Here is a 67271-nt window from a genome sequence, read left to right on the forward strand (position 1 = left end):
CAGCGCAGACGCCCTGCACGCGTGCGAGATGCAGGGAATGGTTTGTTGGCCGGGGAAACGCCACCGGCTGCCAGGGAGCCCGTGTTTGCTGTCACTTTGGGGTGTCCTCATGCCATGCATGCACCCATGCCGGGGCCAGCCTGCGAGCTGCCCGTTCCCTGATGATGGGGACCTGCCAGCCCAGCCCCCCGGCTCCTTCACTCCATCAGCAGGAGCTTGGCAGGAGCAGGGTGGGACAGCTCTGTGCTGCTGTCGCCAGCAGAGATTACACAGAAAGTTATCGTGTCTCAGGGGAAGGGGGGTGCAGAAGCTGTCTGAGCTCGGCGATAGCTGAAGCAGTGCAGAATTGGCAAATGCCGGAGGGTTTCACTGCCAAACGGCAATCTGCCTGAAAGCACCGGCTCCTCCAGCCAGCCTCGGAGGCTGGGACCCAAGCGGAGCCCATATATCCCCCGTTCTGCCTTGCTACCAAGTTGGAGAAGGAAAATGCAGAAACACTCGTGTTAACCCTCTCCTGAGTGCCTGGGGTGGGGGGAGCAGAGAGAAGCCGAGCAGCCCGGCAAGCCCCTCACCCTCATGCGCTGCCACAGACCTGGGCAAAGAGGGCAGTTTGCCCCCACAGAAACACCGAGACCCCGAGGGACACAAGGGACAAAGTCAGGATGCGCAGAACAGCTGGACTGGTGGCCCCTGGGGTTGTACACACATCTATACTCACAGGCACGTATATCCAGGGACCACCACTCAGTTTAATGCAACCCCTTCAGTCCTACGCAAAGGCAGAGAAACCAGGTGGAAGCTCAGTGGCAGGAGAGCTGGACGGACACACAGACCCCGGCTCACACCACAGGTATTTTCCCTTGCCCAAGTGCATCCTGGAGCTCAGCACCTCCATGTGCTCCAGCCGAAGGGGGCTCTGCCTCCCGGGCACTGCCGGGTCTCAGGGCTGAGCCGGTGGTGGGAAGGAGCAGGTCGGTTGGGTTGTGTGGGGAGCAGATGATTTTTCCAGCATCGGAGAGGTTAGGAAAACAAGAGGGAGAAATAACCGCTTTGGAGGGGTTGATGGTGGGCTTGGTGTGTGGTCCAGCTGCCTGGGGAAGGCACAGCGGCTCCGGGCACACCTGGGATGGGGCATGGAAGGGCCGGATCCTGGCCCAGCAGCACTGTGCACCCAGGCACCACCATCACCAGGGCTAATTACAGCCACTGGGCTCCTGTTTATGAGCCCCATGCTGGGTGCTTGGGTCCTCCGTGTGAGCAGAGCAGGGCCTTCAACTAGAAAACATCCCAAATAAAATTGAGTGACTTTATTTTTGTTTTAATAACATTTCTTCTGCCTTCGACAGCTTAACGTACACCTTATTTTATCTATGGAGCTGATACAAACCCCATCAGCTCAAGCACATCCTTTTTTCCTGCTAGCAAAAGCTGCTGCCATTGCATGAGTGGCTTTCAAGTGTCACCTTGTCCCTCTTGGCCATGCAATGCCGAGGGCTGGTACATGGTGCCGAGGGCTGGTGCATGGTGCCATGGGCTGGTGCATGGTGCCAAGGGCTGGTACATGGTGCTAAGAGCTGGTGTGCAATGCTGAGGCACCGAGTCACCCCGCCAGCACCAGGATACCTGCCTTGCGAGCAAGCAGAGACTTTTCCGCGCAGCTCGTCAGGAAGAGGTGCCTCATAAACCCAAATAGTGATTTCCTGCTGCAGTCGGTGGGAGTTGTTTTCTTTAAAAATGCAGCTGAAACTGGAGAGGAGATGGAGTTAGCTTAAATATCTGGGAGCTGGGGAGTTTGCTGTGTGTGAGACAGCGCCAGCAGCCAACACACACACACATGCGCATGCACCCGCCAGGGATGCCAACATTTGAAAGCCATTAACAGGAATATTTTGGGAGGAAAATTCAGCCCTACCTTTAACCCCACACAGAAACACACTGAACAGCCCCCATGAGTTATAGAGTGAAAAAAGTGGCACCATTTTTCTTTTAAGACCAAAGCGCTCGTCCGCGCGAAGAAGGGAAAGTTGGCACACGTTGCACACACGTGCATGGCAGGGCGAACAGACACTCACCTCCCATGCATTAATTCACTCCTATTTACATGCTGCGCCTCATACGGGCTTCTGCTCACACCCACCCTGCTTCCCCCACGTGCACAGAGGCGGCGGTGGCATGTGGAGGTGACCCCAGCGCTGCTATTTCCTCTGTGTATATATATGTGTGTGTGACAGACCCTACAGTGTGCCATATAGTCTGTCACGCCGTATATAGCTATATATACACACGTGCATCTACATAGACACGCATGCCTACATATATATATACACGTATACATGGTTTTCTGCATTCGTTTGCTTGTATATATTTTTCTATACTCGCCCCAGGTAGTACAAACTGCGTTAGGTTGTTGCAGGCTGCATCCCAAGAGCCGGCTCTGGGTTTCCTTTGCCTGTGGGTGGGTTGCCCCTCAGTGACGGGACGCCCTGTGCTAGGGCTGGGTTTCCCGTGGAAAGCTGAACCTCCTACCCGATTGCCAGAGCTCAGTAGCCCCCTCAGTAATCCGGGAGCCATCCCCTGTGCTGCCATTTGGTGTTAATTACTTGCTGGCACTGCTGATGCTGGAGGGATGCTGGTGGCTCCCAGTAGGTCCAAACTCCATTTCTACCCAAGCCCCATTGATTTCCAAGCTTGTTCCTGCCTGATTCTGTTCCTGGTGATGGGCAATGATTTTTTTTTTTTTTTCATTTAAGGTTCTTTAAAGGGCACTGAGTCCTCATCTTTGCTGGGTGTCTGTGCTGTAGTGTCTCTGCCTGCTCCGGTACCCATGCTGCAGAGGGGAGAGATGCATCTAATGCGTCTGGCTTCGTTATTTTGCTCAGGATTTTGGCAGCACGGAGGGAACTCTCACAACATACACCATGCTGAGCACACAGCCCCTCGGCTGGGCCAGGACCTATATATATATATATATATACACACACACAGAGGAGGCTCAGCCATGCTGGTGATGATTAACCGTGTGTGCTGCCTTCCAGCCACCTTTTATCTCCTCACCATAAAGCAGATCCTGGGGGCTTCCTGCCTTCCTGGCTGTGCTCAGCCTCCTCCAGGCCTCTCGCCTTGCTCTCCCCTTGCCCCACGTCAGCCGGGCAGCGAAGCCGCTCAGAAATGGCTTCCAGATGTTGCAAGCAACCAGCTCTTGCAGCCCGGAGCAGCTGGGGCACACAAGCCCCAGCCAGGCACGTTTCCCTGGGTCCCTGCCGAGCCCAAAATCAGAGGCTGCCCCTTGCACCCATCCCAGTCACCCTCGGCGGCGGTGGTTTGGCTTTTTCGGGCAGCCCGGCAGGTGCCGGAGCACAGCCCTGCCCTGTACCCACCGGTGCAATGCCAGGTTGCCCAAGGTGTGAAGTTCTTTGGATGCTCCCACCTGGCTAGTCCAAAACTGCAGATTTTTAAGGCAATTTTATTGGCATGATGCTGCCCTCTAGTGAAGGGATGACCAGTCATCCCAGTCTCCCAGCCAGTGGCGAGGCCCTGGTTTGCTCCTCGAGTGGAAAATCGGGACACGAGTAGACTATTTTTACTACAGACGTGCTCAGTACCTGCACCTCTTAGTGACATCCAAAGACACCCATTGCATTAGCAAAAATTCGACACAACTTCATCGGGAGCAGTTTCTAGGCAAAAAGCACCAAGAAAAAAAAAAAAAAAAAGGAAGAAATCGGTGTAAGAAGAATTAAAAGGGATGTCAGAGGCTGCACTGGCAGCAAAAGTGCCGGTCGGCTCTGACCACCCCATGGAGATCTGCCCTGTCTCAGCTGTGGCTGTGACACCCTACCAGACTGGGGGGTCCTCTGGGTTGCTTTGCTATGAGGTGGGTTTTGCTGGGGGCCAGGGACCAGCCAGGTGGTGGGTATCGGCAGTGGGTGATGGAGATGAAAGACGAAATCTCCCAGTAGGGAATCACCCGGCATCACCCCATCACTGGGTGGTGATGGGGAACCAGCTGCAGAGGGGCTGGGGTATAAAAGGTTGTGGGCAGGGCAGGGCTTTTCTTGTGGGGGTTGGTGGGGTGGGCTCTGTGGGGAGCAGCCAAGGTAAGCATGTGCTCTCCCTTTTTCCCTGGTAAAAAAGCAGGAGAAGGCAGTTGGGGTAACCCCAGGCTGGCAATGGGAAGGTGGGGAAGCTGATTTTCTCTGCCCATCAGACCACCCTCCCCTTGTGTGGGGTTGCTGGGCTGTGCTGAAGGTGCAGTTGCTTCTGTTATTTTGGGGTTGAATCTTCCTGTTTCTGCCTGTAGCTCTCTGCCCTAAAGTCTTGATGCTGTCTTTCCCTTCCCAGCTAGGTTTTGTTCTCCAAGTCCTAGGGCTCCTCTGTAGCATCTGAGATAAAATAAATTGCTTTCCGGAGGTTGCACTGGGGCTTGGTGGCAGCTGGGTTCCTACAGTGGTTGCTGTCTCTGCTCTTCCCTGAAAACTTGTAGCTTTTGGAAAAGCCAGAGTGTCCCCAAGCGCTTCTCCCATCCCTGCCCATGGGCTGTTTTGCCCAACTAGCTTGATCCCAGGGTTGCTTCCAATGCAATAGGTATTTGAGATGGTGTGAAGGATCACACCAGGTCCCCACAAACATCCAGCTCAGCATTCCAAGCAGTCCCCCAGTGACCGTGCTGCTGCCACCTGTAGCAGTGGCTGCACTTCAGAAGATTCACTTGTACGTGACATTTTACAATCCCCCGGCGAGGATAGCCCAGTGCATGCTACAGCCATCACTATTCTTATTTTCCGGGGTGCAGAGCAAGGCTGGCCTTGTGGGTAGAGCTCTGAACAGTAGAGAGGAGGCTTCGCTCTTGTGTCACACTGCTCAGGTGTCAGGTGGGAATGAAAATTCTCCTGCCTTTTTCACTCCAGCCTGTTTGGATTGCAAATTCCAGTGCTGGCATCCTGGCCCTGCAGAGTACCTGGCACAGCACCTCTCTGTTACCCCAGTGCCCAGGCGGCTGCGAGGAGATACTCCCCACCCCCACCCCCCGCATCCCCATCCCACAGCCGCTTTGCAGGACCAGCCTGTGCCTCCTTGTCAGGAGCAAGCATTCACCCACAGGGGACGGAAAGCAAGTGAGGGAGGTGAGCATCTACATGGCGGTATTTCTTGACTGTAAATGGGAGCTGTTGCGGTCACAAGCGCTTCAGTAGCCCCTTGACTATTTCTCTGCTTCAAATTTTTTGAGCAGTCTTGCTGCTGGCTGAGTCCCCCAGCAATGCATCTGGGGTCCATGCACCTCTGCACCAGCCATAAGCCCCTCTGGACACCCCCCCCCCCCCCTGAGGTGAGTATTGATACCCATCCCTAACAGAGAGGACCACAACCAACCCTGGGTGCCCGTGACTGCACCAACAATACAACTCCTCTGCTCCCAGTTGATGCCTCACAAATAGCTGTGGCCTCGTAGGGAGTTGCTAGGCATGAAGCAGAGCACGGTGCAAGCTGTGATCATCCCTGCCTGGTGCCCCTTTGGGTCACTCTGTTTGGTGTTCGCTGAGTGTGTGGAACACATCCACACAGTAATGTCCCATAAAGTTTGCGCTGTTCCAGGTTGTGGTTTATGTCCCCTGGGTTTTATGTTTACATTGAGTTATTTTCAATAAAGGTCTTTTATTGTCTGAACTGTTTCATGTTCAATAAAGGTTGTTATTGATGATGGTTCAATATAGCATCATAAAAATTGCACATGGCAAAACATAATGAAATGCCCTTTCACGATAGTGTTGCGCAAAGTACAAAAAAACCCTATGATAAATTCTTACTTAATAAAACCCCTTGCACAGATGAAGGAAAGTTGCACATAATATTTCACCACTTTTTCTCCTAGGAGCAGGGTATTCTGCGCCTGTGGCAGCTAGCTGGGTGCTGGCACAGCTTTGGGGGTCTCCCCCCAGCGGGACACGGGTGACAGAAGCCGCGTGGAGGGGGTCCTACTTTTTGCTCCATGGAGATGGGTTTGCTGAGGCACAGACCAGGTTTTCTGACTTGCCTCCTGCATGGCTTTTAGACAGGGTGAAGCAGCCGCCTCTGATGGCCACCACTAAGCCATGCAAAATGGAAAAAGGTGACTGCACGGTGTGAGAAGCTGCTCCGCAGAGGTGCCAAAGCCCCTCACTGAGCCTTTGCTCTCCCCTTTCTCAGGGGCTATGGCAGAGCATGCACCAGTACCTGCACACAATGCCAAGGGATGCCCATAGCAGCAGTTTCACCCCCCTGTGTTTGACTCGCAGCAGCTGAGAAGGAGGCTTCAGGAAGAAAAGGGCATCCACAGCCTCCCTGGCTGGCGAGGAATCCTCGTGGATGTGGTCCTGTCTGGAGGTAAGGGTAGGCTCCCTGGGGTCAGCACTTGCTGCTGGGCAGAGCAGGCTGAGATCCCTCCAGTAGCTTGGTGGGAGTAGAGGGTTGGCCCCTGAAACTGGAAATCAAACAGAAACCTGTCATACACTGCTGCACAGTGTGGTTGTCCAGCTCTGTGGCACCAGCCGTCACAGAGGGCCAGGGCTCGGCAGTGGCAACGAGCATCTCGAGGGAGGGTGGGAGCTGCCAGCCCCCATTAGCATCTCCTGCATCCTCATCTGCTCTTAAATGCTCCAGAGGGAGATACCACAGCAAAGGCACCTGGGCTGACCGGCTTCCCTGCCCACATTGCTGCCAGCCCAACCTGGGCAAACCTAAAGCATGGTTATCCATTTCCCAGACCTCTCCCTTTTCCCTGCCAGAGCTGGGGATATCCCCATTTGCACCACCACAACACCAAACTAAAGATGCTGATGGGACATAAGCCTGTGTGTACTCCCCCTGCAATGCAGCTATTCTGCATTATATAGAAATCTATTCTGCATTATATAGAAATATAGATAATAATATAGAAATAAATATAATATTCTGCATTATATAGAAATATATATAGAAATAACACCCAGAGATATTATTTCAAGGTTTTCCGGACATATAGTGCCAGCCTTGCTAGGGGACAGGGTGGAGGATGGGGGGAGCTGACCTTGTGGTGGCATGTAGGTGAGTGTCCCAAGGAACAGACAAACTCTTCAGCAACCCCAGAAACCGTATCATTTCTAAGCCACGAAGGGGAAACAGGGAATCATTGTGCTTGCTCTGCTCTTTGGCGAATCCTTCCTGCTTTTATCCCAGATGAGCCAAGAGATGCTCGGGCTAACGTGGGCCGGGGGCGGCAGGTTCACAGAGCTGAGCTGGCACCTTCTGCCTGCACATGTATTCCAGAAATCCCAAGGCTCTAAGGAAAGGGGAGGGATAAATAAAAGTTGGCTGTTAGTTGGTACCAGCCTCGAAGACTTCTCCCTGCGGGAGAGTATGGAATAATGAATAAAAGTACTAAGAAAGACGAGGGAAAAGAGAAAAAAAATATCTATCAGGTTCTTCTTTTGCCAGTTTCCCCAAGTATAAAAGATAAAACCCTGTCCCTTTGTCCCCTCACTTGCCCTCTACAGATGCACATGCAAAATCTAATTAAAATTTAGCAGAAGAGGAAAAAAAAAAATGACACAGGGTTTTTAGCTTTAAAAAAAGAGAGAGAGAAAGAAAGAAGATCCTTAACAAAGGCCATAATATTAACAGGGCTGATTCGTCAGCCGCTACCTGATAATATAGAGTTGAGCGAGCTTTATTAACGTTGGAAGCCTTGGCTCTTTGTTAATTACGGGCTTTGCTAATGATTTGGAATATTGGCCGGTTCTGGGGGATGTTGATGAATAGAGACCTCGCCAAGATTTATTCCTAATTATCTCATTTGTCTCCCTCCATTACTTTTTATGGCTGAAATTTATGGAGCTATTACCAGGGACCTCGCCACGGCTCTGAGATGATTTGGGAGAAGAGAGATGTTTAATAATAATAACAATAATAATAATAATAAAAAGCTAGATTAATAGGAAACCGATTACATGGCGGCAGGCGGTGGGGGCTGATCCGGGGTGACCCCCGGTCCCGGAGGTGCCTGGCCCCGATGCCTCTGCGTCCCTCGGAGGGAATGGTGTCCTTGCCCAGCAGCAGAGGGACATCTGGAGATGCTGAAAGAGCTGCTGGGAAATTCCTCCTGGCACCTGTAAGAGTTGGGAAACTCCTTTCGGAGGGAATGGCAGGAATCCAGCAGGTTTTTTGTGTGTGGCTTCTCCCCGCAGCCGCCCCTGTGCAGGTCTCCTCCGTCCCCTCCAGCTGATGCTCCTGAGCTGCTGTGGCTGCATCGTGATGCTCTGGATCCTGATGCAACCTGAGAGCTGAAGTTAGAGACAACACCGAAACCACAAAAACACCCCAGGGCCTTCCATCTAACCCCTGGTGTTCCCATCTCTCCACTCATCCCACCAAAATAATTCAGTGCTTAAATATCTGGTACCTCGGGCCATTCATAAGGGGGTTTTGCCGTGTCCCCGTGAGAGGGGGGGTGGCCATGGCAATAACAAGTCCTGTCTGTCCACCATGGGCTGGACCAGTGAAGCCAAGAGGCTTCCCAGCAAACTAATGCTCTTCCATCCCATCCTGGGGCCAGAGCCGACGCCAAGCCCACCATCCTTTAATTATCATGCAAAGCAATTATTTTTCTCAGCTGCGCTGGGGACTAATTCTCTCCCAGAGTCTCCCAGTAAACATTTTCCCAGTACTATCAAATTTGCCACACAAAGGAGAGCCAGGGCTGCAGCTTATCTCCGTGGAGTATTATTCCCCTATCTTCCAGCGTGTAAACCTACTCTCGTCCCGATAAGAGCCCTCACACAAAAGATCAAAGGCAGCAAGACTCTTACAGAGAGGAGGGTTTTCTTCTTTTTTTTTTTTTTTTTTAGTGTTATTATAAATTTGCAGATCCAGAAGAAGCTGCATTCCCGCCCAGTAATGCAGATTAAAATAATTACCCACAGCTGGTTTCATTAGCCAAGAGGAAAAAAATATTAGCATTAGTGATCCAGGGAACCCCAAATTACAGCATCCCTCGTGGGGACGTTGCTGCACAGATGGGGCTGCAGCGGGAATGGGGACAGGAGCATCCCAGCATCCCACTGCAGGCACGGGGCAAGGGCAAGCACAGCCAGATTTTGGGAGAAGGAGCATTTCCCCTGGACAAATTGTGTCCAAGCAGGATTTGCAGGGGTGTCAGTGGTTTGCTCAGAGCACCTGCACCCACGCAGCTGCCCCCCACCCCCCGTGCCCCCATGGCCACTAACCCCCTGCAGAGTGAGGGGTGCTCCTGCTGCAGCTCTAGCCACTTGTCAACCTCATCACATCCAACGGCTTCTGCAAAAAACAACACAGAAAAAAAGGGAAAAATATTGCATTTATTGAAACAAAATACATCAGTGCCTTTTTTTTTTCTTTTTTTTTTTGTTTTGTTTTTGTTAAGTAATGGGGTTTTCCTCCATGCATCGAAAGGGGAATGGGCTGTAAAGCTCACCCTGCTTTATGACAGCCAATGCAATCAGCACAAAATGCTTCAGCTGGGGGTAAACAAAGCATTTGGGTGGCCCCACAGCACTCTTCCCCAAAGGCCAGGTTTTGTTTTCTCCCTCCCTCCTAATTTTGCCTGCTGACCCAAAACCCAAGGTGCCAGCACATGGTTACCTCTGTCCCATGGCTCGTCCCTGCCAGCCCCATCCCCAGCGCATCCCCCACAACTCACGGATGCTCTGAGCCCCTTTACGCTTTCTGGGTGCTGCAAAAGGGACTGTACACCCGTTTCTTTTTTTCCCCCTTTCTTTTGCACCCGGGTGAAGGTTGGTGCGAATGAAAACCAGGGCTGATGGGAAGCTAAGGGAGCTCTTTCCTCCTCCCAGTCAGAAGGAAGACAAGGAGCAATTGCCATGGGAGATGGGAACGGTGCCGATAGATGGGCCAGGGATGGACTTCAGGGCATCCAGCCCTCCTGTCCCAGCTCAGCCCCTGGGATCTCCACTTAAACCCACCCTCCCAGCACCCCAGGGACCCTAGCAAGCCCCCAGGGACCAAGGCGATGCTCAGCATCCCCTGTACCCATTTTATCCTCCGGAGCCAGGCTGTGCCCACAGCGATGCTGGCTGGCACCAGCTGGGGATCGGGCTCCAAGCGCGGGAGTGAGAGCACCCCTTTCCCACCCGAGCTGGAGCCTGTCAACACAGATGGCAAAATCCAAATGTTATGATAAGGTATTTCTCCCAAATTTCCATCTTAATAGAATTACGAGCCTGTAATTACCCTACAAGCCTGAAAACCTGCCGGAATCCCAATTAGGAATCTGAGGACATAATTGGCCCCTAATTAGAAAGATTTGTCAAATGCGAACAATTTTCTCACCTCTTCATTTTTTTTTTTCCTTCTCTTTTCCTCCTCTTTTCCCCCTTGTGAAAATACAGATATTTTCTTTTCCCCTCCACCTCTTCCCCCATAAACAGCGGGCTGCAGTCTCCCAGCTGCACCGCGCTCTGCATCCTGCTCCTTCAGGCTCTTGGGAAAGACAAACTCCACAGCGGCTGTTAGGCCATTTTTTATATTTCCTGGAAAACTGCACTGTAAAAAAAAAAAAAAAATATTAAAAAAAAAATAGAGGTGGAGAGAGACCTGCAAATCAGCGGCCTTGGAGTTTTGACTTGGCTCCCGCTGCCAGGACGGGCACTGGTGGGCTGGCTGGGTGGTGATGCTGTTGCTGGAGCAGCTGGAGGGGAGGGGGGGGGGATGCAGAGAAGGTGGTGGATGCTGGGCACAGTGTGCCGTGGGGGGGGGCATCACCCCGTGGCTGCCATCCCCAGCGGGATGGAAGGGTTTTGGGGAGCAGCTGCTGGAGCTGGGCTGTTGCAGGGGCTGGGATGTAGCAGCTCTGGTCCCACATAGCAGTGGCACGACCAGACCCAGAGCAATTCCCCTACCAAACCCGGGTCTTGAGCTTAAACACGGTGCCAAGGTGACATTGTCACAGACCCACGCTGCCCCCCAAGCCCGGGGCCTGGTGATGCCCATTGCCCACACAGGCAGTCAAGGTGAGAAAACCCACCCTGGGAGCAAAGCCACGGTGGTTCCCGGGAGCACCCAGCCAGGTAAGTGCGTGCAGCCCCCCGGCGATCCCGTTTTGGGGAGGATGGACCCTCACTCCTGCAAAGCAAGCAGCCAAGTGAAACCCCAGAGTGGGTTTGGGCTGAGGAAGACCCATTTAAGGGAAAGCTTTGCTGCCCCAGCATGAGATGCTCCCACTGCCTGCTGTCTGCAGGGGAGATGGAGCAAAGCAAGAAAACCAGAAAAACCAAAGGAATAAAGGGAGCAAGTGGACAGACTCACTAAAAGGGGGAAAAAACCTCCATTTTGGGGAATGTTAAGCACGTGGCCGTGGGCAGGGAGTCACGCAACCCAGCACAGAGCAGAGGGCCTGCATCACCCATCCTGTGGGACCCCACGGAGGGGCAGCAGCACACCAGGGGCTGGAGGGGGCGATTGAGTGAGCTGATGGAGAGGGTGAAAGCGACCTGTTGGCACAGGGTGTCAGCACCCTCGGCAGCTGCCCGGTGCCACAGCAGCTTGTCCCAGCTGGAGCTGCAGGAAAGGGGCTGCTGTGGGGCTTCATGGGGACATCTCAAGGAGGAGGAGGGTTGTGCTGCATCACCAGCACATTACCATTAACACCCCCAACAAGTGCTCCCCACTCACACCCGCTGCACCACTCACCCCCAAAGTTGCGCCTGCACCCCATCCCTGTCCCCCCACCCACACCGTCCCAGTGCCGTGTGCTGGGAGCACAACCACCCCCCCAGACCAGGTTTCACAGCCTCTCTCACCTCTTCTTCCTCCTCCTCCTCCTCCCACCAGAGGCTCTTTAGTTAAAAGTGACAACAGGAGGGGAGGGATGGTGGGGGAGATAGGGGGAAGCCTGGTTTTCCTAATTAACAATTAGCACAGAGTGTGCTGCTAATTATGTGGTTCCATGTAATTAAGAAGCTAATTAGTGCAGTGTCAATTAAGATTTAATTAGTACCCTTGTCAAAAATACTTGAAAGCGCAGTTTATATGCAAGTACTTCAATATTTCAATGGTCATGATCTCCCCGATGCGGGGAGCGCCTGCTTGCCAGCCCTCGTCGGAGCCTGCTAACATCTCTCCCGAGTTTATTGATATTGTCCTTTAAAACGCTGTCGCGTGTGTCTCTAACAGACACTTGTATTGATTCTGCAGGCACTGGTGACGTGGCAAAGCTTTGCATCCCACCGGGATGGGGCTGCCGGTGGCCACCGGCATCCCCAGGGCTGCAATGCGCATGGAGCCCCCCTTGCCCAGGTCATGCTGCACGGAGGCAGCAGTACCAGCACCTGGAGGACCCTGGTACTGTGACCACAGGGCTGTCAGGGCTTGCTCCAGCATCGGCCACCACTGAGCAGCTCTGGACAACCCCGCATTGCCCAAGCCTGTGCCCAGGCAGCTTCCTTGCCTTCAAGTTGCTCCCAAGCTCTTTTAAAAGAGCAAAAAATTAAAAAAAAAAAAAAAAATGCAACACCCACAGCAGTAATATTTTGTGCACTCAAATGCTTTTATTCCCATAATCATTCCTGCTGTCTCCAAAGATGCCGATGACTTGCCTATGGGCACGTCGCTGCGTGGAGCTAAACCTGTGTCCTTCCAGTCTGGAAAACAGTCGAGCAGCAGGACCACACTGCGCATCCTCAGAGGGACACCTCGGACCCGTGCTGCTCGGTGGGGCTGTGCCACTTTGCCAAGCTCCACATCCCCCTACCACGAAGGTGGGACAGCAAAGGGTCCAGCAAAGCCCCGGGGACCAAAGGCAGAGCAAGGAGGAGACGTGGAGGAAGGATGGGGAGAGCCTGGGTGATAACACAACAGCCACACCAGCAGCACCTCTACAGCTCGGAGAAAAGCCTCTTTTGGCCCCTGCTTGGCCCGGGTGAGGGGTCCCACGGCCACCAGCAGTGCTCCCGGCTCCTGCCCACAGCACTCGGGACTGCCCAGGAATTTGTAATATCAGGAAGGGTGTGGGCTGAGGCAGGAGGAGGAAAGGAAGAAATATGTCGAGGGCTCTCAAGGCTTCAAGAGACGCATAAACAAAATCCCACCTACACAAACAAACCAAGGAAACGCTCCACAGTTTGTAAATCATCCTCTGCAAGCAGCTCAAAAGTTCCCAAGCCCAGAGACGCAAGGCAAAGAGCCAGCCACTCACTATTTTTCAACTTGAAGGTGTGGGGCTGCTTGCAGAGTGCAAACTCAGCTGTGGCGTGACTGTGGCTGGGAGGGGAAAGAGCTTCCCAAACCCCCAGCCGCTTCCGTGTGCTCCTGGGAGCTGTTCCACGCTGGCCACCTTGGCCGGGAGCAGGAGCTGCTGTTAGCCATGTTCTGCTCCAGCAAAGCCCTGCCCTCCCCCCCGGGCACTTTCCATGTGTAGATCTACCCCCCAGCACACACGCACCTTGGGGCTTGCCAAGTCCTCCAAAGCCAGTGCCGGCAAATTAAAGGCTGGCTAGCTCGGGAAGCTGGTTGCCACACATTTTGGGTCTCACTTATTCCTTTTGGGTCTCACTTATTCCTTTTGGGCACGGTGGCAACACATAACTTGGCTCAGATGGGGACCAGGTTGTTACACCAGGCACTGACCAGTCCCAGAGAGCATCCGAGCAGAAGCCCCCTCCTGCAGCCCACCCAATGGCCCCGTCAGCCACACCAACAGCTGGCGCTTTGGCATTTTCACCAACCATCCTACCCTTTGCTGAGCGAGTATTGCCAAGAAATGAACAACCCAAGCATGGATTGGGAGGTTTATGGTCTCAAGGAGGCCTGGGATCGAGGTGGTCCACAGGATAAGCTCCGTGAGCGGATAAAAACCCCTCAGGAAACCAGTTTGCACTTTTTGAAGTGCTGCAGTTGAGCAAAACCTCGCTCAGGCCGTAGCACTGAGTGCCAAACATATGTGCACAGAGCTCGACTGCAAAAGGCCTCCTCAAAAAAGCAGTTGCTGAGCAAGCAGCTCCTGTCAGGATGGGAAAGCCTCGTCCCCCTCAGCTTCATCCCCCGGTGCAGTTTGGTGGAGGCAGCATCCCTGTGCCAGCCCAAGGGACCAGGCTGCAGCCCAGCGGAGCATCACTGGGAGACAGAGCATCACTGGGAGATGGACCATTTCCCCTGCCCAGGTGACAGCAGTTGGTTTTACACCCAGGGGAGGAACAAGGGTATATTTCTTGCCTCTGCACTAATTGTGTCTCTGTGAGAAGCTTTCAGGACCACACAGAACAGCAGAAAAACTCCCAAGGGACTGAAATAGGGTCAGGGCGACCCCCCCAGAGTAACCCCATAGAAGAAACGAGCTGGGAAAGAAGCAGAGACCAGCACAGCATCAGTGTCAAATAGCTGGGGGGGGCTTGGTGCTAGCCATGGGGAGGGAGGGGGGCTTGGTGTTAGCCATGGGGAGGGAGGGGGGCTTGGTGCTGGCCATGGGGAGGCAGGGACCCCCCCATCTGCTCTACAGACGGAGCCAGGGTCACGCATTTTTGTGACTGGCGAGGCCAGCAGGGCTGTCCCACATGCTCGGATCCAACAGGTCATTGCCATCCGCCCTGGGCACACTGCTGCAGCCCCAGCCCTGCCATGGCAGAGGGGGACGTGTGGGTTTATCACCTTGTTTTAAAAGGGACAAAAGGAGATGGGAGACACGAGGAGCTCAGCCTCAAAGCAGCCAACGCACCTCCCAGCTGGAGCCCAGCAAAGCCACCGCTCCGGAGTCGCACGGATGGAGGGACGAGGAGTCCAGGGAGCACGGAGGAAGCACAGGAGGTGCTGGGATTTTTCCCCCCTCCTTTCCTTCTCTCTCCCCCCTGGCTTGTACGCGGCTGAGCCGCCTGCTCTCCCACAACGGCTGCCAAAATACAGCGAGACAGGGTATAATTACAGACACTTACTGCGGCCATTACACCACCAGCACGGTCTGCGCAAAGTGACACACGACCCGTCAACTCCTTATTCACGCCATTAAGGGGACTCATTAGCATCTTCGCTCAGAAGCAAAATTACCCTCACTGCTCATTTCAAGATGTCATAAATTTTAATTTAGGACCCAAAGATAGCACAATGGGAGAGAGCTGGCTCTCTCCAGCAGTTGCTGGCTGGCTGAGGGAGGTGGAGGTGGTGGGAGGGAGGTGGTGGGAGGGAGGTGGTGGTGTGGGAGGGGGGAGGAAAGAGAAATGAAAGGGCTGGTTTGATAAAAGATGGTGGGGTTTTAAGGAAAGATGGGGAAGGAGGGAAGGAAAGATGTGCCCGAAGGCCGGGCAAGTGCTCTGTCCCATTGGAGGCAATGGAGGAGGAGGGAGCCTGCCGAGGGACGAGCGCTTCCCCAGGAGGAGTGGGAGAAGAGGGGCAGTGCCGGATCCTGCCAGGGCACAGCGTACAGCAGACCTGAGTTTTGAGCCACCAGCACAGCCCAGCGTCCCAGTTTGGTCCTTCCAAATCCCCTTCCCCGGGAGACATCCCTGACACGGCAGCATCACTCAGGGCTCAGCCCTGGCCAGGTTCTGCTGGGAGATGTCCCCCAGCCACCCAGGGGGAGGGTGGGCAGAGGGCTCCAGCCCCAGCTCCCTGGCTGGAAAGCAGAGACCGGAGGGACAGAAGCTCAGGGATGTGATGCTGCAGCAAGAGCAAATCCCTGCACGAGGATGCTCTTCATGCCATCAACGCACACTTTGCTTTAGAAGCACATTAATGGTAGATACAAACTGTCTCAAGCAATCCCATTACTGCCACTCCATACGTTACACTCGGCCGAGCGGCGAGAAGAGCTGTGGGAGCACTCGATCCCGGGGGGCTCAGCTCAGCCCCCAGAGCCCGAGTCACTCCCCCCGCTGCCCAGCTCCATACCCACGCCACTTGGACCTGCTGGGCTGGGATGTTTGCAGCCCATGGGTCAGCTGAAGAGTGGGAACGGGCTATTGCCTCCCACAACAAAAAGTTGCTTTTGTTCTGAGTAAAAGTAGCTGTCGGAACTTTATCTGCACAGGGCACGAGGGGGGTTATAGAGCAACTTTTGCAGACCTTTCAGCCCACCTCCCCTGCAGTCAAGCCCTGATAATCTCCCTGCCAGGTTTTTGGTACCCTACCCATGCCAGGAGATGCTCTGGTGAGGGCTGCCATGGTCACCCCTTCCCTCCCACCCCAGCCCATGGGTGCTTACTTAAACCTTTGTGAGACACCTCCTCTCTCCCCTTCCCTGCAAACTCTGCCAGGACCAAACACAATTACAAACCTCTTAAATTTTACCAGTTACCAGGCTCCATGATTAATGAGTTCAAGTGTCCACATCTTTAAAAAATAAGGGGGCGGGCGGGGGGGGGGAAGAATCAGAAGAAAAGCAGCTCCAATTATAGGCAGCTGAGGGACTCTGGCCCACTCCTGCGCTATAAGAACATATATCCAGAAAGGTTATGTTAATTTTTAATGTACAAGACTGTAATTAATTTCTGGGGCTGGCTGGATTAGCAGAGAGTGTAAATTCCAGCCTCAGCTCAGGCTGCAGATAAACCAACACCGCGGAGGGCTGGGGCCGCAGGGCTCCCTGGGGCTGGGAGCAGCATCATGCCAAGGCCACGGCTCCTGGTGGCTCCCGGGGACCCTGTGCCCCCACGCACAGATCTGGCCAGAACCCCCTTGCCAGCCCTGGTGGATGGCGCTGGTGGCACCAGGGATGGGATTGCTTCAGAGGGTCCAGCCACCCCTGCACCGTGTCCAGCGTTCGAGATGCTAAAGCATCCAAAGCCACTTTGGAAAGGTAAAAAGACAAAATAATCCCTCCAACGGCCTTTGGAGAGACTGCAAGGAAAGGGTCTGGACCCAGCAGGCAGGGATCATGTGGCCTCGAAATACAGTAAGTTTTTAAAGGAAAGAAAAGGCTCCATTATTCTCCCATTAAACTCTCCCCAGCTCCCCCCCCCCCCCCGCCCCCCCCGCCTCTCCCTTCCCTCTGTCAGTCTTTCGTTCGCTCGCTGACTTCCCCCAGCCTCTCCGAAGACAGATCGTTCCCTTAATCACTCTGGAAAAGAACCCCAAGCCGATATAATATTATAATTAATTAATTCACTAAAAAGGTATTAAATTTCTTTTCCCCCCTGTGGATATTATCTGAATTCATTGACCTTTAGAAAAATCACCCTCTAATTGTAACCAGGTTCAAGTGCATTTCCAGCCTGTCCCTTTTACATTAATAATATCTTCCAGGACTCCACTATGCTGCTTAAATATTGTATAAATTTCACTGCCCCCTCAAAAAAGGAGAGGGAGAAAGACATGAAATGAAAACTATGAGCTGATTAAACCAGCTCTGGAGTGTGGGGGGGAAGAGGCAAAAGGACTCCACGGTGGCCTGAGAGATGGGCAGACCCACAGCGGGACCCCGAAGGGGCTCGGGATGAGGAGTGATGGTCATCAAGGTGGTCACCAGCTTCCAGCTGGGAGGAAAATCCCAGGGCCAGGATGCAGGGTGGCTCCCAGGTGGAGCATCCTTGGGAAAGCAGATTGCCAAGCACCCTGAGGTGCAGCATGGTGGGAGAAGGGGTCCCAGCGTGTCCGCAGCAACCTCTTTGGGGTGTCTGTGTGGCACAGCAAGTGCCAAAAGACTGGATTTCCAACAGGATTTCTAAACTCTGAGACAAATGGGGCACTGCTCGTCTCAGCCAGGCCCACTCAGGGTCCCAGCACCTCCATGGGCCCCAGGACCACTGCTCCCAGGGTTTCTGTTGCTGCAGCCACTGCTCTTTCCATTCCAGGTGCCCGTTGTCCCCTTTTCTGGTTGCAGGGACAGGGCTCTGCTGCTCTGATCTCAGCGAGACGATGCTCGAACGACAAGCCGGCCAGCAAGTGTTCCAGCATCCGGCACTGTAAATTCAGTGTCAGGCATGGAAAATCCAGCTGGGCTGCTGCTGTCAAGTCTCTCGGGTATTCTGGGCCAAAGCTCCCCCTGGCAGAAATCCCAGCCCCATCAGGGCCGGTGGAGTGGGGCCATTTGGCTCCAGCAGGGATTTGGGGGTGCAAACTCCTGATGCTCTACCCATCGCCCAGCAGCAGAACTCAGCCTCTCCCAGCACCCCAGCTTGTCCCAGCCAGATCCGACATGCGGGGCCATGCACATCCAGCCAGGACCTGGGGTTTTGCTCCACAAGTTTGCATCCCGTGGGGAAGGGGCTGCTCCGCCACCACTGCTCCGTGCCAGCTGCCACCTGCACCACAGGGGCTCAGCAGCAAGGGCCGGGTCACCTCCCCTGTGTCAGTCTTTGCATCCTCACCTGGCTGGTAAGGAAACTAAGGCATGAACCGTCTCCATGTCCTTCTCCATGAGGGCTTGCTACCTGCACCTCATTTTCCTCTTCCTAGGGCTTTTTTCCAGCACATTTGTACCCCTCTCCACACCCAGCAAGCCACTATCCTTCAGCCCCAGCTCTCCTGGCCCTCTGCTTTACAGCACACGGCCGCTCCTGCCGAGGCACCAGGAATCCTGACAGCAGTTAAACTGCCTGCAAGGGCTCCACGCACGGTCCAAAGGGCTCCCCAACCCCGCAGCCTGAAAAAGCTGCTGACGGAAAAACAACAGACCAAACACATCCAGGGAGCAATCCTTCCGAGCCAGGGACTCGCCCAGGGACCAGCCTAGCCCCTTCTCTTTGGAAGCAATTTCTGGACAGGCATCAGAGGTTTTCCAGTCTCTCCCTCTTTATTACATGCAAAGATTTACTTGCAAAGAGCTGCTTTGGTTTCTCAAAGCCAAGGCAGCCTTGCTGCCTATTCCCCCACCTGAAAAAGCCATCCCTTCCTCCTGACCTCATCCCAACCGTTGCCACAACAACCCCCGATGACGTCAAGGTGGAGGATTAGGGCTTCAGGTGGGGAAGGAGCAGTAGGAGTAGCTCAAGTGCTCAAGCCACAGAAGGAGCTCGGCAAGAGCCAGAAAGGAAATGAAAGGAGATGGAGGGGGAAGGAAAACACAGCAAGAGCCCGAGACAGAGGATTGCTTCCAGATTGCAGGTCCAGTTGGTCCCATGCCAGGGATGCCACGGAGCCAGGCAGGGATGCTTCGGGCCCACAGAGCCCAAGGTTTGGAGTGGAGCAGGGGAAGTCCCTCGAGCCATCTCCCACTCCTCTTGCTGCCTCTCCACTGCGCTTCTGCTCCAGTATCCAGGGATTTGAATGAGCTTCTCACTCTAGAGTTGCTGAGGGCTGGGCTGGCTTTTGCTCATTCCTTCTTGCTTCAGGATCAAGCCCATCTTCTGTCTTATTGAAGTTTTTTTCCCTCCCCAAGAAAACCTTTTGCAGAAAATTCTCTGGGGCTCGAGAAACAACTTGCCAGCAGCATTTCTGGGGGGACTGGAGAAATGTCTAGGCAGCAGTACCTAAAGGATGGTGCTGGGGAAGTCACAGCTCTCTTCACGCAGCATTCTGCTTTCAGACAGGTCCAGTCTAACAACAAAACAACACACCCAAGCCCAGCCCTAAGACCTGCTGCATGGAGCAGCCCAAGGGGATGTGGTTGCATCCTCCTGGAGAGCCTGGTACCCGTGGCTCAGCCTCCTAGTGCTGTGCATCAGAGGGTTTCAATCCTGTCCCAGTTGGATGTGGGTGTTTGCCCTGTGCTCACACAGCCCCTGCCTGCAGCCCCTCTGCTCTTCTCCAGTCCAGTTCACCCCCAGCCTCTTCCAGGGGTTCATCCTTCCCCCCAGCTTTTACCGGCACTTTCTGCACAGGGAGGTTAAAGACTCAGCAGGCTGGTTTGTTGGGGGTGCTGAGCACAGGGCCTGCAGAGGAGCAGCGGCTGCTCAGCACCTTTCTCTGTCAGCTGGTTTGGTTTTAACCCTCCTGGGTGTACCAGAGCCAGCTCACCAAGGGGGACGGTGCAGCGGCCCTGGTGAGAGGCTGAGAGCACAGGAGGAGATGCTCTTGCTGGAGGAAGGCATCAGCTCGGAGCTCTCGGGGACCAGCACATTCCAGCATCTACCGGGTGGGGGGCGGGGAGCTGGACGGGGTGATCCCTACATCCCCAAGCTGGAGCCCACAGCAGCCGCGGTGCTACGAGCAGCTCCCAGCCAGCGGGGGGCGGCCCGGGGGGCAGCCGGGGATGCGCATCCCCGGCCGGGGGAGGCTGGGCTGGCTCCCCGGCTTCTCCGGCAACGGTCTGGCTCTCTCTTGTGGCTGCTCAGCCCCGGTGCAGCCTCGCTGCTCCCGCCGGGATCCAGCCCAAATCCTCCGGGATCCAGCCCAAATCCTCCGGGAGCCCGCGGGCGCCCCGTCCACGCAGGGACAACCGCTCCGCACCTTCCGCCGGGAGAAAACCCGCAGCGTGGGTGGGACAGCAGGGAAAAGTGCCACAAGCAGCGTGACAGCAGCCGAGCAACCCGAGGGCACGGGTTGGGGGGTTCAGATGCGAGCCCCCCCAGTGCAGCACCCAAACCCCCCGGGGCATGGCAAAGGGCTGCGGGAGCAGGCAGGGTGACTTGCTGCCCGGTCCCCATCCCTCCGCTCTGTCCATCCATCCCGGCCATCCCCGCAGGCACAGCCCGGCCGCAGCCCCAGCCAGCACTCCCTCCCTTTTATATCCCACTTGGAGCCTTGACACCGATATTTTTTTTTTAATTTTTCTTTTTTTTTTTTTTTTCCGTGGGTGGCTCACAGACTGTAATTAAGAGCCCTTCTTCCCCGCCTGCCCCAGCTCCCGTCTCCAGCAGCCGCTGTTTAAGCCAAGGAAACCCCCTTTCGTCCTCTCTCTCCTTTATAATTTTTTTTTTTCTCCCCCCTCCCTTCTGAACATAAAGGGATGACAGTGCTCCAAGCCAGGGTCTTTTGCATTTCTGAGTTGGTTCTGTTAATTGGAAGGAGGGTTAAGAATCTGCAAGGTCGTTTCAATCTACATCTGACCTTCAGAGTAATCCTCTATGCCAACACCAGAGCATGTCATTAAAATGAGGCCCTCTACCATATCCCGGCATCCCTTTATTCTCTCCTTGTGCACATTAATTGCTCATAAGTTGATTTGATCTCCCTATTCTGCAAGAAGTAAATTGCCCTCTTATTTCGCCATTTTCATCCTGTTTTCTTAATTAGGCCCTTAAAAATCTCTAGGGCCTCAGCCAGGCCGCAGGCCTCATCCTGGGAATAAATTTTGATCTCAGCCTGATAAAGAGTGAGCAAACCCAGAGATTGAACAATGTCATTCTCCCCCCTCCCTCCCTCCGCGCTATTCTCTTGACATGAAAAGGCTATCAGTTTTTCCTCTGTGTTAATATAGGAAATAATTCACACTTCAGGCGTTGTTCTCTATTTAGTGTTCACACTCCCCAGATAAATCAAATCAGGGAATTATTTTTTTTTAAAGTGTCTGAAACTACTTATTCTTTCTCTCCCCCCAGCCTCGTCGCACTCTTTTTTTTCCCCCCTCCTTCTTTTAATAAAGTTTCCAAGATTAGCCCCTGTGATTTTCCATCCTAGGAAGTCTATTTTAAGGTGGATTTTCTATTTTTTTTTTTTTTAAAACTTGTGTGTGCGTTTAGCACCATCACAGAGGGGAGCGAGGGGCAGCAGGATCCTGGCACGTGGCTCCGCAGGCAGGGTCTGCTGGTGTGGCACGGGATGAGTTGTGCCAGGTACGGGCTCAGCCCCCTGCTCAGCCCAGAAGGAACTTAAAAGCACATCTTCCCCCTTGCCCTGGGCAGGAGGGTCCCCATCCTGCTGCAGGTTTGCAAACAGGAGGTGGGAAATACCCTGCACCAAAGCCTGCCTGTACCAGGGACCCCCAGCATGGCTTTGGAGCACCCAGGGGTGATGCTAAGGCAGCTCCAGCAGTGAGGAGGGGGCAGGAAGCCCCTCCACCAGCTCCAGAGACCACCCAACGTTTAGGATAAACACCCCTAAGACGGCTCCACCACCACACTCACCCACAACCAGGACGGCCACCAAAAACCTGCCCTGCTCCTGGCACCATGCTCAGCTCCAGGGACACAGCTCCTCCCAGCTCTGCTCTCTGGGGCCTTGTGACTATTATTAATTAAGGGACCAAGCCTGGTTCCAATTAAGCAATCAGCAGATGGGTCAGCACCTCACAAGTCCCAGCTGTGCTCAGCACCAGGAGCTGTGGACCTCCCTGAAGCACCCAGCTGCAGGGCTGGCACCCTTCCGGAGGGACCCTGAAAACCCCAAACCACGCCAGGACCAGCTGAATGAAAGGAACAGCGGTGCTTCCCCCCCCCAACCAAGCCAAGCTTTCCTGCAAAAAGAAAAAAAACCCAAACACAGCCCCCCAAATCCAGGGCAGCTCCCCTGCAAGACAGGGATGCTGCTGCAGCCCTACCTCTGGGCACGGCCGTGGCATCGCTGGGAGAAAGCATCTCTGGTGCTTTGAGCATCACGACCCTCCCTCCTCCAAGATGAGAAGAAACAGCCCACGCTGCAACACTCTGGGATGTTGTAAATAAATATATTTTAATGATTCTTCTTCCATTCCAGTTCATTCTTTTATACATTTATTTATAAAACAGTAGTAAAATTTTTTAATCAGAGCACAGTGCATTAAAAAAAGAAAAGAAAAATAAAACAAACAAAAACCCCAAAAGATTAAAAAAAACCACAATAATAATCCACAACTGTTTACTCACAGCTGGGGGAGACACCACATCTCATGCTGAGCAGCGGATGGTCCTCTGCCTGCTGGTGCCTGGAGCAGGGTGCAGAGCCGGTGTGCCCCCCAGCCAGCCCCACAAGTGATGTGTACCACCAGTGAGGGCCCGGCAGGACCACCCCATAGCCACAAGAATCCCAAGCGACGAGGGATTCTGTATGCCCACCCTGAAGCACCTGCACAGACCCTCTGGAGTCATCCATAGATCACCTATAGGCACTCAGCACAGCGTATGGGGTGCTGCCCCCCTGCCAGGGGGGATTATTCTCTTTGCAGGCACCAAGGGCAGTGCACGAAGGATGCCAAGGCCTCCCGTGAATACGCAGGGTGAAGCAGCCCGAAACCCACAGCCCAGTGCCCCTCACCCAGCACGCCAATGCCCCCTCCGCTCCCTTCCCTGCACCCCTGCAGGGCAGCAGCCAGACCCTGCCCTGTCCCAGCGCTCCAGGACACCTCCGACACATCCTCCCTCTTCCCTTCCCCCTTCTCCTCCCCACCTTCTGCACTTCCCCACACCCTCACGTCTGACAGGCACTTCTCCAGGGGGGCACCGGGGCTGTCCCCCACCTTGCAATCTCAAATCCAGCCATGACAGAGCAAGCTTGTCCCTCCTTGGCTGACCTTTCCCCTCACGGTCCCAACCCCGTGACATCCCCCATCCTTGGTCCAGGATGGAGTGCACCCAGTGACCCCCATCCCTGCACGGGCACCCATCGATCCACCCATCCACAGCTCGGGGGGTGATGCTGTGCTGTAGTGCAGGACCAAAAAGGGGTCTCCTCTCCCCAGCCTTTCCTCCTCTCCCTGAAGAAATTCGTGCAGTATTTTCCCTGTGAACAGCGTCCCCCTCCCCTGCCCAGCCCCCTCCCCGCCACCAGCCAGGCTGAGAAGGCAGAAGATGATGCAGAGCCCAAAGCAGCCCCCCATCACCAAGCCATCCTGGCTGGGGAACAAGCTGGTGACACTGAGAAGTGAAATAAACCCGCCGAGCCAAAGGCAGAGAGCAGCAGCTCAGGTTTGGCAATCGGTACAAACCATTCCCTGGTCCCCAGGCAGAGCCTGGACCTCCGTGCCCAGATGTGGGGCAGGACATCTACTTTCAACAAGTATCCCCCCCAAAAAACTGTTAAACCCCTAATTGTTCCACCTGAAGAACCAGGGCTTGGTGTTAGGGAGCAGAGGCACCTCTGTGGGGATGTCTCGAGGGAGGCTGAAGGCTGCCCAGCACCACACAGCCCCTTGTCCAGAGGCTGGAGAGGTTTTGGGGTGGTGGGTGCTGCCAAACCCCAAGGTGGGGCCCCCCACAAGGTGGGGGTCACAGCAAGGAGTTGACTGAGCATCAAACACCCCATCCCAGCTGTTCTGGAAGCCTTCAACGTCAACCTGAATTCATAGCCAGCTCACTCGGACAACACCCCCCGGCCCTGTGCCCCGTGAATTAAACGTGCTCCAATTAACACCTCCCTCCAGCCCTGCAACCCAGCGAGGCAGCAGGTGCTCCGAGGAAGGAGGAACCACGAAGGATGTGGCACCGTGAAGCATCTGCAGGGCTCAGAGGCCACCGCTGGGGAACACTCCTTGGGGACGTGGGCTCCCGGAGCGAGATGGAAAGGAGGCAAAAAGCCAGACAAAAAGCTCTGAGCATCGTCCCTCTCCTCTCCTCCCAGGGCCTCGAAGGCTCCTGCCCGCTCTGGGGAAGGGGTTTGGTCCAGGAGGGTTTTGCTGAAAGGCAAAGCAGCCGAGCTCACACTCCCAGGCTGGGGAATCTGCAAGTCAGGCCAACGCCACAGCAAGCCAAGAAGGTCCGCTCCAGCTCCTGGCAAAAAAAAAGCTTGCGAAAGACACGGCGGTACCCGGCGAGCCTTGATCCGAGACCCCCGTTGCATAGAGAAAAGGTACTCCTACGTAGATTCAAGTGCGTGGCAGGACGGGCTCCTCCTGCGAGTAAGTGCCCTGTAACTTCACTAACCAAACTCGAAGGTCCAGTCCTCGCTCCCAGCACCAGAGCAGCTCCTCGTCACAGCATGTCTGCATCCTCCATGCTGAAGCTGCTCCGGCGACTGCTCGCCTTGGAAGCCTCCGGGGACATGGCCGAGAACAAGGGGTCGGAGGCCAGGGGCAGCATGGTGTCCTGCATCAGCATCAAGTCCAGCTCCTTCTTGGATAGGGATGGGAAGGAAGCACTGTGACCAGGCTCCAGGCTGTCCGGGAAGCCCCGGGAGCCGTCGTCGAAGCTCAGGCTGTGGGTAAAGTCCAGTTGGTGGTAGGGAGACTGGGGTGGTGGAGGCAGCGCTGGCTGCGGCTGCGATTCGGGGTCCAGGGGTGGCAAGCAGTGGCTCCAGCGTCCCCTCGTCCCCGCTGGCTTCTTGCTTGACCACCTGCTGAGCCAGCTCGGCCACGTTGACACCCGAGGGCGAGGATGTGGGCAGCCCGTGGACACGCGCCTGCATCTCCAGCTCCTGCCAAGACAGCACAGGAGGTCTTTGGTGGGGACATCGCGCACGGGGACACGGCACAGGGGCCTTCATGGAGGTGGCAGGGACAGAGGGACCAGGAAGCTCACAGGGAAGGAGCCCACGGCAGAGGTGAAGGATGCAAAATGATGAGCCATGCAAAGCTCACCAACACTCACTGCAGTGACCTGAGCCTCAGACGTCTGGTTTGTCTGAAGACTTTGTTCCCGGTGACTAGACAGCCGTAGGAGGGAGGAGAGTCCCTGCCTGTCCCCTCGGCAGGCAGGAGAGAGCTGCTCGTGGGGCTGGAGCAGAGCGGAGGGAGAGGAGAGCACAGGGAAGCTCACCTGGATGCGGAGCAGCAGCTGCTTATTCGTCATCTCCAGACGGCGCGAGTGATTCTCCAGGTCTCGCGACCTCTGCAAGTCCTTCTGCATCCTCTTGATGTAGTCCACAGACGCCTTCAGGATTGTCCCTTTGTTCCAGCGCACGTCCCTGCCGTGCAGGATGGAAAAAGATTTGCCACCTGCATGCCAGCAACGTGTCCCCTCACCCCAACTCCACCAAAAAGCCCCTCTGCAAGTATGGCCTGCCACGAGACGCACAGCTACCCCAGCCCCCCAGAAACCACCGATACGTACAGGTCATTGGCCTTGGGGATCAGCATCCCCAACTCTTTGATGCGGTCGTTGATGTTAAACCTTCGCCGTCTCTCAACTGCGGGGTGAGAAGAAAGGGTTGGTGGTGAGGAGGCTCCGTGTCCCACAGCTCCCACTGGCCACACTGCTGTTCCCAGCTCACGGGGCTGGGAGCCACTGCCAGGCCCCAGCCGGACCCTCCGGCATCAGGGGGCTCGGGATAAGAAACCTCCTGGACCAACTCTTTGGCACCCTGCTCCCATCCATCACCCCAGCAGGACCGACCTTCCCCCAGCACTAACGAGGAGGACAACAGGGTGCCTCCTGCACCGCAGGCATTTTGCAGAGCCGGGAAAGAGGGAGCCAGGGCAGGGGGCTGAGGGGGTATTTCCTGAGGGTGAGGTGGGATGGGAAGGGGGACACAGCTCAGAGGGAGGGAGAATGAGGATGAACAGCGATAGTGAAAGGGCTGCAGGGGTCGGGGAGGGAAAGCCAGGTCACCCGTGGGCAGCCGGCGCCGAACTCACTCAGGTTGTGATTGTCTTTCTTCTGGCGCTCTTTCGCCAGGGCTCGGCTCTCAGCATCTGCAACGGAGACCCACAACGTCACCCAGAGGGGACGCGGCTGCATCTCGCCCCACGAGCATCCCGGGCTGGTGTCGGTGCGCCCCAGCACCCTCAGAGCCACCCTCCCCACCCACGGGGACAGGACAACCCTGGCCAGTTTTGGCACTTGCTGTCACTGCCAGCTCCCCGCCAGCTCTGGGGCTGGGGACGTACCTGTCAGCTCTCTCTTCTGGGTGAGGTCGGCAGGGCAGGAGCTGCTGGTGACACCTACGAGGGAGGCTGTCACTTGGGGGTCCCCGCTATAGACATTCATGTGACTGCTGGACATCGGCAGCTGAAAACCAGAGGGACAGGCAGGTTAGCTCCATCCGGGGCCGCGGGATCGGGGTTCCAGTCCAGATGCCTGGCCTCCAGGATGTGGGGTGCGCAGCCCAAGCGGGTGTAATTGCCTTCCCGGGCCCTTAAACCAGCTATAATCAGAGTCGCAAAGAAAACAGGACTTCAAAGGGCACAGCTGATCCCCTCCCACGGCCAACATCTAAAATAGGGCAGATGAATCACATCTGAGAAGGGCTCGGCAGGATGAATCCCACTGGGAAGCACAAGCTGTCATACGGATCCAACCTGGGAAATGGTGTCGCTCCAAGGAAGCTTCTGGCTGGGAAACCTCCCCTGGCACTAGCATCCCCCCACGCTGCAGCAGACGCCTGGTCCCTCCCAGCACCCCTCTCCCGTCTCTCTGGCTTTTTATAAAAGGGCTCCCAACTGCCGTTAAAGATGAGAAGAAGCTGAACTGGCTCTCGCAGTTGCAAAAGGGAGATCTCGCTGCCTCCCAGGGACGAGGCTGGTTGGGCTGGCACCCGGACATCGCTGCAGGGATGTGGCAGGACAGGTCCCCTCTGTGCCACCTCCATCCCTGCAACCATGGAGCTGTGGGACCCCCAGGCCACCCTCCCTCCCGGGGTCTGATCTCTTTCTAACACGCATCAGAAGACTCACTGTGTTGGGCATGTGGACTTCAGGGTTCATATAGCCTAAAACATCATCCAGGCGCATGATGTCATCGATGACCTCATCGAACTGAAAGGGAAAGCACAAGGTGCCAGTGGGCTTCGTTGCCCTTTCCAGCACGGTTGCCTCCGCCAGCAGCACGGTGGCATCCCCTCACCTCCCGCTCGGGGTTGGAGCTGATGTTGAGCATGGCCATGGGGCTGTTGGGCGCGCTGTTGCCCGCCGAGGAGGACATGACGTGGCTGGGTCGGACGCCGGGGGACGCGGCGGGGGGTGGCTTGGGCGAGTGGCTGACGGGGCTGACGTGGGCAGCAAACTTGTTCCCATAGGTTTCAGAGAGATAAGCCTGAACCTTCTTATCCCGCGACTTCTGCAGGTGGTACGTGGTGGGGTTTTCCAGGTAGGACTGGACCTGCAAGGAGACAAACCCTCAGGGACCCCCGCAGGGTCTCCCCTCAGCTCTGGGGTCGGGGGGACACCCCCAGCGCTGTACCTTGAGGACCTCTCCAGGCACGGGCGGTGGGGACTGGTAGTGGACGGGGGTGTTGATGGCCGGGGTGGAGGCTACCGGCATCCGCTGCTGCTGCATGTAGTTCATCATCATCTGCTGCTGCACACGCTCCCTCTCGGCCTCCTGCTGCGCTTGCTGCTTCATCAGCTCCATCCGCAGACCGATGCGGGACGCCATGGTGCAGCGAGGGGGTGGGACACGGGTGCCCACCGGGCACAGAGGTGACCCTGAGAGGAAGACACGGCACATCAGCCTATTCTGTAGCAGGGAAACTGAGGCACGAGGAGGGAGCAAACCTCCCGGAGCACCTGTAGCAGCCGGTAACTAATCCAGGACGATCATCCCAACACCAGACAGACGGGTCTGCCCCCCTGCCGCTGCTTCCCACCATGCCACCGCTCTCCCTGGGGACAACCGGGGCACCCCGGGAGAGACGGCTGTGTGTGGACTCACGTACCGCCGGGTTCAGCTGGAGCCACCGATGGGCTTTGAGCCACCGATTTCCGAAACACCAGAGCAAAGCAAGAAGGGATGGGGGGAAAAAACAGAGCCTGGGAGCAGGGCGAAAGGGAAAGAGAAAGCAAGGGAAGAGCAGGAAGAAAAGGCTGGTGGGTGCCAGGAGCTGGAGGCAGGGTCTAACCCTCAGCACGGCCGCCCCAAAACCTCAGCTCCGGCGCGGGACGAACAACGCAGCTTCTGTGCGGGGCCGGCACGCGAGCGCGGGGGGAGGCGTGCGAGGCCCCCGCACGCACAGACCAGCCCTTGTTCCCCCGTACAAAGGGGACGGCGGCCCGTGGAGGGGGGGGAGAGGATGGCAGGGTGGGGGGAGCTGCCCAACTCGGGCTCCCCAGGGCACCACGATGGCTTTCCACCAGGCTGGTTTCCCAGGCGGGGATGGGGATGCAGGAGATGATGGGGTCTGGACCACAGCATCCACAGGGCGGGAGGGAAAGCGGAGCACAGGACCCAGCGCAAACGCTGCCAGGGGAACAGGCAGGAGCCAAACACCCAGGGTTTGCTTTGCAGCAGCGTAACCAGACAAATCTGGAGGGTTTTGCTATTTAAACACAATGTGTAATTGCAGACAAAGGGGCCGCGGTGGATACGACACACACCGGGGTTTCGGTGAGGCATCTGAAACACGGTGCCACGCGATATCCTAAGGGGGAAATTAAATCAAGCCAGCATGGACAGCAATACGATTACATGGATCAAGAGCCCGCTATTGAACGGCAAGAGGAAGGTAATTAATTAGACATGGTGGCCCGTCTGAAGGGGGATGGGAGACGAGGAGCCTGGGACAGTTATCAATCGGAGCTTCGTTAAGACGGCTGTCACAAATGGCCTTAGAGGAGCGCACAGGGGGATGTTTGAGACGAACAAGAGCAGAGCCCTGGAAAAGGACACAGCGACGCTGGGGACAGCCCGCAGCGGATGAAACAAGACTGAAGGGGGTAAAACCACAGCTGATGCAGACGGCGAACGTAATAACCCCAAATATTAAGGGCAGGCTGAGAGGAAAAGCCTCCAAGAGCCGTGAGATGGGATGAGCCAGCACAGCGTGGAAGGACTGGCCACGCTTTGCAAACCCAGCTCACGCCGCACGGCCAGGGCAGGGAGGGGGAGAGGCGGGGGGCCATGCAAGGCTGGCATTTTCGGGGGGCTTCCAGCCCTGGCGGAGAGCAGAAAAGAGATTTCAGGCCGTGCACAAGAAACTTTGCAGCCAGACCCTATGCTCACAAGCAAGCAGCTACCCATGGCCCTGCAAAGCACGGTGAGCTGAGCACAGCCCGTGGGTGGCGGCACGGGCACCCCGGCTGGATGGGTGCAAAGGAGGCGGGGGACGATGGAGAGGCTGGCACCTCTGGTGCTGGGGAAACCTGGTGTCAGGGGTGAGGACGGAGCTGCCCCGCTGCAGAGCTGGGGGAGTCCAGGCTTTTCTCAGGAAGGGCAGCCGGTACAGGGGGCCAGGAGGGTGTCCAGTAGAGCGTGCCGAGGCACAGCCACGCACGGCACAGCACCCACACACCCCCATCAGCCCCAGTCCCACCACCCTGCCTGGCTGCAGGACCCCCCCAGCACTGCCCTCTCCACTGGGAAGCTCCCAAAAAGAGGAGCTGCCGAGGGCGAGGATGGGGAAGGGTGGCCAGAGCTGGGCCTAGTAAGGAGAGGGGGAAAATTAGGTCCGGTTTAAAATAACCTGCTTAGTTCTGCTTGGCTTCCCTCCTGCCCCCTGAAACACTGAGCAGCTTCTGCTTTCGCTCTGAGTCAACCCCGTCGGGAGGGTGGCAGCCGGCAGTTGGAAAGGATGGGGACCCTGCCGACATAACGGTACAGGCACCCCACCCCGGGGTGCACGTCCTGCCATCCCCTGGTCCGGGAGGGGGACAGAAATCAAGCAGGCAGGATGGCAGCTCCATCCAGGATGCCCGTTATTCCTGGGAAGGCATCCCAGAAAAAGCATGCCCAGTGGCTCTCCCGCTGAGCTGGAGCCGTCGCCGTGCCAGAGGCAGCCCCAGCCTGGTCCCCACCTGGAGATGCCGGCGAGGGTCCGTCCCAGCGCAGGGGCAGCTGCTTGCCTGGCTCCGAGCGGGCAGCGCGGCAGGCCAGGGCATGCCTGGGCATTGGGTTTCCCAGCGGGTGCTGCCAGGGCACCTGCTGAGGCAACGTCCCCATCAGTCATGGGGAGGGAAGAGCAGGGGAGGAGAGGGAGGAAGGTGGTGGGAGGCCCCGGGTGGGCGATGGAGCAACAGGAAAGGGATGGAGAGGGACAAGAGGGGTGGGAAAGCAGGAGGAAGCAGGGAACGGGTGGACAGCCTCGGCCCCTCTCCACACCCCAACTCCACCTTTCCTGTCTGGGGGGACACAGGGCGGCTTTTCCATGGCCCAGGTGGGCTCTCGACCCCCTGCCCCAGAGCACAGGGCGCACTGCCCATCACTGCCCATCAGCAGGAGAAGCCGTGGAGCTGGGCGGATCCTGACCCTAGCTCCACAGGGAAGCCCAAAGCACCAGCCCTGGGTCAACCCAGGCATGCAGGGAAAAGGGGCCGATTTCCCAAAGGAAACTCAGCCTGTGCTCTGAAAACGCCGTGACACCGCCTCCACCTTCTTGGGGTGCAGGAAAAAGCTAAGCCCATTTCATTGCAGGGTTGCACCCCAAATCCAGAGCAGCTTTTCGAGGGAAAACCTCCCGGGTGCCGGAGAGTGGTGGGCTCCATCAAGCGCCTGGGGGCTGCCAGGCATCAGCTGTGCTCCACCACCGCACACCAGACCCACCACCGGGACAACGTGCAGGGCTGGAGCCAGGGAATTAATCTCCCTTCAAAATATCTCTGCTGCTATTTAGCAACACGGTTATTTCTGGACCTTTCTTGCTTTTCCTCTGGGGGTGTTATTTCATCAACAGCCCAACACGCTCCCTCCGTGCCAGGGCAGCGCTTCAGGGGTAGCTCCAGCCAGAGGATCCCCAGTGGCACCCAGAGCTGCCCTGACCCTCGCTCATCCCTGCAGGACTCTGCACAGCCTCGAGCTGTCCCCCACCACCCCAACCCAGGCTGTGACAGCCACCGGGACTTTTTTTTTGGAGTAACACTGGATGCTGCTCTGCTACACACCGGGCTGGGCTGCCCACGGACCCGCTGCGGAGAGCCAGCGTGGGGCACCCAGCGCCACCCCAAAGGGACAAAACACCCAGAGCAGCACCCCACCCCAGGTGTGGGTTAGAAATAAAAGCTGATTTAGCTTTTTCCAGATTTAGCCCCTGCAAAATCCAGGGGGCTCGCGTTACCCTCCCTGGGCAGCCCACCGGGAAGGGACACCCACGCTGCCTGCCCTGCCTGCAACATACGGGCACATCCCATCCCCACGAACGCAACACATCTCCTGCCCAGCCCTTGGAAAGCTGGAGGGGAAGAGAGGAGGGATGAGCCCTGGAGACAGAGCTGAGAACCCCCAAACTCACGGCACCCCGGCGCCGCCTGCCCAGCCCCACTCCCTCGCGCGTGTTTATTTCCTGGTCGATCGTGACCATTTATGAGCGGAAAAATCAATCGGCAGCTTCAGCCGGGAGTGGGGACCCCCGGGGAAGGAGGGGAGCTGGGGCGGGGGCCATGCCGCCCACCCACCCGCCGCTCTGGGCTGCTTCGTTGATAACCAAGAGGGCAGCGAAAAGCAAAGGGAAAAGAAAGAAGCGAGAGCAGCTCCGCTTCTTGCTACCGCCAGCAAGCACCCACTGAGCCTTCCTTCCTCGTTTGTCATTTTCAAATGCCGGGGCGGGGGGGACACGATGGGGACGTGGGGGCCCGGCACACCCCAGCCCGGGCAGGGGGAAGCACCCACCACCGTTTCAGGCAGGCGCTGGGTGGCTGGATCCCGGCAGCTGGGAGCACGGCGGGTGTTTGCTCCGCACCCAGATCTGCTCCGACAGCACCCAGCTGCCACCCAGCCAGGCACCCGCAAAGCCCCCCCGTGGGTGTCCCCAGCACAGGGACAGGCTCTGCTGCCACCCTGCAGAAGGGGGACAACAGGGCAGGGGTTACCTGCACACAGGATGGCAGGGCTGGGGGGGTCCAGGTGCCAGGGCCAGTTGGTTGCAGCTCCTCCGGGCTCCTTGCTGGGGCCAGCCCTGGTCCCGTGTTTCCTCATTTTCAGGACCCCGCTTTTAATGTGGTAGCAGCCACACAGGGTGTGCAGGGGGGTGGGGGGGAAGTTGCAAAAAACCTCCAAACCTGTTTGTTTTTCTCACTGCAACACAGGAGTTAGCAACTGAGCTGAGAAAAAGCATGGCAAAAATAGATGCAGCCACCGCCGCTGGGCTCTCCGGGATGCCAGACCCCATCATGTCCCCTCCTGCAGTGGCATCCCTGCCTGCAAACACACCGAGGGGCAAAAGCCATCCCTTGTGACTCCAGGGGACCTGGCACAGGGACCCCTCACCCTCCGTGTGCCCCGAGCAGATGCAGACTAAGCACCAGCATCACGCAGCCAGATCTGGCCCCGCTGGGCAGCACATGTGGTCCCCTCCAGCACCCACAGCTGGTCCCCACCAGGATGGCGATGCCAGCGATGGCCAGCACCAGCCAGGATAAAGGGATGACAAGGATGCCTGTGTGACACCCCATGCAGCTGGCACGATGCCGGGGACACCCCCCATGGCCCTGTTGTGCGAAGCTGCTTTGCACTGCATCTTCTTTGCACCGCATCCCCTTTGCACCCATGCTGGGGGTGCCAGCATCCCATGAGGGCACCACAGCACCTCCCTGCACACCCTGAGCAGATCAAGCTCCCCTGCTTCCCCCCTGGAGAAGCTTTCCTGGGCCAGGCCAGCAAGCCACTGCTGTGCCACCGTGCCACCATGCCAGCAGCATGGCCAGCAACCTTCTACTCCCGCGCAGCTGGGACCAGCCCCACAGTTTCTCCCTTGGGGAACTCGCCCTGACTTGGCAAGGCCACCGCGGGAACGACTTATGCCATGTCAGCATAGCCGTGGTGTCAGAGGTCGGGTAATGCTGGCACCCAGCAGGAAGGAGGCCGGGGTCCTTTCATCTTCATCGGCACGTGGAGGAGCGCAGTGCTGTGGTTGGCAGCCCCAGAAAGGGGCAGTGGCACAGGGTCCAACCCAGGGTATCAGAAGGGGATTCCTCACCATAAAGGTGGCCAAACCCTGGTAGCGGAGCAACCTCCATGCTTGGAGACCCCAATCCAACGCCAACGTCAGCCACACTTGGGGCTGGACCAGAGGCTCCAGGGGTCCCATCCAGCCTACGCCCCTCTGGGATGAGGATGGGGTGGTGGGAAAAGAGCGGGGACGGCCCCGTTTCCAACCCCAGAGAGCAGCATTGCCCTCCCCATCACCCACCCAGCAGGAGACGGGTCAGGCAAGAGATGGGTCAGGCAGGTGGATGGCCAGAGCCACCCCAGCCCCATCCAGAGGCACCTTCCCTGTGCGGCAAGCACGCAGCCCTGAAAGGGAGAAGGAGAAGGCGGAGGGACTTGGCAAATGAAAGCCAGGGTCAGTTGACAATGCCAGCGAGAGACTGAGTCACCGGGACTGTTTTTAGCCCCGGCATCTCAGAAACGTGGACCGCGACATTGTTAACAGGCGTTTGGGTCAGAGGCCAAATGTTTTCCCTTCCATGCGTTAAATACCGCCCCTGGAAGTGGCCCAGGTATCCAGCACAGTAAAAACATTAATGCAGGTCTTGTAAGGCAGCAGGACCCCGGCTACAGCGGTCCCCAAACTGCCCAGGTAGGCTTGACCCACCAGGGAGGTGTCAGGGACCCAGTGGAGGGAAAAGCATCACTCCCTGGGTACCAAGAGCCAGGACTGAGCGTCCCTTGTCACAGCATCACTCCCAGGGCAGAATAAATGGGGTCCATAAAAAGGCCCCCTGGTTCTGGTGGTGCCACAGTATACCCACAGGTGCCCACCTGCGAGTGGCAGCCGTTACGGGGTTAATAATACACAGCCTTGCTCTGACACCTCTCCTTCACCCCAAAAAGCCCCTCTGCCCAGCGTGGCACACCTGGGGGACACCACGCACGCCATCCCCCTGGCTGAGCATGGCAGGTGGAGGCTGGCACCCACCAGCCGGGTCCCCAGAGCAGGGCTGGGGGAGACGGGGGGACACCACCACGGTGGGGCCAGATCCTGCCTCTGTGGTTCCCGCAGAGCGGCTGGCAGGGCACAGGAGCCCTGATTGAAACATCACTGTCCGACTGACCGCCCGGGGAATTCACAGCCCGCCAGCGCAAACAGCCTGAGACAACAGGATCCTGCCCTCCCCTCCCGCTCCCCGCTCGACAGCGGCAATTAAAAATAAAAGTGTTAACAGGCAGAAGGACGTTCCTGGGGCGAGGACGAGGCAGCGGCAGTGCAGGGGCTGGGGACCCGCTGCAGCCCAGCACCACCCCGGGCTGAGTGATTAATCAGCCCCGTATCGTGTCCGTACCGTGTCCGCCTTCCAGCGGGGAGGCACGGAGAGGAGCGGGGTGACCTTGGAGGGGCCTCGGCCACGCTGGCGGGGAGGGACGTGCTGCCACGCCGTGTCCTGCTCGCTTCGGCCAGGAGCAGGGCTCTGCGTGCAACCCCTGGCCAAAGAGCGAACCCCATCCTGCTCCAGCGCCGGCTGACTCCGGGCAACTTGGGTGTTGGTTGTTTAATTTGTTTGTTGTTTTTTTTTTTTTTTAATAACTGCATAAATGAACAATAAGGGGAACTGGTAGAACAGCACCATCCTTGGCCCCCGGCTTGCTTACAGCAGGGCAGATGTAATACAGCACAGCACTGGGATTTGGAGGCACTACATACCCAAAAATCCTAGAAATCACCCCGGAAAGTAGGGACGCTCAGCAAAACCAGCCCTTGAGCCCCAGATGCCCCAAGGTCACGGTGCCACTTGCCATGAGCAGAAGGCGCAAGGTGACAGTGGCCACCCCGTGCTCCCTCCTCCCCGTACCAAAGGCACTCCCAGCACCTCCCCATCCCTCCTCCCTCCCACCACGGCCCCATGCTGCTGGAAGGAGGTAATATTTATAAATACACCCCGTGAGTCCCCAGCACCCAGCCAGGAGGCTTCTAAGGCGGCCGATTTCATGTAACTGTACCGCAGGCGGCAGCCCCAGCGCCGCAGCCTCCCCGTCCATGGGAGCCACAGCTGTTCTCCAGCCCCAAGAATAAACAAGTTGGGGACAGCCTGTGACTTGTCCTCCCAAACAGCCCCCGGGCTCAGCCCGCTGCCATCCCAGCCCCGGCAGCACCTCTTATGCCTGGGGGGGAGCACCCAGCCATCGCCGCTTACCCGCCGAGGAAAGGTTTCTCCTCTCCCCTTCTTGCCCCCCAGCTCAGCCCAGTGCTTTCCTGCTCCGTGAAGGTCAAACTCGGTTCTCAGGAGCCCCCGCTGCCAATCCAGCCCCTGCCCTGGCACCGTGCCGCTGCAACCGGGTCGGGTCCTTGCGACGGGTGCTGCCGCCTCCCTGGCACGAGTTACACCGGTTTGACCATGAAGGAGCCCAGAGGTTCTTTCCCACCAGGCTGGGCTTTCTCCAGGCGAGATCTTCACCTGCTCCGAGCCTGGAGCTGTCCCCGAGGAGCAGCCGGGGGGGCCAGGGCTGAGCATGGCACCCACCCCGCTGCAGATAAGACGGGAGCTGCAGCCAGCGCCGAGCCCGCTGGCACCCAACCTCCGCTCCTCCCGGGGGTTTGCAAGCTGGGAGCAGGGAAAATGCTCCCTGCACGCCAGCTAGCTGCAGACCCCATTCCATCAGCCTGACCCGGCTGCAGCCCCCTCCTCACGCAATTCCCCCAAAATCTCAAGGAAAGAGCCTGGCAAAAAGCCAGAGCTGCTGTCGTCACTTGTCCCCAAGGCTCCAAAAACTCCCCATCCCGTCCCAAAGCTCACTGCCAGCCATTGCCACCGAGGTGTCCCAGCCCCGACCCTGTGCTGTGGACCCCCTGCAGCCCCTCTGCTTGCTCCCGATGTGGCAGGGGGGGGGTCTGAAGGTGCCCAGGTCGGATGCCCCCCAGCCCTGCTGATTTTGGCACCCAGGCACTACCGCAGCAGCTGCACTAACTGTGCCGGAGGTGCAGCCGTGCACGGAAAGGAGAATTTAAAACTGAAGGAGACTCCCGGGATAACGCTGTGCCGAGCCGAGGGGAAGGGACGGAGCCGGGGCTGGGTGATGGGAAACCTTCGGCTTCGCAAGTGTTTATATAAGTAAATCACTTTCGTTAGTAGTGTACATATACATATATATACATAAGACCATGTATGGGAAGGAAAAAGAGGGATGTAACCGGCAGGGAGGAAGGATGCTGCCTGGGCGTTTCAGGTTTATCTGGAAAGAAAGTTGGCTGATTTAATTAAAGGAGGGGATTTCAGCAGACAGCAGGGTGCGGGGAGTTTGTTTGGGGTTGAATGCACTTGTAGGAAGGGTGACAAAACCCCGAGAGCAACTCTTCGAGGAGTCTTTAAGATGCCACAGCCTCCTTGCAAAGACTGTAGGCACCGTGGGGCTGGGATATACCACTGAAAGACCTCGAACCCTCCCCAGGCAACCTCATCCAGGCGAACCCACACACCACCCATTGCAAATCCCCTGGGCCACGCTGGGGTGCTTGTCCCCCTTCTCCTGCTCCCAGCCCCATAGCACCTACCTCCCCAAAATGCCTCCCGACCCACACGCTGCACCTCCAGACACGGAGCATCGCCCATTCCCCTGGGGGCTGCTGGGCTCTCCCTCCATCCAACAGACCTACGGCACAGCACGAGCTCCCAGCAGCCAGGATCTGGCCCCACACCATCCTCCTGGGCTGGATACCCCCCCCCCCTCCCCCCAGCATGCCAAGCTGCTTCCAGGCAGGCACTGTGCAGCCCTGCTCACCTCTGTCACTCAGGGCTCGTTTTTCCTCTGCCTGCAGGGAAATTGTGTGGTTTCTTCCCTCTTTTTTTTTTTTTTTCTTTTTTTTTTTTTTTTCTTTTTTTTTTTTTTTGCAATTTAATATTTATAGCTTTACTCCGCTGCCTGTTTGTTCAGCAGAAAGTGAGGGGGAAGATGCTTGGAGAAGGGAAGGCTTCTCCACAGATGCTGTCAGCATCCGCTGGACAGGACTGGGGCCAGTATCAGTGCCGGGATCATGCCCATTGTTCCCATTTTTCTCAGCAATGTGCCACCTCCATCTCCAGCCAACTCCTGGAAGGCAAGGAGCAGGAACTGGAGCTCATCCTAGAGCACAGGACTCAAGCCTCCTGCATCCCTGGGCTGACCACGTCGTGGGACCCTATGTGCACGCAAATCCGCAAACCCACCCTGAGTGAAACCCAAGTGCCAGGCACCAACCCTGCAATGAATCCGGGGGAAACATCGCGGCTCCTAGATGCACCAGTGGGGGGGAAAAATAGGGGGGAAAAAAAAAGGATGAGCACTTATTTCCTGTGTGTTCACAAAGAAATCATCCTTTTCATCCCTCGAAGCGTTACACCGCCAGCACCTTCCCCTGCTTCAGCTGCGAGGGTGACAAAACCACACTCACCCTGGGAATCACAGGCTTGGGGACCAGTGATCACCAGGACCGCACAACGGCTCACCGAGCTGCTGCCTCGCCTGGGCTCATGGAGGTGATGCCACCGCAGAAAGGCCACCACGGGATGCCCGTGGGGCTGGAGCCAGCATGGCACAGCGCAGCGGCAGGCACGTGTTGCACCTCCAAGCAGCCTCTGCTCTTTTATGGGTCTATAAAACAGCCAGCGCTGGCTCCCGCGGCTGGGAAAAGCCTTGTAAATCTCCCACAGCAAACAGAGGGTCAGGGAAGCTGCCATGAAATGGCCACCACGGGTCAACACCGGCACAGGGTCCAGTCACTGGATGCCACCAGGGTGCTGCCCCAGGGACGTGCCAGCGGCGCGGTGCCACTGCCGGGCTGCAGCACCCACACCAGGGACACCGCTGCGCTCAGTCAACCCCGGTAAGTCGCTCCCCCCCTACCCACCCCCCCCAGCCCGGTTCCTCTTCAAGTGGGGAGCAGGGTAACCCCACGCAGGGCAGTATGAAATAGCTCCCTTTCGGTGAGGGCGGCTTGAGGTCCCCCCCCCAAAAAAAACCCTAAACCAGCTGTCCCCAGGGACGGAGCCCAGAGGTGATGGGGATGGGCACTGGGAGAGCTCCACCACCCCCCACCATCCCTCCGCACCCCCCAGAAAGGAGGGAGAAACAGCAATCCAAGGCTGAAATCCCCCTGCGCCATCGCTACGTCAAGACCCCAGCCCCACCTGCGGCACCCCACAACACGGGGAGAGCCAGGGGGAGCCAGAAGGGAATTTCTACCACCACGACACGTGCTTTTGGGGGGGGGGGGGGGGGGGAACCCCCTGCATGGCCTCCCCAGCCCCATTTCCCTGCAGTGGCTGTTTCTTTCCCCGCAGGGCTGTGCCGCTTGGGCTCCAGGGCCACCCCACCCTCAGCCCTGGAAATGTCCCCCCTGCTCCGATGATTCATCACTTTGTCGCTGCACACGCAGGGCTCTTCCCTTTCCCCACAGCACGGCCGAAACCCAGCAAACAGGGAAACCTGGTCACGGCAAAGGCGATGGCAGGGCAGGAGACCGGGAACACACACGTGCCGTAAACTCGGCGCCGTGGAGCATGGAAAAAGAAATAAAGACCTGGCTGGAATCACAACCTCCATCCCAAACACCCGGATGCTGGAGTCGCCCCATGGCAGCCAGCCCCACCCCGGAGCGGTTTCCTACTGATAAGGGCGGGAGGCAAAGCCAGCATCCCTCGGGAGGCAAAGCCAGCATCCCTCGGAAAACAAACCCAGCATCCCTCGGAAAACAAACCCAGCATCCCTCGGAAAACACGCCGGCACCCCTCCGCACGCCGCGGGGTCAGCACGTGCAGCCGCCCACCCCCGGCCATCGTCACCCACCCCTAGAGCCTAAATCTGGTAGTTTCTCAACTCCAGCAGCCCAATTCCCAAAAGCCCACCGATCCAGGGTTTTTTTCCCACTGGATCCCCCAGCAGCAGGTAAGCGCAGGCTCAGCCGCCGCCAGCCCCGCTCCCTCCTCCGGCCGGAGGAGCAGCCGTGCATGAAGCCAAGCAAACATGGCAGGGGAAACTAAACGGGGGGGGGGGGGGGGGGGGGGGGAATAAAAACAAAAAAAAATCCCCCAAACTCCACACTTTCACTCTCTGCTGTTATATATAAAAAAGCACAAAATCCCCCCGCCCCCCAGTACCCCAAGGGCTGGGAACACGCAGAAGCGCTGCGATTCCTGGGAATGGGTCCTGCTCGTCCCCGGACTTGCACAGGCTTATTTATTTATCTTAAAAGAGCACAACAACCACCATATTTTCTCTCATTTTTCTTTCTTTTTTTTTTTTTAAGTAAATTTCCCCATCATCTGACTCACTGAGGCTTTAGAGGGCATGAGCATGAGGGCTGTCGTAATCTTTCCTTTTGCGATTTCTTTTGCTTTGCAATTAATTCACGAATATAATTAATCAGCGGCTGTAGGTGAAGTGCAGCCCCCTCCTACACCCCCCTCAAACTCCTGCTGGTTGCAAGCTGGGGGGGGGGGGGGGAGCTACTCTTGGTGATCCCCTAAAAGCTGGGTGACATGGGGTACCCCCACCCCCACCCTGGCCTTTTGCAGACCCCAAAAGCAGCAGGGTTGGGGGGCCGCCAGCTCCCGGGGGGACCGCACTCTCCTGCTCCCCAGGCCGGGAGGAATTTGCAGCCTGTCCCGGGGGATGAGGGGGGGGGGGGGGCACGGAAACCCCCCCAGCAAACCCAGCGCTGTCAGCAGCGAGGGCTGGAGCATCCGTGCCTCAGTTTCCCCACGCGTGGGGTAAACGCTGCGGGGGCCGGGGGGGGGGGGCGCTGGTAAAGGCGACCCAGGCAAGTCACCTTCGGCTGCCGGAGGGGCTGGCAGCCCCTGGGACCCTCGGCCTTTCGGAGGGGGCACCCGGAGACCCCCGACCCCCGTCCCCCCGGGAGTCACAGGGGTGCAGCCACAGCCACGGCCCGGCTGGAGCCTCCTGTAAGCGGGGGCCGCTGCCGGGGGCGGCGGGGGGGGCGTTATTATTTACAGCAAAGGCGGAAAAAACCCAGAAACAACCCGAGTTCCAAGCACCGCGGGATGGGCCAGGGGGACACCCCGACATCCGCCCCCCCCCCCCAAAACCGTGCTCCGACCCGAGGGGTCCCGCTGCACGGCCGGTCCCCCCCGGTCCCCCCCCGCCCCGCTGCACTCACCCGGCGGCTGCGGGGGCGAGCGGAACGGCGAAGGAAACGAAGTGCCTCGGTTCGGCTCGGTTCGGCTCCGCTCGGCCCGGCTCGGCTCCCCTCGGCTCGGTTCGGCTCCGCTCGGCCCGGCTCGGCCCGGTTCGGTTCCGCTCGGCCCGGCTCGGCTCGGTTCGGCCCCGCTGCACCCGCGCCGAGGGAGGGCAGCACTGCCCGCCCGGCCCGGCCCGCCTCGGCACAACACGGCACGGCACGGCACGGCACGACACGGCGCGGCCCGCTCGGTGCCGCAGCACGCCGGGAGCTGTAGTCCGGAGCGGGGCCGCGCTCCCCGTGCCTGCCGGGAGCTGTAGTCCCCGCCCGGGCCGCAGCAGCGGGGGGGGGACGGGGACTGCGGGGGGTGGGGGGATGGGTGAGTGGCTCCCTCCCAACAACGGGGCCTCCCGCCCCCCCAGCGGGCCAGGAGGTGGGTGCCGGGGCAGGGGGCGAGGGCAGGGCCGTGCTGGGGTCACGCAGCCCCTTGCACCGGGATTGTGCAGCTCCTTGCACCAGAGTTCTATCAGTTTTACCGCTCCTTGCACCAGGGTCGTGTAGCCCTTTGCACTGCAGTCGCATAGCCTCTTGCACTGGGATCATGCAGCCCCTTGCACCAGCGTCGCACAGCTCCTTGCACCAGGGTTTTACCACTCCTTGCACTGGGGTCACGCAGCTCCTTGCACTGGGGTCATGCAGCCCCTTGCACCCTGATCACACAGCTCCTTGCACCACAGTTGTGCAGCTCCTCGCACTGCGTCATGCAGCCCCTTGCACCAGGGTTTCACCACTCCTTGCACTGGGATGACACAGCTCCTTGCACCACAGTCATGCAGCTCCTTGCACTGGGTCACGCAGCCCCTTGCACGGGGGTTTTATCACTCCTTGCAACATGGTCATGCAGCCCCTTGCACCAGGATCATGCAGTTCCTTGCGTCAGGGTCACGCAGCCCCTTGCACCAGGGTTTCACCACTCCTTGCACTGGGATGACACAGCTCCTTGCACCACAGTCATGCAGCTCCTTGCACCAGGGTCATGCAACCCCTTGCACCAGGGTTTTACCACTCCTTGCACTGGGGTCACACAACCCCTTGCACCAGGATCATGCAGTTCCTTGCACCAGGGTCACACAGCCCCTTGCACTGGGGTTTTACCACTCCTTGCACTGGCATCATACGGCCCTTTGCACCCTCACACAGCTCCTTGCACCACAGTCATGCAGCTCCTTGCACTGGGGTCGTGCAAGCCCCTCGCACCAGGGTTTTACCACTCCCTCCACCGTGGTCATGCAGCCCCTTGCGGGGGACGCTGCAGCAGGGGGGAGCGGTGGGGACCAGCACATCCCACTGCACCTCGAGTCCCCCAGGGCACGGCGTGACCCTGCCACGGGCTGCCGGGGGTGGCAGCAGGACGGTGCTTCCCTCTCCGTGGCTGGGAGCTCCACGGGACCCGCCGTGGCAGATTTGGCTGGAAACAGCAGATTTCACGGGCGGTCACATGCCCCAGTGGGGTGACTGTCATCTGACTGGGAGGTGGGTGTCAGGCAACCAGCGATGGGGCCCTTGGGTGCCGCAGCTCCCGTGCATCTCCCCGTGCTGCACCTCGAGGACCAGCCTCGGCGCTGGCTCAGGCACTTGGTGCTGGCCCCATCCGTCTGACGCTGCATCTCCTCTTGGGGGGGATCCAGACACCCCGAACTGGTCACACTGCAACCCAGGCATGGCATGTCCGTCCCCCCCCCCCCCCCCCCCCCCCTTCTTCTCATCACCCATCCTTCTGGGCTGCAGCAATGGAGAGATTTATCCCTCAAGAACAAAACCAGGGGGGGTTCTTCAGCTTGAGTGTCCTCGCCTGACACTTTTTAATCCCTCATTTATTTGCAAATACGTGTGGGCAATTCCCCCAGACCTAATGAACTGGGAGCTGTTCACACGCAGCTCCTTGGCGCGGCTCATCCTGCTCTGAACTGGTTCCTGAAGCCTCCAGCGACTGCACCAGTTCAGCCCTGGCGTCCCCCGAGCTGCGGCTGAGCACATGGTGCAGCCTGAATTTCTCCTGGTCATCCCGCTTTCCCAGCAAGCTCCAGCAGGGATCCGGGTTCCAATCAAAAGGGTGACCCCAAATTTGTCATTGCTGCGAATCGAAAGGCTCCGCGCTCACCGGAAAGCCCAGTCAGCCCTTGGAAACCTTGAGCATGAACTCAGATTTTGTTGTTTTATTAGGAAGAGCTGTGCCAGATCCTGCTCAGCCGCAGCCCAATGAGACACAAGGGCGGTTACATCCGTAGCCTTTTTATTCACTTCAGGAGATTTGGAGCCTACTCATCACTGTACACAGATGCAAGGGAGAATAAAGTGTTGCAGGGACAAATTATCCCACGGGCGATGCTCAGCATCCCTAGGCTGACAGGGCAAAGCCAACTTGGTTGTTTGCCAAGTCGAAGATGGAGTAATACTGCCGGAGGAAGATGTTGCCCAGGATCCAGAGCGGCTGGCCGTTGGTAGAGGGCACGTATGTGCTCTCGACTGCAACGGTGCAGATGCCGTCGTTCTGCCGGGGGAAAAGGAACACATTTCAGTGCCAGTGAGGAGCACAGGAGATTTGTGTTTCCCATGCCTTCACGGCTGCTTTGGCCCGGAGCAGGATTAGATCCCCCTTCCAGTCACATACAGGCACGCAAAAGCACCGTGAAATTAGGTGCTGGGAAATACGGCACTCGGGCTGCTGGAAGCTTCTGCGTTTGAAAAGAAACTCCCGACTTTCTCCTGAGCAAAACTGCCCTACGAGGCTGGGAATGATAAAATCACACCTACGTTTAAGACATAGATAGAGGGTGGCAGCGACAACTGGGTTCCGCTGATGCCGAAGTAGAGGGTGGGCATGCTCGGGACGCTGTTGCAGTCAACGACGAACTGCAAAAGAAGCAAAGAGGGGCAGAGGGGTCAGGACCCCCTGGGCTGGGCACTGTCCTTCCTCTGGCTGTAACCCCAGCCATGCTCCCTAAGGATCAGCACAGCTCTGACTTCGGCGGGGCTGTGCTGATGTGGGTTTAACATATTTGGAAGAATTCCCATTGCAAGGGGAGATAGAGCTCTGCAGTTTTGCTCCAGAGATGCCAGGAGCCCTCCACAGCTCAGCATTACCACCCAGACACATCTTCATCCCGTGGCATCAGCCCCTCATGGGCACAGGGCATCCTTCCCACCTACCCCGTAGTCATTCTCCACTGCACCCAGTGCCTGCAGGAATTCTGACATGAATTGTGCTGGGATGGTCAGCAGGAACGTCCCGGTGTCCACAATGCCATGGCAGCCTTGGCTGCACCAGCCCGTGCCCGACTGCCCGATGGAGAACCTGGAGACAGCAGCAGAAAAAGCATCAGAAAAGGCTCCCGTGCCTCCAAGATCTGCTCCAAGCCATCGTGCAGTGCTCACTCCTCAATGCCGATCTTCCAGTAGAGTTCCTGGATCACAGGAGTCCATAAAATCTCCCCAGTGTACAGCTGCGAGGCAATCCCTCCGAGGACGACTTCCCCACCGTACTCATACGTTGGGTTGCTGGAAAGACACAAAATTAAACCCTGAATCAGGCAGGCTGCCCAGTGGCAAGCGGTGTGTGGGGAGAACATGTGGATGGAGAGTGGGAGAAAGGGTGGGATCCAGGCTGGCTCTATGCAAGAGGGAGACCTGCCGTCAGAGGTCCTACCGTGAGAAATAAAAGCTGAAGATGGGTTCTTCGAGCTGGTTCTGCTGCATCATGTTCTGCAACAGCGTGTTGTAACCACTGATGCCAATGCCTGGGTAAGACATGCCCAAAATCCCATCGAAGTCCAGGTAGTAAAAGGGACTGCTGGGCTCATCCAGGCTCAGGCCGAACTCCTGGTTACTGACGACAATGTTCTGGATCTGGAGGGAGAGGAAAGATGCTGGGAGATGATTTGGGACATCCCCCTTGACAGCAGCATCCCACCAGGGAGTTTCTGGGGAGAGGCAGGGGTGGCCAGGCAGGTCACAAAGGTAAGTCTGCACTGAGAGGTGCTGAGCTCTTCCCCAGATGGGAGATGGAATCGGGAGCAGCCTGGCTCATAGTCTTTGTGCCATCACCATTATTATTTGGTAAAACCAGCCACAAAAAAGAGTTTTGCCTCCGTTAAATTGATTTAAAATCGCACTTCCATTGCATGCAAGTCTCGCAACAGAACATTTCTTCTGGCCCGTAATGACAAAGCTCAGCCATCAGTGTAAAAAACAAACACGGCCAAAGATGTTTTGTCACCCCTTAGCCCAAAGCAGCGATGAAAATCCCAGGGGATTCAGCCAAAGTCAGTTTGCGGTCTCCGAGTGAGTTTATGCAGACACGCCATCAGCTCTACATGGGAGATCCAGGCACTAACAGCCAAAACAAGAAGGTACTTGCAGCTGCGCCGTAAATTTTTACAGAGATTGGGCTGATCACCACCACCGTCCCTTCTTACCCCTGTTACAGCAACACACCGATGCAACACGTCACTTACTGTCACGGTGTCGTACCCGAGCGCCACCGCCACGTCACCAAACCCGTAGCGCAGGGTGTAGGCCACGTCGATGCTCGAGAAGGTGGACGACATGCTGCTGTTGAACCTGTTATGATTCACTGCAGGGAGACGTCACAGCCCCCAGGTCACATCCTGCCCTGGGTTCAGCATCCCGGTCCCCACACAGGCAGAAATCCCCAGCAAGGAGCTTCACAGGGAAGGGGCTGTCCCAAACCAGCCCCGCCGGTGTCACCGGGCAGAGCAAACACCAAACCCCACTGGCTGTCCCCAATTTCCCTGTCACAGCTCCATCCCCAGCACGCAAGGGATGTCTGAGTGCACCAAAGGGTGGGGAGCCCTGGCCCCCTGGCTCTGCCGCGTCCCCCGAGGGATGCTCACCACAGGCTGGATCCTGGCAGTAGGTGGAGGGCACCCACAGGTTGGCAGAGCCGGTGTCAAAGATTACCAGGAAATTTTGCGGGGGGGTCCCGATGCTGATCTCCCCAAAGTAGAAGGACTGTGAACAAGAGCAGGGGGGTGGGGTGGGGGGTGTCGGTCTGTTTCTGCCTGTTTCTTTGAATGAGAGTTTTCAGCTCTCTGCCCTCTGCTAGCTGAGAAACCCAAACTGCCCAGGGGTCGTAGGAAGGGCTCGTAGTCCTTGAGTGCACCCAGGGTGGCTAAAGCACGGAACGGGGCAACGATTTGCCTATGATACAACAAAGTCAGGCTGGCAAGGGCAGCCCTGCCCTATAGCCATCCCACTCCACTCTTTCTGCGAAGGGAAATCAATTCAGGATAAGCCGTGCTGCCTCCTGCCTTTGTCTCCCAGCATCACCCAGCCCTCGGAGCCAGGCTACGAAGCACAGATCCTGCCCATGCCCAGCACAGCCCCTGGGCTTGGGAGTGGGGATGGAGCAGAGCCGCCCACTGCGGAGCTTCCTGCGGGCAGCCGGGAGAGGAGGGGGGGCATCCCCAAAAACCAGGGCTGGGCGACCCAGAGAAGGAAGGAAAAGCTTTACTACTTACATGCAGGTAGTTCGTTAGCGCTTCGTAAGTCACAGCATTACTGAACTGGTATTTCCTACCGGGGTCGCCTTTGAGGTTCTTCAGGGAACCCTCCGGCACCCCCTTGTCCCTCATCAGCTCCCTCATGGACTTGCCTTTCCTCAGGGGGATCCTGCGTGGGATGGAGATGGCAGTGAGAGATGCTGGGTGGCCCCATCCATGCCTGCACCTCCGCGTGCTGAGGGCCAGCCCTGCACCCTCGCAGCCAGCCCAGCCCCAGGGCTCACCTCACCAACCCAGCTCCGAGCTGGAAGCAAAGCAGGGCCAGCACCAGCCACCGCATGGCTCTGGGTGCCAGTGGCTCCATGGCAGCTCCTGCACCGCCTCGGCCGGGGCAGGGTATATATAGCCGGGAGTATATATAGTGCTCAAGACACCGCTTTCCTCTATCGCTGCGCCCAGCCAGCACCAATGCTTGCAGCGCCTTTATCACCGCAACCGCCTTGATGGTGCCTCCTTACCCGGCTGCTCAGGCGCCAACACACCAGCCAGTACCTCTGATACCGAGACCAAACACGGGATATCTGATAAAAAGCAAAATTCTGTTGTTGGCAAGAAGTGATTTCCTCTCGCCTTCAGCACCGGCTTGATCTTTCCATAAAGCAAAAGCAAAACACACCCTTTATGGCAAATGGAAATTTACGACGCTGGTGTCCAAGGTCGGGCAGGAGCAGCCCCGCTGCCCTTTGCTGCAGGGCACTTGCAGCCTCCCCGGTCCCTGCCAGCGGTGGGGATGGGTCCCCTTGGAGCCTTGCTCCTTCCATCCCAGCTGCCGGCACTGGACCGGTGCTTCGAGCCTCTGGCGGCTCAGGAAAGCCCCCAGCACCCCTTCCTCCTCCATGGCATCCTGATGGATCTGCCTTTGCTTGGACAGATCCTGCAGGGAACAAAGGCAAGAGCAAAGACCAGCAGGGACATGGCCAGCCTTCGCCTGTCCCCTCCTGCCACCGTGGCTGCCAGAGCTTCAGCTCTGGGAAACCTCCCATGTCGCAGGAGGGGAGGAATGCCCTTCGCTGCTATCCGCACCCATCTAATCTCCGTCTTGCTGCGCTCAGCCTGTGTCAATATTTTGACACAAAGCACAGAGGAGTTTGTGTCCTTTCTCCGGTGAAATGACAGAGCTATTAATACATCTGATAATGAGCTCCAAGGATAAAGAGCTTCTAAGAAATGAGTTCAGATTCCAGGAAAGAGTGGTGTCACCTGAGCCTCCCCCGGCCAGGGTGTTCCCTGTCCCCTTCGGCCACAGACCATGACTCCCAATACTCTGGCTGTTGTTTTACCTGACTGAATAGCCCCGTTTCAGGATTTAGGGGTCATTTGGATGTCAGGGTTAACCTAATCTGGCCTCATATTCCCACTTTGACGTAACGACAGGACTTTGTTAAACCTTTTCCAGCTGCAAGGAAGATCGGTGCCTTCCCAGATGCACCCTGCTGAGGTTTCCCAATGCCCAGCAAGACTGACCAGCCCCACAGCTTTATCCTCGCCTGGTTGGAGCGATTGGTTCAGCCCTGCAAGCACCAGCAGCAGCAAGAGACAGGATGGTGTGTCCCTGCATCACTCCAAGGTCAGCACAAACTGCAAGCAAAGCAATGTCCACCGCCACCAGCTTGCTCTGTATTTGCTTGAGTAGGTGTTGGTGAGCATCCCCCTGGAGTGATGTAGCAGCAGCTGGGGGAGGATGAAGCCGTCCCATCCCGCTAGGGACCCACACAGCACTGTTAGACCTGATGGCACAGAGCAGAACCAGCTTTTTGTGGAATCCCTTGGGGAACTCCTCTCCCCGGGGCTGTGGTTGGTGTTTAAGACCAAGCCCTTTTCTTTGTGTCCTGCCCCCCTGCACCGCAGCCGGGTGTATGGTGCTTGTCACCTGCAAAGCAGAACCCTTGCAGGGGTCAGACCCTCGTTCTGGGCTTGTCCCCCCACTGAGGACAAGTGGCTGTATTGCGGTTTTGTGGCAGGTTTTGGTAATGGCGGGGGAGGGGGCCTTCTGTGAGAAGCTGCTAGAAGCTTCCGCCATGCCCAAGGGAGCCTGTGCCAGCCGGCTACCAGCTGGACCCACCACTGGCCAAGGCTGAGCCCATCAGTGCCAGTGGCAGCGCCTCAGGGATAACGTGTTTGAGAAGAGGGAAAAAGCCCTGAGCAACCGCAGCTGGAGAGAGGAGTGAGGCTGAGTGAGAGCAGCAGCCCTGCAGCCCCCCGGGGCGGCGCAGGGGGGGCTCCAGGTGCCCCAGCAGAGGTTCCCCAGCAGCCCGTGATGAAGACGGTGATGAGGCAGGCTGTCTCCCTGCACCCATGGAGGTCCACGGGGGAGAAGATCCCCCCCCCCAGTTCAGAGAGGACCCCATGCTGGGCAGGGGGATGCCCGCAGGGGGCTGTGACCCATAGGCAGCCCACGCCTGGGCAGGGGGATGCCCAAAGGGGGCTGTGACCCATGGGCAGCCCATGCTGGAGCCGCCCCTGGCAGGACCTGTGGCCCCATGGAGGGGAGCCCAGGCTGGGGCAGGGCTGGGGACCCCCCAGGGACCCCCGCTGGGCCCGGCTGTGCCTGGGGGGCTGTGCCCGCGGGGGGGACCCACGCTGGAGCGGGTTGTGAGGAACTGCAGAAGGGCTCACGCTGGAGGAGGGCTGTGACCTGACCGCAGCCCCATCCCCATCCGCTGCAGGGAGCGGGGAGAGAAATCGGGGGTGAAGTTGAGCCCGGGAGGAAGGGAGGGGTAGGGGGAAGGTGCTTTAAGCTTGGTTTTATTTCTCATTATCCTACTCTGATTTGATTGGTAATAAACTAATTTCCCCAAGTCGAGTCTGTTTTGCCCACGACAGTAACGGGTGACTGATCTCTCTCCCTGTCCTTATCTCCACCCACGAGCCTTTCGTGATCGTTTCTCTCCCCTGTGCACCCAGGAGAGGAGCGACAGAGCAGCTTTGGTGGGCACCTCGCCTCCAGCCAGGCTCAGCCCACCCCAGCAGCCCCCCGCTGGGATTTGGGGGACCCTGCTTTCCAAGGCACAGAGTCTGCAGCCCCTGGCTGAATCGCACGAGCCTCACCGAGGGGACGGGGCTGGGTGTGGGATGTCTTGTGTACCTAAGGGCTCGGAAGGTGGGCTGCACCTTCTGCAGGAGCTACCCCAGCACCAGTGTGGAGAAGGACCAGCAGCTCCTGTCCCTGCACCCCACCAGGCTGTGAGCTGAGCTGCAGCTCGGAGCCCACTGCGCTTGCCAGAGCCACCCCTAAGGTCAATAATTCATGACAGATAAAGGCTGAGACTCAGTCCCACAGCTGTTAGGAGTTGACAGCATGTCATACCCCTTTGCAAAAAACATAAATACTTCGGCTTTGGATTTGAAGCAGCCCAGGGACAGCCTCCCCACCGCTTTCCCCATGCTGCCTCTGCAGAAATCTGCCTAGGAGTTCATCACGGTGCTCAGCTTGCTGGAGAAAGAGCATCTGAGAGATGCAACCCACCGCTCCGCGCTCAGTCATCACTCAACAAACTCAGGTCACAGACAATTTGGGATGTTGCTGTTTATTTGTAACGGGAGACCGTGAGGGCACACTTAGACAGAAATCCTGGAAGGACAGGGAGCCATGCAGGCACATAAAGGAACATATGTTCCTTTAGGCTACAGGAACCCTGCAGCGCTCCAGCAATGCTGCCTAAGGTGCGTTTGGCCTGGAGAGGGGCTGGATTTTGCTGGTTTTTTCCTCTACGCTGACTGGGCGAAGCCAATGCGGTTGTTAGCCATGTCAAAGACAGTGTAATACTCCTTGAGGAAGACGTCACCCAAGATCCAGAGCGGCTGCCCGTTCTGGGAAGGCAGGTAGGTGACCTCAATCCCAAGAGTGCAGTACCCGTTGTTCTGTAAAGGGGAAATAACAGGGAGTCAGAGCCTCCAACAAGCACCAGGACCCCGCCAGCTGGGCTGCGGGGAGGGAGAGCATCACTGTCAGGGAGCGCCGGGTCCTTCCCAGGCCCCCAAGGGCTCGGCAGGATGAAGCTGCTCAGCTAATACTTACGTTCATGACATAGGCAGAGGGGTAGAGTGGGAGCTGAGCTCCGTTGATGACGAAGGTGATGGCGGGCATGTTCTGCACCTCATTGCAGTCAACTGCGTACTGCGGAGAGAGGGTGGAGAGGAGGTTATGGCTGGAACAGCACCCACTGTGAGAGGAGAGGGACCCCCGTATGTGGGGGTAACACACACTTTATCCCCTGGCAGTGCCATGCCGCTCCGTCCTTCCCCGACATGCCTGCCGTACCGTGTTCTGTAGGTACCACATGAGTTTTGTGGGACCTGGTCAAGCCCACAGCTTCTGGCTCACGTGCAAGCCTCCCCACTGCTCCCCGCGCATCTCCAAAGCATCCCCTGCACTTACACCCTCACTGGTCTGCTGGGCGCCCAGGGACTCAACGAAGATCTCCATGTAATTCTGGGGCACCGTCAGCAGGAACGTCCCCGTGTCCACGATAGCCTGGCAGCCCTCGCTGCACCAGCCGGTTGCTGACTGCCCAATAGCAAACCTGGGAAAACCGGGAGAAGGACATTACTTGAAGCACCCACTGGCACCTAATCCTGTCTTGGCTGGATCTGTAAGTCTGGGATGCTCTGAAATACAGTGCTAACCCCTGCCTGGAGCCCACACCTGCCCGGGTGGACCATGCCCATCAGGTACAAACACAACTCACTCATCAATTGCGACCTGCCAGTAAAGCTCCTGGGTCACCGGTGCCCACATAATGTCCCCATTGAAGAACTTGGTGTCAACTCCTCCAAGAACCAGTTCTCCCCCATAGTTGTAGGTGGGTTGGCTGCAAAAACACAGAGTCAAAACAGCAGATTGGTAAATTGGTGCGATAGGCACGGGCTAGACATGGACCAATTCACCAGGAACCTGCGTGGGGACGGGCAGAGGGACACCGGTGCACATAGGACGTGCAGAGGGGCCCCAGCAGAGCTTTACCGAGAGAAATAGAAGCTGAAGATGGGCTCGGTGAGCTGGTTCTGCTGCAGCATGCCCTGCAGCACAGTGGGTGTCCCTCCCACTGCCAGTGAAGGGTAGGCCATTCCCATGATCCCATCAAAATCGGCGTAGTAGAAAGGCTGGGTTGGCTCGCTCTCGCTGAGCCCAAACTCCTGGTTGGTGACCACGATGCTCTGGACCTGCAGGGGACAGGGATGCCAGGTCAGGCTGCCTGCTTGGGCAAACCCGAGCAGCCGTCGGATGGACAACTGATGCTCTGACGGCCCAAAGAGCACACTGCAAGGTCATAGCTGGTGAAAACATCACCAGGCAGCTGGGAAAATTAGCAGGAATTGCATTAAAACAAAGTAAAACCCCAGCTGGGAAACTGATGGTGGCGATAACAACTTTATGTTGGTTCTGCCCATCTCAGGCCCTGGTTTGCCAAAGCCTTGGCTACGTGAGACGTGAGATCTGCCCTCAGGCTGTCCCCCAGGCTCCTGCCATCGGGGCAGCCAGCTGGTGCTGGGGACACAGCACCCAGGAAGACGAGGACGGCGCAGGATGCACTCACTGTCACTGTGTCATAGCCCAGCACCACTGAGAGCGAGCCGCTGCCGTAGGAAAGGGTGAAGGACTGGCCGTTGTTGACGAAGGTGGAGGAGTCACTGGGCTGGAATAACGCGTGGTTGGCTGTGTGAGAGAGGAGGGCAAAGCTGCTGGCACACGCTCGCCTGGCTGCAGCGGGCTTCCACTGCTGGTCGCTCTGCCAGGATAATGCCTGGCAGAGCGGCATCCCCGACAGGGAGCAAGTCCTGAAGAGCAGAACAGGCTGCTCCTCTGCCTGGAGGTTATCCCTAAGGCAGGGTTTGCATCCCAGTTTTGCCTGCATCCCTCTCCAGGGAACAGCTGGTGTGATCACCACCCCATCAGCCGCCCAGCGTGAGCAAAGCCATGGGCAGTTACATCCCCATCGCTCTCCCGCTGGCAGCCAGCTCCATCAGACGAGCTCTGCCAGGCAGCAGGACATCAGCTCCGCGATTCCTAGCTTTGCTCTTCCCTCCACCCAGCCACGGAAAGTCAGGCACAACCACCAAGATTTCTGCGCTCCGGGGACACCCACAGCTGTAGGGATTTGGCCACTTCCATCAGCCAGGCACGGAAGGGCAGAGGGCTCCGTGTTTCCCAAGGAAGGCACCAGCTGGTACCGGGAAGCAGCAATCCCCGAGGAGCGTGCTGGGATCATTTTTGATCTGGTACCCTGATTTCCCCAACCAGGCTGTGCTGCTGGGGGAGCTCTGGGCTGCGTGGTTGCGATACCAGGGTTGCGAACCCTGGGTTGTGGTACTCACTGCACGCCTGCGACTGGCAGTAGACGGAGGGCACCCACAGGTTGGAGGAGCCGGTGTCGAAGAGCACCATGAAGTTTTGGGGGGGGGTCCCGATGCTGATCTCCCCGAAGTAGGAGGACTGCAGACAAAAGATGGCCACAGGGTCAGGGACAGACCAGGCTTTTGCCTGCCAGTCCTGCGGTGGCATCCCAGTGCTTTGCAGGGCGGTGGGGAACACCAGGCTCACTCCTCCAAATCGTAAAGTTGCCAGGAATGGACTGAACTCTCACTTTTTCTCCCCAAAGATGTCATATTAAATATTTATTTTGTCCTGTCTTTTGTTACGTACAGAAAAGCATCGCTTTTCATGGCTGGGGGAAAAACTTTACCAAAGTCTAAAGTAGAAGCTTAAAAAAGAGTGGGGAATAAAGCAGTCTCTCACTCCTGGAGGCTCAGGGATGAGCAGATCGCTCTGGCAGCGGGGATGGAGGAAGGAGAAGGGAGCGCGGTGTACGGACAGGCAGGGACAGGGAACCTGCGGTACTCACATCCAGGTGGCTGGTCATCGGCTCATACACGACATAGTCCTTACTGAAGAGGTATTTCTTAGCTGGATCATATTTGATCTTCTTCAGGTATTCATCCAGCACTCCAGCCTCCCTCATCTTCTCACGTATAGACTTGGCTTTCTTCAGTTTGATTCTGCAGAGAGCAAAAAGAAAAAAAACACCCCACCAAAACACAGCAGGAAATCAGGAGATTTGGGCATTTTCAAACAGTCAGTTCTCTGAGCTCCTTTGGACCCTGCCATGATGACTGCCCTCCCCTCATCTGCCTTGTGCACCCCCAGGGGCTGCCCTCCCAGCACGGGATGCAGCCTGGACTAGGACCACCGTGATCTGTGGCGGTGCAGGAGGCCAGCTCACACCCGGTTAGGATGCTGAGCATCCCTGGGGATGCAGTGCAGCCCGTGCAGCTTACGACTGCAGCCGGGCTCTGCCATCTCCCCTCTCCCCACTCATTCTGCCGCAGGACACCCACCTCACCAACCCCTCCGAGAGCTGGAGGCACACGAGAGCCAGGATGAGCCACTTCATGGTGCCGGAGTTGTCTGCTGGTCCTCGGACACCCTCTCAGAGACCACAGCAGCGAACCAAGCTGCCCAGCCTCCCTGGTTTTATACTGGGAAGCAGCGACACCCCCTCCCTTATCTGCTGACCTCCATTTTCCATTACCACCAGGCGCACCCCCAGCTTCTTTGTATTTTGGGCCACGGGGATTTTGAGGAGTTTGTGTCCTTAGCGAGGCGCTTCGGTGAGAATAGAGCAACACACACCTTTGACGGCAAGAACAAATTGTTATCATCCGATAAGAGACCAGCTCTTAGCACAGCAAAGAGAAGAGTGACCCAAACATCGTGGCGGTGGGGCGTTATCTGTGTTTGGTGAAACCTGTTTAAACCATTTCCCCCCTCCCCACCCCCACCCCCACCCCCCCCAAAAAAAAAAATGGTGCTCGTGGCTCTTGGTGTAGGATGGAAACACATCGGACTTTTGGCTGCAGTCTCAGCCACCCACCCGTGGGGACCTTCTGGCGTGGAGGAGGGATGGCTGCTGGTGCTGGGGCTTTTCCAGGGCACGGCGCACAGAGCTGGGCCAGCTGCTTGTCCCAGGGGTTTGCTGAGCCTGGGATGTTTCTTCTCTTGTTTTCCCTTAGGTGGTTGCCAGTGCTGGTCTGCCTTCTGCTCTGTCCTCCTCCACTTCTCCATCAGCCTCCCAGTCCTTCATTATCCAATCTTCCAGGTACAGCTCGTTTCCATATGTTGCACACCTCACTCCTGCTTCTGCTTTCTTACTCTTTTGGACAGAAATCACCTATTTTTCCTTTTTTATTTTATTTTGTGGAGCAATCGATTCCCCTTCCATCCTGCGTTAGAAGGCAGGTGCTGTGCCTCCCTGCATGGGGGAGGTTTAACCCCCTCACCGGGTCCTCACACCAGCCCAGAAAGTCAAGAAATTCCTTGTTTGCTTTTTTTTTGGAGGGCGGGGCGGGGGGGAAAGAAAGAACCACAAACACAGACCTCCCAAACTGCCAACAAACACCCAAACAGGCCAAAACGTTTTGGGTTATAACCCAAATATTTTCTAAGAAATGGACCCAAATGTTTTTGGTCATAACCTAAATATTTTCTAGGAAACAGACCAAAACATTGTTTGGTGATAACATAAATATTTTCTAGCAAATGGGCCAAAATGTTTCCAGTTATAACCTAAATATTTTCTAAGCTTCCTCTGGCACTGCTTTGCATCCCCAAATCTGAGCAGCCTGGCTCTTCACCAGAGGGGAAATCGCGTTCCCCGTCATCTCCTGATAGCCCAGCGTCGCTATCGCTGCGCTCATCCCATGTCAACGCGCTGCACAGATTTCATTCCCTCGGGAGCACCGGGGAGTGTGTGTCCTTTGCTGGATATTGAGACTATAATAAAGCAATTATCTTGTTTGCTAGCAGGATTGATAGAAAGATCAACTTATTAAGATTGGATAAAAAGCAAATTCTGGCTGAAAGCAAAGAGCAGTTATCAAAACGTCAATATACCGACTGTTATCTGCCGGTCCCCACGGGGACTCAGCCTTGCCAAAAGACAAAGGAATAAGGTGCCCTCTACAGCACACAAACACATTCTACTTGTGGCACTTCTTGACCCCAAGTTAGACAGCGCTTGTTTGCAGAGGCGTTTAGTCTAACGGGACTCAAGGAATTACAGTTTCCAACATCACGGATCCCGTGTCCCCACACGGAGCAGGACTCGGCCAACAGCACGTACCCACACCGCCCCAAGGCAGGACTTCTCCTCGGGGCCAAGCTCCAGGCACTTCTCTTTCTTTGCTTTTGGGTTTTTTCCTGTGTTGGTGCAATGGCCCAGCCCATCTGCAAACAGCTCCAGCCCAGGGAATCCCTGCTCTCCCAGCTGAGTAGGGATCCCCTTTGCATCCCATGGCCAACTCCACCGCCTTTCCCGGGAGGGCAGGGCAAAACACGATGAGCCGTGAGCAGCAGCTGTCCTGGCCAGCCAGAGGGATTAAGCACTTTCAACGTGATCCAACAAATCCTATAAAACCAGCAGCCGCTGCAGAGGTGGGCACCCTCTCCACAAAGCCAGTATATCCCAACAGAGCACTTTGCAGGATTAGAAACGGGCTCTAAAGTGGGATCCAGCCCCCCCGTCCCAAGACCCAAAGATCTCTCCTGCCTGCAGACACCACCCCCAGAGCCACCGGGGCACAGAAACCTTTCCAAAGACGTTGCCACCACCCTGAATTTCCTGGTCTGCTCTAGGTTCTGCTTTACCCGTGACAAAAACACAAAGAAGCGACTGGTCCCACCTCCAGGACAATTTACCACCCCAGTTCCTGTGCCTCTGCCCCAGACACAAGCTATTGCTATTTACCTCAACAAACAATAGCATAGAACTTAATAAATATGAATATGGGATGCACAGGAGCTTCTCCTGGTCATTAAAACCTGTTGCTTTCTGAGGCACTTTGTCAGCTAAAACCCTTCCTGAAGGTGCCAAATCCCATCTGAGTTAATGCTCCCCCTTGAGCACTTATACAGTCTTGCTTTACACAGTTAATTTAAAATAGCATTAGACATATTGCCTGGCACACAACTGCTCTCTGCTTGGGTTCTACGACCAAGAAAAGCTGTTGGTGGAAGCATGCATGTGTCCAAAGCAGCTGTGTTTATGATCTGCACACAAGCGCACGTACCCTTTACTCAGTGCTGCACGGGCTGGTTTTAGTGTTTTATTTCCAAAACAGAGGTTGTAGATGAGCAGCTTCCATCCCGCATCAAAATTAATATCCCTCTTTTCCCAAGCAACCCTAAAACCAGCTCCTGAAATAAACCATTCAGCTCCAGGTCTAACATTTAACTTCCCAAAGCAGGGCGAGGATCAGCCGCTTCGGAATGATTTTCTCTTGCAGGCAGTTTCTGAAGAGACCCTCCGGTCCCCCTGCTCAGTCCCAGGCCCCAAGCTGATCCTGGAGCTCTGCACCGCCTCCTGAACACACCCCAGAACGGTCCCCACCTTCCTGCATCAGCATCCACTCAGGCGTTAGAAACGCGCTCATCACAAGAGATTTTCCCACAACGCTGATGACTATCCTGAAAACTCCAAGTCAAACACCAGTGGCAAATGCCATGCTATTTTCAGGCAATTTTCATAGAATCATAGAACATTTTGGGTTGGAAGGACCTTAAAGATCATCTGGTCCCACCCCCCTGCCACGGGCAGGGACACCTGCCACCAGCCCAGGTTGCTCCAAGCCCCATCCAACCTGGCCTTGAACATTTCCAGGGATGGGGCACCCACAGCTGCTCTGGGCACCCTGTGCCTCACCACCCTCACAGTAAAGGATTTCATCCTAATATCTAATCTAAATCTACCATCTTTCAATTTAAAGCCATTTCCCCTTGTCCTATCACTACATGATCCAATTTCTTTCCGAGAGCCCCATCCAAGTCTTCCTAGAAAGAGAAATTAAATTCATTGTGTTTTCCTGGGGTGGACACCATAACATGGGGTTATCAGCAGTTATGTTACCTCCGTTTCCTTTCCAGTTCTTGCATTTTAGAAAGTCACGGAACGATTCTGAAGCAAAGAAACAGACGGGTTTGGGTTGGAGAGCCACCGCGCGCGACGGCACACTCACTTCAGAAGGCACAGGATGGCCCTAGTAGCTGTTCCGAGGTTGGTTGCTGTTGGGGAAGTGTTTTTGGGAGGAATTTTCTAAGCCAAGGAATGAAACTGTGCATGTAACCACATGATTAGTTCTCATTTTTGGAAAAAAGCAAATCAACTCTTTGCAGAGCGGTGGCAGAGAACCCACAGAAAGGCTCTGTGCCTACAGCAGATCAGCACAGCCAGGGAGAGCAAAGCCAAATCTTGTTCAACATTGGAAAAAGCACCTCATTCCCACCAGCCCCCAAATTCCACCATCTCAAGCCACTAGTTTAAATTACCCATGGTGGGAACAGAACATCTTAGAGGGCAGGGATGCCAGAGACCACGAATATTCTTGCTTTGTTCAACCGACATTCACGGCACATCGATTTCCAAGGCGACTTCACGATTCCCTCGTGATGCTCAGCTCCATGGAAACGATCTACCCCCTCATGACCAACCACCAGCGATGGCTCTGCCCCGAAGAGAGACACCATGAAAGAGCCCGTGGCTTCAGAGCCTCAGCTCCTGTATGACATGGGCCAGAGAACCTCACCCAAACATTTCTGTGAGTTCAGCCTCCAGCTGGAACAAGCAGCACGTGGAATTGTCCTGCGAAGATACCCCTGGGGTCACCAGCCAACAGAGAGGGAAAGGTTTCCATCTCTGCATACACGTTTCTTGTCATTTAATTTTTAAGCCTACTGCAGGTGGAAGACAGCACCAGGTAGAACACATAAGGACATAAGACATTATTCCCTCAGGGAGACCTAAAAAAACAAAGGTTGCAAGAAGTCCCACTTGAATTGTGGGTGAATTTTGGCCAGGCTTTCGATTTTAAATGAAAGGTAAAGTTCACTTTTAAATGTGACCATCGTTTCTCTGCACCACACACAGAAGACAGGACCACCGGCTAATTGTCATATCCCATTTATTCTGTATACATTCGTAGTGCACGTTAACGTAAGACATGAGCACTCCTCAGGTCCCATCGCGCTGCTCTTGTTCTTCACCTCTAAGGTTACACCCGGCTGAGCTATAAAGAAGAGGGACTGACTGGATATCCACAGAAATAACCTGAAGAAGCAATTACACAGCAAGATCAACCCCTCTGGTCAGAGCAACTGAATCCCCGGTGGCCAGAGCCCCGAAGCACCTTTGTTTTTCTGCCGTATCCAAAATGTTTTGTATCAAAGACACCGGTACGAGTAACAACAAGGAGAATCGCATGGGAGAGCTTGAAATAACACAGATGCATCTGGGCCTTTCAACTGTAAATTCACATTGACTTATGGAAGAAAAATAAATTAGATTCCTTCTTCACAATTAGCCTTTTCCATACCCTGGCCTGTAATTGCCAACTTCAAAGCTCTCCAGATTTCCACTAATGTATTCACCTCCCGTCCTGTTCGGTAACAGGAATCTAAACCTGTTCTTCTACCTGTGCACGGCATTTCAAGACGAGCCAAGTTTGGGGGAAAGACAAACTTCCCAGAAAGCCCGATGGCAGCCCTCCCAGAAGCTGAATTTAGGCAATGCGTTCATTAATGATCATTCCTTAATGACACTTCACAGTCAAGATACCACCCGAGAGGGCTAAGCAGCATCAAAGGGAGGGAGAGAGGAAAGACTTTGGGAGAAAATGGCTGAGAGAACAGACGGCTGTAATACCAGGCTCTGGTTTGGTTTTTCTCCCAGTAAACAGCATGGCTTAGGTAATAAAAATAACAATACTTCCGTAATAACTAACACACTTGAGTCTCTTTGCAGAAATATTGATCCTTTAACCTTCAAAATCCAGTCTCTCCTTTGCCATCCTCTCCCCATAAGGCAGGTACAGCTCACAGACATTCCATCCTCCTTCCCTGGAGGAAAAGCAGGCACAGAAAATAGGTTAAAAGCAAAAACAAATCCCAAAATTCTCCCACAATAAAAAGACAACCGAGTGCCAGGAGAAGCTGTATTTCTCCCGACAGGTTCTCAGGAAAGGGAAGGGTAAAACATCCATTTACGCATTCACCAGGGAAGAAATACCAGGGGAAGAAGTACCAGGGGAAGAAGTCCGATTGATTAACTCCAAAGTCAAACAAGAGCCACTTTAAAAGGTTAAGATGGTCAAATTCTCTCTGCATAGCACACGGCTGCTTACCAAGCCACCCCTTGGACTTCGACCTCACAGGCAGAGGAAGGGGACCAGCAAAGATGTCACACAGCCCCCAGCGGGGACTCCACGACCCCGCTCCGCCGCAAAGTACGTAAACCAACAGCCACGCTCCTGCTGCCGGGTCTTAGCCCTTACCCAGGCTGGCTTCATTTTGCTGCCTAAACCCTTTTTTTCAGAACCAAACAGCGTCTCAGCAAACATGATAGTTGACTGAACATAGCTCCTTTTTCCAAGTTACCAGTTCACAGACAAAACGTCGAGGCGAACCACCCGGCTGGCAGAAGCGAGCTTGAGGGAGTAAGAGATGTCACCGCTTCTACTCCGCTTAGGGACTAACTCCAGAGCAGGTGTCAGACGTCCGCGGGCTCGTTCGTTTCCTCCTAGTCACCCGTGTGGCACCAGCTGGATGCACAGAGCCCTGGATGAATCCCTCAAACTCCAAACTGGATTTATGGACGCAGCCACAAAGTGTGAGGTATGCTGCGGTGTGGAGGTGGTCTTTACTGTGGGGGCTGTTCCAGGGTTGAAGGGACAGGAGGAATCATCGAGTAGCCCTCGTTTAGTTTCCCATCCAAGCATGCACACACGCACATATTAGTATGCAACCGCTGGAAAAGTCCAACGGACTTGCACGTAAGGCCCAAAGCAAAATCTGTGAGACCCATCTTTACAAGGTGCCATAAAGATACAACATATTGCATAAACAGAATCTTCAAAGAGAAGAAACCAGGAACAAGGTAAGACTCCAGAGAGTTACGGGAAGGGATCCCTCCTGCCCATCACCCAGATCGAAGAACTGAAGGAATGAGAAAACCCCAACCCAGATGTCCTCCTCGCCTTTCAACCCCATACTGGTTTCTCCTCTGCAACCATCTCAAGCGTGGCCACTAGAGGAAGCTGCGACACTGGTGAGCACTGTAGCACTGGGAGAAATCCAACACAGTGACATTCCAGCTCAGGTGCTCCAAGAACTACAGCCTCGGTGTTCAACCACCACTCCGGTCTTTCCTCGCACTTCCACACCACCTGAAAAACTGAATACTAAGAAGTTCTCAACATATCCTGGCTACTTAATGCGGACATTGCTCTTGCAAAGTTTTCCAGAAAAGCCAAAAAAGCAAGAAAATCACTGGGAGGTGAAGCTGACGTGCACCCTGAAAGCTGTAAACGACAACTGGTTTCCTGCCTGCCTGCATGGCATTTCCCATTTAATTGCTTAAACATTAAACAAACTCACTGCAAACAATGAGCTGTGACCAGCTTTTCATTCCCAAAGCTTTCTGGGGAGCTTGCGATCCCACCCGAGCGAAGCCTGCTGAGCCAGCAGGGCTGCTCCCCGACCCGTGGCCCCCACAGAGAACACAATGGGATGTAAAAGCAGAGGACGGCGCAGCAAGGCACCCGCCAGATCATGGTGCAGCCTATATTTTCTCATCTTTAAGCTCAAGGAAATTCTTCTTCTCCTTCTTCAAACAGGTGCAGCATCCTCCACTATGAACAGGATAAAGAATGTCATCAGGGAACAGCGGTAACTTATTTGCTGTCGGAGCACACAGCAATTGCACGGTGGTCTCCTTATCCCTGCTGCTTTCAGCATCCTCGGGAGGTAGGGGAGCATCAGATCCATTGAAGAGGAGAGGGAGGCACAAATCAGACAGCCCGGCTTGTCTGGAGGACGTGAAAGTCAGCAGTTCACAAGGTCAAAGGCAGCTTTCCCAAAGCAAAGCCCATTTAGAGCCACCTAAATGGGATTGCGGCCGGGGCTCGAGGGGAGCCCAGCCTTTCCAAGGAAGCACCAGCACCACTGTGCTTTCCCTGATCCCCGGAGCTCACGATGCCTGCAGACCCTCCCAGCAGCCTCATCCCACCCGTCAGAGACCAGCAGCCAGGCTGGTGGCCACGGGGAGCACCCCAGCAGCAGCCCCGGGCTTCAGCCGCTTCCTCCCAAGACACAAGCTGCCACCCAGCAGCATCTTCCCTTGCATTTCACCAACCTGCAAACCTCCTGTGCGGGTGGGAAAGGGCCCTCACCTCTTCCTCTGTGTAAACATAAAACATTTCATCCTTTTTTCCCTTTCTGGGGGGAAAAGGAGAATATGTATTTCGCATTTCTCAGCTCAGGCAGGGGCAAGGCAGGTTCCTGTGGGGGCATGGCCCTGTGCTGGCATGTGGGAGTTGCTGTGCTATCCCAGAGGGTGACACATAGAGCTCAGATAAACTCTTTATTTAGATAGTTTATTTAAAGTCTAACGCACTTAACTTTATATATATAGATAGATATATAAACAATTTCTTCTCTCACTTCCCTAAATGAAAGTTAGATTTAGGGGGATACATTACTTGTCTTCCCCTCCCCCTTCAAATAAAGTCATTTGGTATACGTATAAAAATATATTACTTGGGCTTCTTTTGGGTTATAGATCACACAAGGGCTGGGGTGGAGAAAAGAATGGAAGGCAAGCACAAAGACTTCCAAAAAAAACCCACAAGACACAACAACAGAAAAAAACCCAGTGAACTTAAGCACGTGGTGCACCTTGAATTTATAGTGCAACAGCAAGCCAAGAAATCCATGTTCTGCCAACACAAGCATGGCATTACTCACACTTTTGATCACTTTTTCTGAACCGCACGGCACACGTCCTCCCTCCCAGAAGGGTCACATTGCAATATGACATGACAGCACCACAACCAAAAAGGCTGAACTTCAAAAATCTGGAAATCAAGTTTCTGGACCTCAGAAGCAGGTTGCAGCCGGGTGATGATCAGCTCCTCTCCTCTTTCACACCAGAGGCTCACTGACTTCGACATACATCAGGGACAGGGAGAACACAGCAAGGTTTGGCAACGTTTCTGGCAGCAGGACACCTCGCAGAGCACTGGATCTCTCACCTCCTATCCCTGAGAGGACGGTGAATAATACAGACAGCAGAAAGGTAGCGCTCCAGACTAACCCAGAGTACTTCTGTCTCATTGCAGCAGCCAATAATGGCAAAGAGTAATCCAGGGAGGGATTAAGCTGCAGCAGAGAGGGGTGGTGGAACATCCCGCGATGGGGAAGGAGCAGAGACCCTACACAGTACCTCACACAGAAGCCTGACAGCCCAGCTTAGACTCAGCCCTGGTATCAAGAGAAAAATCCACATCAAAGGCCACAAATTTCCCCGAGAGCTGAAATTTAGCCCTTCCAAGTCCATAGTTGTAGGAAACAAACTGCACATTCACTCAAAACACTGATCAAATATTTCTCATGGACCCAACCAGGCACATGGGTGTAGGCAACGACTTTGATACAACTCCAAGCTCAGCTGCCTGGCAGCTCTGCTCGCACTCCCACACCTCCAATACCATTTCCCACCCACTCTGTGACGGTCAATCCCAGTTAAAAATTTTTGGATTCACAGCTCCTCTTTTTGCCCAAGTGCAGCTCAGCAAAGCCACCAACCTCTTCCAAGTTCTGTCCCCCAGACAGGAGTGAGCCACAGCAAGTACACATTCCATATTGGCACCGGTCTTGGCAATTACCACTGGGATGCAAAAGAACATTTAATAAATAAGTAAATAAATAAATCAATCAACAACAGTTCTGAACAGCCACCAAAAAGAACCTTAAAAACCAAAACAGGGTACAGTACAATTGAAATTTTCTACACCAAACCTCAAATCTCTCTCATAGTTGCGGTCTTCCCCTCCTCTTTTAAAGCAGGGACTCTTCTTTAGGAAATCAGGTTTATGTGATCACAGTGTCTGTGCCCATGACTGTCTGCCCTCCTCTATCAATTCCTAGAGCTGCCCAATTTAAATTCAATCTGAGAAAGGGACAGAAGTATAAAAAGATTCTACAAGCTTCAAGAGAATAGGTAACAGTGCAGAGGGCAGAAAGGAGCGAGTTGGGGGTGGAGGGAAAGACCGCAGCATGAGCTCCCACGTCACCTGGGACCAGCAAAACCACAAGGCAAAACCTGACTTTGGAGTGGCCCGGCTGCAGAGCTGGCCTGGAGCCGCAAGGCATGAAATCTACGGGAAACGGGCTTGATTTGCAGTGGAGCTCCTAAAGCAACTCGCTTTTGGAAACACGCCTCCACCATGCTACTGCCTTTCCTCTGCAGCCAGGCTGCTGGCACCGCTCACGGAGCTGCCGGGCAATCAGGAGAGCTAACCCGATTCAAGGCTGTATTCACACAGTGCCGGAACTATCGCTGGCACCTCCTGCCCCTCTTGCCAGAGATTTAACCTTCAAACGGTGTGGTGAAATATCCCAAAAGGCGTTCCGAATTGACTACACAAGAGAGACGGCGAGGGGAAGATGGACAGACAGATTAGCCTCAACATCAGCTGTAGGAGCCATCCCGTGACACCAGGTAATGGGGCAAACAGGGAAGCAGAAGGCAATGGCGAATGGAAGTCACACCGGGCAATGGACTGGAGGGCAGGCACCAAAGCCACGACACAGTGCTTGCACTTGGCGTTCCCCCTTACAGAGGCAGGTCAGTGCTGTTATGTCGAGTTTTCCGTGAAGTCCCATCATCTCTCGGCAGGGCCCTTTGCAAACTGGACATGGCCGCTGTCTTTTTTAGGTCAATGACCGCATAGGAGTCCGTCCGGCGGGCTTCATGGGTGGCAGGAGGTGGGACACGGGGGACCGGTGTGTTCTGATGTCCCTTGCACGGCTCAGCCTCCAGTTCCACCTGGATGTAGTTGAGTTGCCGTGGCTGCTCGGGACAGGGCCGGGGGAAGTCGAAGCTGAAGACGCTGGGCACGCAGCTGCGACGAGGCTTTGGCAGAAAGCCGCTGCGCCGCTGGCTGCTGCCCCCGTGCAGCGCGGTGTTCTCTGAGTTCACGTAGTTCTGCAGGGGAACTTCTTCACCGGTCTCGGAGTAGCCACTGGGGGAAGGCGTCAGCATGTCCCCAGCGCCCACGTCCTCCTCGCCCTGCCGGAGCGGCTGGCACTCCCACACCGGCGGCAGCGACGGCAAGTTCTCATAGTGCAGCAACGCCGTCCTGCGATGGGAGCAGCCGGGTAAGCCCGCATCCTCCCGGGTGAGTTTCAAGCGCCCGCTTCGGCAGAGAGAGGAGGTGCTGGGGGGCAGCAAGCCATTGACGTTCTCGTAGGTGCACTGGGGCGAAGGGCACTCCTCCTCGCACTCGTTGTTGTTGTTGTTGGGGGGGCAGAAGTGCGTCCTGCACTCCCGGTGGTGCCGACAGACGCGCCTGAAGTTGGATGTGGGACCCAACACAAACTTAACCTCCCCTGGCTGCAGAAAGACCTGGGGATTGCGGTCTTCAAGGGAGCAGCTGCGGTTCCTAGGGGGGAAAGGAGGGTGGACTTCAGGCAAGGAGTGCATGCAGTGTTGGCCCCTCAGCTCCTGATCACCATTGGCCGTGTTGACGTAGGTGTGGGACTGCAAGGAGAGAAGCAGAGGGACAGTGAAAGGAAAAGAGACGAGACAAGAGCAAAGCAGCTGTCAGCAGCTGAGAAACCAACAGGAATGGAAAATTTTCCGGTGGCTGAAGAAGCAGGAGGAGATGAAAGAATTTCAGAAGTTGAAAAGGTTTTGGGAAGCAAAACACAAAAGCCGTTCCTGGATTTGTGGGCTGAAGGAGAGACCACAAGGAGTCCAACGGCAGAAGATACACATCATCTCTTCCACACTCAATGCATATGGCAACAGAACTAAAAGCAAAGCCACTTGCAAAATATTTCCTTGAGTGGCTTACGCTGGTGTTATGGCAGCACTCACACCTACCTAGCCTTCTCTGATAATGGTTGAGACAAGCTGGATTTTGTGGGGGAAAATCTTAAATTCTCAAACTGAGAACAAAGAGCTGAGAATCAAAAATAAAAAGAGTCTGAACTTGGGTATGCATCTGCACATCAGTTTAGGGGTTGCAGCAACAGCTGACAGACAGGGCAATATGACTTGGGCTCACAAAAGCTGAGTGCTGCTGTTAAATAACTGCCACACAAATACCAGTGGTTTAAGGAAGCCAACTCAAGCCAGCCTTGATAGAATGCCTGTTCCAGTGAAGTGTCACAGAGGAGTCTCCAATGGCAAAATGAAGCAAAAGAGAAAAAAAGGATGACAAGGTATGAGGATCCCCTGAACTTTGCTGAGTAAGAGAAACGCAGAATTGCACAGGACTGTGAGGCAAAACAAGCTGCTTGTTCACTGCTTGCAAACAGCAGAATTTAGGACATCCAGGTTTACCTGCTCATCAGGCCCAATAAGGGCATGAGTAGAGTCTTCACCCACAGAGGAATGCCTCAGGCTGCTCACGGAGGGGTGGCGGGCTGTGGAGTATGATAGGGTTTCTCCAGGGAAGCTGGGAAATCCGTTGGGAAATCCTGGAACGGTGTACCCCAGACCTGGGAGAGAATCAGGACAGGTAAGCATTAGAGCATCGTTTGGCACAAGATAGAGTTGACTTCACTCTCACAGTGAGCTAGCCTCTTAACTGCACCCTGTAAGTCACAACCAGCCTGTCTGGGGAAGATCCCTACGAAGAAGGACCTAGTACACATGCAAGGGCTAGGCCCTCTTATTTAAATCTTTAAATCGCTCCTAACGGAGGCGGGAATTGAGCAAATTGAATCCTCCCAGATGCGGTTTCCTCTAGGAACCACCTCATCCTTGCAGGTGTTATTTAAAAAAGGCCACTTGGCAGCGGGCAGATGAAAACCAACTGAAGGATGACAACCCGGCTGACTATTTGAATGGCTTTTTATTGCTGTTTCCTTGGAAACAAAATACCACTTCGCAGACAGGCGGGGCCTTAAAATAAACATGCTGCAAGGGGTACATATGGACATAAAGATACGGGTCAGCAGCGAGGCAGCACAAGGGAGAGATCCACGGGCTGCAAAGGGCAGTTTCACGTAAGCAACTGCAGACGTCAGCCACGTCTCTGTGCTCCCTCCTCTTCTCCCCGGTCACTGGAGGAGCCTTACTGTTGGGTGCCTGGGGGGTCCGGGAGAGCTCCCGCTCCGTGGGGTGACTGTTCCTGGTGATGACAACAGGCTCTTCCACTACGTTGATACTGTTACACTGCATCAGGTCTTGAAGCAGGTTAAAGATCTCCTCTGCTCTGGAACACTTGAAGGCAAAAATCCCTGCACAGTAAGGAAGAGGAGGGTCAGAAAAGCAAGAAAGCGATCCAGCTTTAACAGGAGTATATGTAATTCCTGGCTCTAAACAAATGGGCAATTCTGATTTCTTTTGCTGCGTTTAACGCAATCAACCCACAGCCACAGGAAAACAACCAACAATTTGGTGGATTATTACATCAACAGAAATACAATGCCGTGACCGCCAATCTGACCAAACGGTGCATTATTACAAGAAAAACAGTGAGCATCCCAGTTATCTTACAACGATCAATCCCACACAGAGGAGAGGTGTGAAAGGGACAAGCTAACCGCTCTCGTTTCATCTCTAATCTTCTATCTTAACTCACTTGGCACCCAGTCCAATTCTCACTGCCAGGGGAAAGCCTACCCAGTGACTTCTCAAAGCTGAACTGGGCCCTGTGGAGCGTGCACGCAAGGGAGGGACAAGAATGTCATCTTTAAAAAAAATATGTATGGAATTAAACAGTGTCTCCCCAAACGAGCAGCCCAAACCAGAGCTGGTGTGTGCAGAGCTAACCAATCCCAAGCTGGCACGCACACACACGCACAAGAGCCATAGCAACGAGAACAGCATGGCAACGACGGCTGCTACCCCAAAGAATAAGGTTTTTAAAATTTTGGCAAAAAAATAAAAAACAAAAAACAAACAAAAAAAAAAAAAGAAGAAAAAAAAAAAAAAAAAGCTGTATCTGCCTTATATAAGGTGGGGAGCAGCATCAGGAAGGAGTCCTCCAAACGAAATCCTA

At 55.9% G+C, this 67271-nt stretch overlaps 4 protein-coding genes and 1 long non-coding RNA gene across 7 annotated transcripts in view; 1 reads left to right on the top strand and 4 right to left on the bottom strand.

Annotated features, from left to right (window-relative positions):
* Nucleotides 1–22458: 22458 nt before the first annotated feature.
* TFEB (transcription factor EB) lies at nucleotides 22459–30808 on the bottom strand. The gene is given in 10 exon segments (XM_056361757.1): nucleotides 22459–25004; nucleotides 25006–25134; nucleotides 25476–25623; nucleotides 25770–25845; nucleotides 26294–26350; nucleotides 26546–26666; nucleotides 27332–27412; nucleotides 27501–27755; nucleotides 27837–28081; nucleotides 30386–30808. Coding segments are annotated over 10 exon segments (1569 nt in total). The 5' UTR covers nucleotides 30531–30808; the 3' UTR covers nucleotides 22459–24692.
* A 4566-nt stretch (nucleotides 30809–35374) lies between these two features.
* Nucleotides 35375–39485, top strand: LOC130159771 (uncharacterized). Its single transcript, XR_008825855.1, has 2 exons — nucleotides 35375–38316; nucleotides 38774–39485. It is a non-coding gene; the product is annotated as an uncharacterized LOC130159771 (long non-coding RNA).
* Nucleotides 39486–42791: 3306 nt separating this feature from the next.
* Nucleotides 42792–46508, bottom strand: LOC130159703 (pepsin B-like). The gene is made up of 9 exons (XM_056361592.1): nucleotides 46436–46508; nucleotides 46170–46320; nucleotides 45543–45660; nucleotides 45144–45262; nucleotides 44336–44535; nucleotides 44065–44187; nucleotides 43840–43984; nucleotides 43444–43542; nucleotides 42792–43180 (listed from the first exon to the last, which is right to left on the bottom strand). Exons 1-9 carry the CDS (start codon nucleotides 46489–46491, stop codon nucleotides 43028–43030), a joined length of 1164 nt encoding a protein of 387 aa, XP_056217567.1. The 5' UTR covers nucleotides 46492–46508; the 3' UTR covers nucleotides 42792–43027.
* A 3228-nt stretch (nucleotides 46509–49736) lies between these two features.
* On the bottom strand, nucleotides 49737–53927 carry LOC130159702 (pepsin B-like). Its single transcript, XM_056361590.1, has 9 exons — nucleotides 53547–53927; nucleotides 53054–53207; nucleotides 52527–52644; nucleotides 51749–51867; nucleotides 51175–51374; nucleotides 50900–51022; nucleotides 50590–50734; nucleotides 50230–50328; nucleotides 49737–50072 (listed from the first exon to the last, which is right to left on the bottom strand). Exons 1-9 carry the CDS (start codon nucleotides 53600–53602, stop codon nucleotides 49920–49922), a joined length of 1167 nt encoding a protein of 388 aa, XP_056217565.1. The 5' UTR covers nucleotides 53603–53927; the 3' UTR covers nucleotides 49737–49919.
* Nucleotides 53928–61604: 7677 nt separating this feature from the next.
* Nucleotides 61605–67271, bottom strand: part of FRS3 (fibroblast growth factor receptor substrate 3) — an 11054-nt gene continuing 5387 nt past the window's right edge. For all 3 annotated transcript variants that reach the window (XM_056361657.1, XM_056361659.1, XM_056361660.1), the window contains 3 exons: nucleotides 66346–66507; nucleotides 65606–65763; nucleotides 61605–64798 (listed from right to left, as the gene is read on the bottom strand). In XM_056361657.1, the coding sequence (XP_056217632.1) occupies nucleotides 63872–64798; nucleotides 65606–65763; nucleotides 66346–66507 (1247 nt within the window). In that variant the 3' untranslated portion in view covers nucleotides 61605–63871. The remainder of the gene's footprint in view (nucleotides 64799–65605; nucleotides 65764–66345; nucleotides 66508–67271) is intronic.

Source organism: Falco biarmicus, chromosome 16 (genome assembly GCF_023638135.1).
Source record: "Falco biarmicus isolate bFalBia1 chromosome 16, bFalBia1.pri, whole genome shotgun sequence".
NCBI classification, from domain to species: domain Eukaryota; kingdom Metazoa; phylum Chordata; class Aves; order Falconiformes; family Falconidae; genus Falco; species Falco biarmicus.

Excerpts from the sequence above, each read along its gene's own strand:
- LOC130159703 (XM_056361592.1), bottom strand. The coding sequence starts at position 46,491 with ATGCGGTGGCTGGTGCTGGCCCTGCTTTGCTTCCAGCTCGGAGCTGGG. Across the intron at positions 46,321-46,435 it reads CTCGGAGCTGGGTTGGTGAG|GATCCCCCTGAGGAAAGGCA; the intron begins GTGAGCCCTGGG and ends CATCCCACGCAG. Across the intron at positions 45,263-45,542 it reads CTGCCAGGATCCAGCCTGTG|TGAATCATAACAGGTTCAAC; the intron begins GTGAGCATCCCT and ends GTCTCCCTGCAG.
- LOC130159702 (XM_056361590.1), bottom strand. The coding sequence starts at position 53,602 with ATGAAGTGGCTCATCCTGGCTCTCGTGTGCCTCCAGCTCTCGGAGGGG. Across the intron at positions 51,023-51,174 it reads TTCAGCTTCTATTTCTCTCG|CCAACCCACCTACAACTATG; the intron begins GTAAAGCTCTGC and ends GTGTTTTTGCAG. Across the intron at positions 50,073-50,229 it reads CCTCTGCCTATGTCATGAAC|AACAACGGGTACTGCACTCT; the intron begins GTAAGTATTAGC and ends TCCCCTTTACAG.